At 37.1% G+C, this 60,948-nt stretch overlaps 1 protein-coding gene and 1 long non-coding RNA gene across 6 annotated transcripts; both read right to left on the bottom strand.

Moving 5' to 3' along the window:
• Nucleotides 1–1,316: 1,316 nt before the first annotated feature.
• On the bottom strand, nt 1,317–26,892 carry LOC122318277 (ent-copalyl diphosphate synthase 1-like). 5 transcript variants are annotated; one of them, XM_043135497.1, is made up of 15 exons: nt 26,710–26,892; nt 25,979–26,065; nt 25,639–25,724; nt 24,676–24,955; nt 23,913–24,096; nt 23,612–23,826; nt 23,182–23,302; nt 22,973–23,085; nt 21,909–22,135; nt 21,248–21,363; nt 19,199–19,297; nt 18,792–19,031; nt 3,327–3,459; nt 2,448–2,645; nt 1,319–1,749 (listed from the first exon to the last, which is right to left on the bottom strand). In XM_043135497.1, the coding sequence occupies exons 1-15, from the start codon at nt 26,783–26,785 to the stop codon at nt 1,507–1,509; spliced, it is 2,418 nt and encodes an 805-aa protein (XP_042991431.1). In that variant the 5' UTR covers nt 26,786–26,892; the 3' UTR covers nt 1,319–1,506. The 5 variants fall into 5 exon arrangements, with proteins under 5 accessions (XP_042991433.1, XP_042991435.1, XP_042991431.1 ...); XM_043135498.1 differs by having other exon boundaries at nt 1,322–1,749; nt 3,327–3,453; nt 26,710–26,891; XM_043135499.1 differs by lacking the exon at nt 19,199–19,297 and having other exon boundaries at nt 1,317–1,749.
• An 804-nt stretch (nt 26,893–27,696) lies between these two features.
• LOC122318256 lies at nt 27,697–31,455 on the bottom strand. Its single transcript, XR_006244775.1, has 3 exons — nt 30,822–31,455; nt 30,431–30,496; nt 27,697–29,405 (listed from the first exon to the last, which is right to left on the bottom strand). It is a non-coding gene; the product is annotated as an uncharacterized LOC122318256 (long non-coding RNA).
• Nucleotides 31,456–60,948: the final 29,493 nt, after the last annotated feature.

Raw genomic sequence — 60,948 nt, 5'->3', positions numbered from 1 at the left:
GCATTCAACAGAAGGGGGATTTTAGTGCTTTTGGTAGCTGAAGTATTGGGTTCAGAAAGTGGAAGATTTGAAGGGGGTTCATAGAAAGCCTAATGGGTAAGCCGATCGATTGAGGCACGATTTTCTTGGTTTTGGGAGGAAACGATGACCAAGCTTGAAGGCGCACAAGGAAAATGCAATGGAGGCCAGAGATGGAGCTCAGAGACGTATTCGGAAATGGGGATTATCGCGGCGTCCAACTATGGATTCGCCGGAAGGGATTTTACTTTCAGGTGATGGAAAATCGAGTAAAAACATACGGAGAGAGAGGGTACTGTAAGTCGCAGGCGGGGAGGAAAGTAAAATGCAAGTTTGGCGCCTGATATTTATTCAGTGATTTCGCAGCGAAAGTTTTTGCCTCTAAAATAATTAAAGCCGCTACGATATAGTAAGTGACACTTCTGGCCACTTAATCAGTGAATCAATGCAGCGATTAATAAATCGCTGTTATATTGCATATATTAAGGCGATTTTTTTGGCAGCAGATAACAAATCACTAGGAAAAGCCAAGATTCTTGTAGTGATTAGAACAAGCAAGAACTTGAAGGAGGCTTAAGTAGGGAGGAAGAATTTAACACAAAATTATTTTAAAAGGGAAACAATTGATTTTTTAATCTCGGAGGAATGTTTAAGGTCCAAATTTTTAGTTTTAAGTACCAGTCGAACAATTTCCAAGTGGCCCTGGACCGTTGGATGGACCCAAGTAGTTTGATGGACTCAAGTAGTTTCACTGTTTAAATACTCTCTCATACAGGCATTGGAGTGGTCAAATGACGATAAACTGGTGGGCTGAGGAAACCGTTGACCAATAAGAGGTTGCAATCTATCCAAATTTCTACCCTGTTAATGACATAAGCTCATAAAAAAGGTTATGACTCAGTGTGACATCAACCTTCTTAGCCAAAATACCAGCACCTAACTGATCGTCATACCAAAACTTATGCTTCCTTCCTTCACCCTCCGTGTTGTGCCAACTTGGATGGAATCTTTTAATAAAGATAAATGACTTTACTTTTACATATTTCGCCTAAAAGATATACAGGCATTTAATAAGGATTTTCTTGCAATTGCATATCAAGTAATTTGAAGAGAAATTTTTCTAGTCCGATAATTCTAAGAGTGAATTTAACCCATAACGTTCAGTTCATACGGCTTGCTCTTGGACCACTACACCACCTCTTGGATTCTTAGCTCCTTTAAAACCCGACAAGGAACATTTAAGGCAGATAACATTGGAAGGGGCATCCTTGAAAGCACATGTTTCACCAACACTACCCTTCCTCCACTGGACAAGAGTACCACTATTGAATATAGGGATTTGTTGTGAGTAGAGATCATGTCAGTTTACAAAGTTTACAACTGATTGTCATATAATAGATTTAGAAGTAGTTTTTTCTTTTGAAGATTTCTTCAAACATCTTCTCGTCCTCAGCATAATGACTGAATCAATGTACACATACAGAAGACTCAAACTACTCTATCAAACAGCACTTTAGCAATGTGGAAGTTGATGGTCCCATGATCACAGTAAGCTGCATAATAAAAACTCTTTGCTATTGCGAGAAAAGTTTGCTTTATATCAGAATGAATATCATCTTTGGAGTTGTGGAGTACCAATTGCACAACTTCTTGCATCTCAGATTCTATTTCTGGGGTTGTGAGGCAATAATTAGAATATGAAGTGATATTGTGGCTGCATTTGTTGTCTACCTGCAAGATTTAGAAAATCCGCTCATGATCAGAAAATTAGGAACCTCCAAGAAATTAACAACTGGAAATGAAAGCATGAAATCAATACCTGTTCCAAAAGCTTAAACTGATGAGTAGATGTAGATTTAATTATTTGTATTATGTTGTTAACATAAAGTAAATCTAATTTTCAACACTTAAATCGGCCTTACTAAATAGAAATCATCTTTTTGATAAGACAAAGCATTGGCAACATACATTGCAATCAGCCAAATGGAAAGGTTTCAAAAAAGAAAAAACATCAAAACACAAAGACACAAGCTGATAATGGCTTGCTTTTACAAACAAGGTCCCATATAAATAATATACTGTTTTTGGTCAGAAATATGCCGAAATGTTTATCATGCTTATAGAAAAAAATGTCATAACTGTTATGCATATTGCATAAATTAAATAAATGCCAAATGACAAACAATAGCTAAATAGAATAAATATTGAGCTAAGTAATATCTATCTTATCCAAATATTTGATGTTGTGTCTCTTTATTGGAAGAAAAATGACTTGTACAATCATAAAATATACAAGTTTGGACAATTGCTTTGAAAATGACGGAGCGCATCTAGAATTCATATGAAAAGTAATTTTTTTTTAAAGAGATTGTCCAACTTTTACACCCTAAAATTATATATAACATTATTGATATTTTCTGAAAACAAACCTTGTCCTTTTGGTAAGAGCTAAGTTTGTAGCAGACTCTGTTAATGAGGCTGGACAGTCTCTTATATTGAGCATGAGACAATAGCTCTTCTGAAAATGAATGGCCTGCAGTGATCACATTTATCATATGCGCGAGTAGCTCTGCCTCTCCTTTGTGCCTATCGCCGTCGCTGTACCACTCAAGCAGCCACTTCTCCCACTATATTTAATAGTAACACACACACAAAGAACAATGAAAAAAAGAAAAAGTTATTCACGCCCTTTTACTTAATGGGGCATGCTTTATAAGGCCACCAAATCAAACATGTTGATGTAATTGGCTATAATTATGTGGTACTGGTTTCTTCCTGTTAAAACATGCATGAAAACAGACACGGGTATTAATGAATCAAAATGCATTTTATCATGTAAACCATTATTTTAATTGATGCAGCCAATCATATTAGTGAAGTGTACAAAAAATATGTAAAAGTGATTGTAGATAAAGTTTTTGTATTAAATATTGCTTATATGGATTTTTATTGGGACATCATTAAAGGCTCAATAAAGGGTTAATTACAAAATGAGTCCCTAAGTTTTATCTCGTTCTCAAATCACTCACTCGGTTTCAAATTTGTATACTCAGAAAATAATTTACTTTCTGAGTATACAAATTATTGCAGTTAAATCCTTTCATCCAATTAATCAGGTAAATGCTCCAATTGACAAATGTCAAGGCTGTCACATGGCAATCAGTGGAAGCTAGACACGTGACATTAAAAAAATAAATAAATCTAAGAGCAAGACTATAAATATAAAACTGTTTAAAATTATGCAAGATAGTTGATAGTTCATCTGTAGTTCTGTTGCTACCAAAGTGGTTGCTTTCCAAGAAACTCACCGCTTGCCGTAAATGGTGGCTAATTTCTTGTCTGTCTTGATCAACTATTGACTCCAATGAGAGATGATTTAGGAACTCAAGCAATATCCCGAGGAGTGCCTCCCCATTCTTCTTTGTATTTGACTTTCTGCAACTAATATCATGTGAGTATGACTTCTCCATCCATGTCTTTTAGTTTTTTATATAAAAAATAGGTGAAAGCGAGAGTACTGCATGGGTATGGAAACCCATGTCGGATCAAGTAACTCCAAATTCCGTATCGCTGCAAATAGGTTGAGTTTCTTCGGGTATGTTTATTGTTTGGCAACCAAAACCGTCTTTGAAGTCGATGATAATTTTTGAATAAAAATTGTTTTGTTCCCCAAACATACAACACTTGTCTTGTAATTAATCCCTCAAAATTCTTGAAAACACCAAAACTTAAAAGACTATATAGTTTTTTTTTCTAAAATTAAAAAAAAATATGTTAGACATGAATAGCCCTCCTAGAGTGGTTGCCACTGTAGTGGCCCATATTGGGCCAAGCTCCTCATAGGCAAAATCTAGATCAAGGGGCTATTGGTTGTTCCTTTAACCACCGTGGTGGCTTGATCTGGGCTGGCATAGCCTCTAGCAGCTGAGGGTAGCCAAATTTGGGGTGTTGCCGGTAGCCAGATGGTGGCCAAGCTAGCCATCCCATAGTGGCAGTCACTGTAGGATAGTTGTATTTTTTTTTTTAAATAAAGTTTTAAGTGATTTATTAGAAAGATTAATTGAAAGCTTTTACACCATACATTATTCACGTAGTATAATTTGATTTAAAAGATAAATTTTAAAATTTAAATTTTATAAGTCAAAATATACTATGTAAATTGTATATGGTATATATAAAGACTTTTAAATATCATCACTCTATTTATTACATCAACCTGAAAGCTCTAAAAAATCTACATCCAAGTATATTTTAAATGGATCCCACCACTTTTTCATACTTCATCAAATGATCATTTAAACAATATTTTATAATTATTTATGAAACACTTTTACATTATTTATAAAAACTTCTTATATCCCGACATCACCTTACTATTGGTTTCATAATCAAATTAGCATCCCACTAAAGACCAATAGGAATTCCCATTTAGTGGTCCAATAATAACCAAGAGAATATTGATCTATTCAAAATGTTGAATGTCGGAACGTGAGAGCAATTTGCTTAAAGTAATTATTGTTACACTGTTAATCTTTATAGAGAAATAATGATATTCCACATCATACCCTGCAAATTGAATGTTGAGAAGGCAGAGAAGAAAAAGTTGCATAACAAGTTGTGTAATCTCGTTGATAAATATGAGGAGATGGCCAAGAAAGATGGGGGGTTATCCTCAATCGATAAGCTGCTCAACCGCATAGATTTATCCTATAGAGTGGAGGTTATGGCAATGCTGCTGTGAAAATGACCCACAGCATACCTCTTGACCATTAAGCAAAAGGAAGAAGCGAGCTTGAAGGCAAGCCTCTCCCGATTCAACAAGAAACAATTAACCAATGATGATGAAGATGAGAAAATTACACTGAAAGCCCTTCTTTTGGGGGGGGGGGGAGGGTTTATGGTCTCGAAGCCCATTCATGGTGCAGTTATCATGGATCAGGACTTCATCAATACTAAGAGAGTTCATGGACAAGGTTGACAACTTTACCAATGCCAAAGATACACTTCAAGCCCTAATTGCACTATGGAAAGCAAAGATGAAAGAAGTAGGTAAGGACCCTCCGAGATCGAGCGAGAGAAGAACCTCGGAGAAACATGGGCAAAGTAACCATGACAAAAAGCAGGAGAGGCGAGCGCTCCCTCGTGAACGTGATTTGAGATTCATTCACAACAATTTGAATATAAAATCCAAAAAAGGGTCATCGAACCAGGGGGAGGAGAGGACGATGTTTTTGTACCTACCATTAACAAAGCAAGATCGAAATGGTTGGCGAAGCAGGAGCCCTAAAAGGTGGTGACCAACAAGGAAGATTATCGAGATGCTCTTTGCCAGAACCCAAATCATGACAAGACACCAATGGGAGACATCCGTGTGATAGCAAGAGGGTTTACTAAAGGAGGGACCTCTGGATCCAGCAAAAAAGTGTACGCTCGTCAAGCAAGATACAAGGAACTGTACACGACAGAAAGACTTTCCAAACAACGAAGGCATAAGAACCTGGAGAGCCTTTCCTTTGGGGAGGAAGATTGCGATGGGGTCTTATATCTGAATGATGATGCATTGGTAATAATGTTGTTAGTTGCAAACTACACTACTAGAAGGATTTTGATCGACAATGGGAGCTCAGTAGATATCCTCTTTTGGGATGCACTCGTCAAAATGGATATTGATCCTAGTAGACTGTGACCGTTGTCCGCACCATTTAAGGGATTCTCCAGAGATGCAGTACATCCCTTAGGTGCAATAACCCTACCAGTCACAACCGGGAAAAAGGTACACACCACCACCATGATGACCTATAAAGCTATAATGGGCTCCCGATGTTGAACAACATCAAAGCCATTACCTCAGCCTATCACCTAAAGATGAAGTTCTCGACGGAGGCAAGAGTAGGAGAGGTTAAAGGTGATCAAGCCCTAGCTCGGGAGGTCTATGTACAAGAGCACAAGACAAGGAGAGTGGATGCCCGTAAATTAAAAAACTAGATTCAGGTTAAGGTTCCTCCGTCACTGCCAGTCCTCCTTAACAGTGACATGGAAATGCAGGATGAAGAAAACTTGCAATAAGTAGAGGCAAATGAGCCATTCGAGATAGTAACGTTGCACCTAGAGTAGTCGGAGGCTACAACACAAATCATGACCAAGTTCCAACTCGAGATTTGAGAGGCACTGAAGTAGGTCCTGGTCAAATGTAGAGATGTGTTTGCATAGAGCCATAAAGATATGTTTGAAATAGACAACACAGTCATCAAGCATCACCTTTGTGTTGACTAGGTCTGCTAGAAGAGAAGATTATTTAGCACAGAGAAAACGTGTCCATAGCCAAAGACGTCGATTAACTGCTCATTGCAGGATTCATCAGAGAAGCCCACTACCCCGAGTGGCTACCCATTGTCGTACTATTGAAGAAACCCAATGGCTAGTGTAGGATGTATGTGGACTTCACCAACCTAAACAAAGCCTGCCCAAAGGACAACTTTGCCTTACCACACATCGACTTGATTGTTGACTCCACGATAGGGCATTGCATGCTAAGTTTCATGGACACCTACTTGCGGTACAATCAAATTTGGATGAACATGGCTGACAAAGAAAAGATAGAGGACTGTATTACTATCAAGTTATGCTATTTGAGCTAAAGAACGCTGGGGTAACATGCCATAGGCTCATGGCTCGAATGTTCAAAAAACAGATTGGGTGCAACATGGAGGTGTACTTCGATGATCTACTAGTTAAAAGTAAGGAGTTGTCTCAACACCTGGAGGATTTGAGGGAAGCCTTCATTGGATAGTACCAATTTCTAGATTTCATAGTGTCTAAGAGAGGAATATAGGCCAACAAGGAGAAAATCAAAGCAATCAGGGATATGAAGCCCCCTCAGAACATCAAAGAGAGCAAAAGGCTGACTGGTAAACTAGCACTACTGAATAGTTTCATGTTGTAATGAAAAAATTGGTTAGAATTAGATGACTATATGATAAGGCTTATCTTATCATTATATTTGAAATTATTAGATGAATATAAAATAATTATTGATTTATCTTTAAACAATAATGAGTCTATTTAAAAGTCTTAAGAGGTTGTTTAGATAAGTCATTGAAGTAAAAATTGAGTCCAAAAGGATCTGTATTTATCTAGAATGAAAGCTGAACAAAGATTAGTCAATGCAAAAGAGAATTAACGTGAAATGTCAACAATTCATCAGGAGATGTCCTCGCGACAGATTCTATCAGCAGAATCCTACTTCAACTGAAACTCTTTCTAGATTTTTTGTTTAAAAGATCCTATTGGTTAGGATCTGCAAAAATTTAGATCTATATATTTTCTAGAGTACTTTCTAGTACATATTTTGGTACGAAAATTCCTTAGTGAATTTTGATATTTGTGATCTCTCTTTGCGTGTGATCATGCTTCAAGTGTAAATGATCATTAATTGGATTTCAGTCACTGGAGTTCCAGGAGGGAAGTCAATAGTTTGAAGATCACCAGAGGTTCTGTCTGCTACTGCGGTAGAAGACAAATAGGTTATTTGTTTGGATAAGTAAGAGAGTCAAGTTACAAAGTTTTTATAATTTAGAATTACTTGTAATTAATTTTTAAACAATAATACTGACTTTCCTAGGTTTGGCTGCCCTATAAGATTTTACCTTTTGTTTTTTAAAGGGTTTCCCTTCATAACTAATGGTTGTGTCTTGCAAATTTGTTTATTTTCTTTAAATATCTGATTCATTTAATAATCATAATATTGAGATCTAACCAATTTGTTCAAGAAAATTGGTAGATAATTTTGTAGTTTTATAGGGGCACTTGGAGAATTTCGATTGGCATCAGAGCTTGGTTCACTCATTCGAGTGTAACCTGTGCCCTTGTAGATCATGCCGACGTCATTATATGTTCCATCACACTTCGATGGAAAAAATTATGCTTATTATAAAATTTTATATGAGAGTTTTCCTCAAGTCTTTGGATCAACATGTATAACATTCAATTGAACGAAGATGGACTAAACCCAAGATATCTATAGATGCTTGGACGAAAGATAAAATCAACAATTGCAATTGGAATAACAAAGGACTTAACACTATTTTCATGACGGTATCCAACGAAGAATTTAAAAGAATCTCTATGTGTGAGATTACTAAAGAAATTTGGGATATTTTAGAGGTTACACATAAAGGCATAAGAATAGTAAAAATTCAAAATTGTAGATGCTAACTTCAAAATTTGAAGAGATTAAAATATTGGAAGATGAGAATTTTAATGATTTTTATGTTAAACTAAATGATATTGTGAATTTCAGGTTTAATTTCGGCGAGACGGTGGAGGATTTAAGGGCCGTGAGGAAGATTTTGAGGTCTCTACCTGAAAGATTTCGGCCTAAGGTTACTGCCATTGAGAAAAGTAAGGATTTGGATAGAATAAAGGTTAAAGAGCTGGTCGACTCCTTACAAACGTATGAATCCTTACTTCCTCAAATAAGAAACGGTAAGTCCATTGCTTTAAAAATAGTAAAAGAAGATCAAGATGATTTATCTGATTAAGAAAATTTTAACAATGAGGATATAGATATCTTTGAAAGAAAGTTCAAAAATTCATATTTAATAAAAAGTCTAGTGGAAAGAAAAAAAGGTAAAAAAATTTCTGCAAAGAAAAATTATTTTGAAAAATGGAATAAAGAAAAATATGATAATAATGATAAAGTAAAATGTCATGAATATTCTGGTTATTGTCACATAAGAATTGAATATCCAAATTTCAAGAAAAGTAAAAGAAAAGTATTGAATATCACACTTAATGACAGTTCATAATCTGTAACTTTAAATTCATCATCTGATGATGAAAATTCTTTTGTGACTTTCTCTATTGTTATTAATGATTTTTTGATATTAGGTTAACAAAATCTGAAAGTGATGACTATGATAGTGATTTGGAGGTTGTTTTAGTTGTGGATGATCATGTGTTAAGTTTATAAGAAGCGTATAAATGATCTATGTGAGAAAGTGATCAAATTAAAGAAACTCAACAAGAAGTTGTACAATAGATTTGCTGCTGTGGAGAATGAGAAAAACAATCTTTCTGAGGCATTAAAAATTTTTGATGTTGAGGTATCAATATTAAAAGATCAAAAGGCTACACTAGAAAAAGAATTGAAAAAGTTTCAGGAGTGCAAACAAAAAACAACAATATAGAAACTTGAAGATATGTTGAGTTTTCAAAAATCTTGTTGTGATCGCACAAGTTTGGGGTATATGACTTCCCAATGTATGAAACTTAAAGGCTCATCATCCGCTGCCACTTCATAAAAAAATATCATCTTTGTTAAAGGAAGTCAAGATGAGGAAGCTCCAAAGAAGGCCGTGTCTAAAACTCATGTTTCAAGAGTCTCACATGATAGATCAATGACAAAGAAGCCCAACCAAGGTAAGTCCAAGGGTAAGTTTACTCCTATTTGTCATTTTTGTGGTATTCTTGGCCATATAAAACAACATTGTTTTCACTTAAGAAAAATATAAGAAAAGAAGGAAAAGTAAAATATACAGGGAAGGAAAATAATTTAGAAGGTTGAAGAGTTGAGTTATCAAATAACCTCCATAAGTCTTAAACTTGGTGTTAGTAGATTTTTACTTTCAAAATAAAGAAAAGATCATATAAATTTGTGTTGATGAAAGGAATAGGCCAAAATTTAAAGCAAAGTGGGTGATCAAAGAAGATGTCATGTCACATTAATTAATAGAACTACTTGCATGTTCTTACATTTTTTATATTATTGCATTAGTCTAGGACATACATTTTATTTTTTTGTTTTGCTTTTATGTTTCAGTTTTTTAGTTTTAAATAAGAAAACTATAATATAAGCAATTTTTATGGTTTAGTTCAAAGTTTTTCTTTTAGAAAAGTGCATGCTTGATATGTCAAAGTTTAAGCACTTGTGTTCTCACTTGATAAGTTTTTGAACCTGTGCATCTCTCTACTTTATGCATACTAACCCTACGGGTCATCTTGGCAAAGTTCATTTACAAATTACTATGAGGAGCTTATATGTATGCATATTATAATTAAAGTTTACATTGTTTAATGAGATGCTCACCATAGAGGGAGTCCATGCCTTAAATTGACTAATAATAGTTGAACTTAGTGCAATAATAAAGAGATCTCCACTTGTCAAACACAAAAGTTGATCTATATAGAAAAAGTCGATGTTAAATCATTGCAAAAAAAGGCTAACACCCTACATGGATCTATCTCCTTAAGTCATTATAGAAAGAATTGTTGCTCTAATCATTGTGGAAAAAGATGAGCAACAAAAATGGACGTAAAAAAAAAAAAAAAAAAAAAAAAAAAGAAAAGAAAAAAGGATTGTGCAAACTAGTGTTTGGAGGAGATGCTCATGTATCTAGGCCCTAGCATAAAGTTTGAGTTTTGACATGAGTGACAATTTCTTGGGAGCATCTATGAGAAGAAAATACTCACGAATAATATTATCAAAAATATATTGAAGAAAAAAGGAAATAAAGAGTTGCTACCTTATATAAATTTGCTCACTTACACACTCACATGAACTTTGATATTGATGATCTTATGAGTAGTGAACAGTCATAGTGATAGTTACAAATAACATAGTGTACTCTATTGAATTTGTTTTGTGAGTAGCAATGTGTTTGAACTAAGATGCATCTAAACATGTTACTTGTTTCATTTTTATATAAATATAAAAAAAAAATTAAATTAAATTATTTTTTTATTTTCTTATTATTAAATAAAATAAATAAAGTAATAAAAATATAAAATATTATTGGAGGTTGGGTGGATATTGGGTAGTGATATAAATCTGGGTGATATTAGTTTGACTAAGTCCAAGAAAATTTATTTTTACTGGACATAAGTTTTATTCTTGATTTTTTGCTTAGAATTTCTAGTCGGTTTCTTGGTTTTGCTGTTTGTACTTTTGATAGGTTCGATATTACATTCATTAAGCAGGTTTTGTCACCAATCCGCTAAAAGAGGAGATTGTAAAGATAAAAATTGGTTAGGATTAGATGACTATATAATAAGGCTTATCTTATCATTATATTTGAAATTATTGGATGAATATAAAATAATTATTGATTTATCTTTTAAAAATATTGAGTCTATCTAGAAGTCTTAGAGGTTGTTTAGATAAGTCATTGAGGTAAAAATCGAGTCCAGGAGGATATGTATTTATCCAGAATGAAGGCTGAACAGAGATCAGTCAATGTAGAAGAGAGTTATCGCAAAATGTAAGCAATTTGTCAGAGGACATTCTCGCGACAGATTCTATCCGTTAGTAGAATCCTACTTCAAATGGAACTCTTTCTGGATCGTTTATTTAGGAGATTCTATTGGTTAGGATTTGCAGAGATTTAGATTTACACATTTTCTAAAGCACTTTCTAGTGCATATTTTGGTGAGAAAATTCTTTAGTAAATTTTGATATTTGTGATCTCTTTTTGAGTGTGATCGTGTTTCAAGTGTGAAGGATCATTGATTATAGTTCAGCCACTGGAGTTCTAGGAGGAAAGTCAATAAAGGTTCTGACTTCTACTAAGGTAGAAGATAAATGGGTAATTTTTCTGGATAAGTAAGAGAGTCAAGTTACAAAAGTTTTGTAATTATTACTTGTAATTGATTTTTAAACAACAAGATTGACTTTCTTAGGTTTGGCTACCTGATAGGAGTTTACCTTTAAAGAGTTATTTCTCTTCGTAACCAATCATTATATCTTGCAAATTTGTTTATTTTCTTTAAGTATTTGGTTTATTTAATAATCATAATATTGAGATGTAACCAATTTGTTTAAGGAAATTGGTGAAAAATTTTGTGGTTTTATAAGGGTACTTGGGGAATTTCACATGTCTAGATTCACAAATAAATGCTTACCATTTTTTAGGGTCTTGTGCAAGGTACATCCTTTGAACAACGACTATGATTGAGCAATTCAAGCACTGAAGCAATGCCTATCTAGCCCACCACTACTAAGCCAACCTGAGTAAGGGGACACGCTCTATGTATATATGGTGAGATTGACTCACACCATGTCGATGGCCCTAGTCAAAGAAGAAGAGGTAGCTCAGAAGCTAGTATACTACACAAGCTGCGCCCTATAGGGTGCACAGTTGAGATAACCTCCAATGGAGATGCTAGCCTTTGCGTTGGTAATAGCCACCAGGTAGTTGAGATCGTATTCCTAAGCTCACCATGTCGACGGCCCTAGTCAAAGAAGAAGAGGTAGCTCAGAAGCTAGTATAATACACAAGCTACACCCTATGGGGCGCACAGTTGAGATAACCTCCAATGGAGATGCTAGCCTTTGCGTTGGTAACAGCCACCAGGCAGTTGAGATCGTATTCCTAAGCTCATCCCATCAAATTCCTGACAGAAACTCCTTTAAGGAAGATCTTGCAGAAGCCAGATGCCTCCGAGCACCTAGTGACCTGGTCAATTGAGCTGAGAGAGTTCGACATCAATTATCTGCCATGACACACAATGAAAGGATATGGCCTAACAAACTTTATCACTGAGAAGTCCTGGCATGTCTTCATCGATGGCTCATCCTACCACGCTCGCGGGGGAGTAGGGATCCATATAATAAGCGACTTTGGGTACGAACACCATTACATGGCAAAACTCACTTTCAGAACCACCAACAATGAAGCCAAGTACAAAGCGTTGGTAATAGGGCTCTTGATAGTAGAGGCACAAGAAGCGACTGAGGTCGAGGTAAGAGCATACTCCCAAGTAGTCGTTAACAAAATATTGGGAGTGTACACGGCAGGAGGCAAAAAATTGAAGAATTACTTACCTTTGGTATGGAAGAAGAGTGATCGATTTTGTCACTTCAGAATCAAACAAATACCAAGAGAGGATAACAGCATGGCAGACAAACTAGCACGAACAACTTCGGGGATGAAGGAATCTGCCTTGCGGGAAGTGGAAAGTATAGTTATGGAAGTCTCGACAATTGGGACTGAGGTTGCCGAAGTGAGACCAGGAGAACAAGAGTGGGCTCAAGAGGTGGTGAGCTCCCTGCAGAAAAGGAAGGGGCAAGGAAGATCAAAAGATAGGCCACACGGTTTACCCAGATCATTAGAATCCTCTATAAGCAGGGTTTCTCAATCCCCTTAGTGAGATGTGTCTCTTCATAGGAAGTCCAATACGTCCTAACAGAGAGATACATAAAAGAGTGTGTGGAAATCACTCTGGAGGGAAAGCTATGGTGAGAAAGGTTATGAGGGTGGGTTACTATTGGCCCTATACCCTCAAGAACGTGAAAGAGTTTGTCAAAAAGTATGCGAAGTGCCAGGTATTAGCTCCAATACCACACTGCTAGCTAGAGGAGCTAACCTTCATAATGTCATCTTGGCCATTTGCACAATGGAGAATTAACCTATTAGGGTCCCTACCACCAGGGAAAGAAGGAGTGAGGTTTGTGGTCATAGTCATAGACTACTTCACCAAGTGGATAGAAGCAAAACCCCTAGCAAAACTCACTACGAGAAGCATCACCAAGTCTTCGTGGAATACCATTGTATGTCATTTTGGGATTCTCTAAAGCATCATCTTGGACAATGGAAGGCAGTTTGAGTCAGAGCATTATTAAGAATGGTGTATGGAACTGGGGATTCAGTTCAAGTGGTCATCCCTAGAACACCCCTAGGCCAACAAACAACTGGAAGCGACCAACAAATCCCAGCTTGGGATCCTAAAGGAGAAACTTACAAATAAAAAATGAGAGTGGGTAGAAGAACTCCTGTAGTTCTGTGGGCATATAGAACCATAGTTAAAACTCCAATAAGGGGGACCATGTTCACCCTAACATACAGGAACGAAGTTGTGGGATTGGGTTACTGAGATACCATATCCAGCATTTCAATCGAAGGTAGAATGAAAAAGCATTGGAAGAGCACATTGACCTGTTAGAAAAAAAAAAGGGGACAAAGTTGAGGTCCAAGTAAGCCTCAAAAAAAGAAAAATGAAGTGCTACTTTAACCAAATAGCCAAGCCGAGGACCTTCAAGATAGGCGACCTGGTTATAAGAGAAACCAGAACGACCACGCAAGAAGAAGGAAAACTTGGCTGCCATTGGGAAGGACTGTATGTCATGATCACCAACAATCGACTAGGCTTAGACCACTTAAAAGACAGTCAGAGAAAGGAGCTACCCCATCCATGGAACACTAAATGTCTGAAAAAATACTATCCCTAAGTTTGTATCATTAAGCAGTGAAGAAGGACGAATAAAGTTTATTGATTCCCTTTCATGCATCTCCCAACTTGAATGACAATATCATCGAGGTCAAGTCCTTAAACTTGCAATGATTATATAGTCACACAAATCCTCAAACTGTGCGATCCTTGGCCATTGAGGTCAAGTCCTTTGACTCGCAATGATGATATGGGTGTGCAAGTCCTCAGACTGTGCGACTCTCACCCATCGAGGTCGAGTCCTTAGTTTGGTGGTGATGAAATGGGCGCACAAGTCCTCAGAGGTAACAAGTAGATAAGGATTGAATAAATGTAACTAAGAAGATGAATGAGGAATTGATAGAAAATTGTATTAATTCTATAAAACCCAAAGGAACTACAGATGCCTTCTTCGAGGGAGGCTCCTCCAATTGCAAGAAAATAAAAGAATTCCATAATGTTTTGCATAATCGTTTCTGTCAGAAAAACAGATGCTAAATACTATTGAAAATGAAAAGACTAAAGTGCCCCTTAAAAGTCTATGGGCTTATGTTATTACATCATATAATTGCCATCAGGAAAATGAACTAATAGATGGCCCAGCTGTGTTGAAGCCCACGATCCACTTCCTCTCATTCAGCCCATGATGGCCCAATTCCAATAAGCCTTCAGTTAAACTTTCGTATGCCCCCTTTCTCCTAACACTTCTATACTCTAACACTTCTGCACATCATCCACCATGCTCCATGCCCTAAGTCTTATTCCTCTTTCTTCACTCACTGCCCAATTGTGTAACATCAGACTACATGACCCTTGCCCATTGAGATTGAGTCCTTAGACTCACGCTGATGAAGCGGGTGCCCAAGTCCTTAGACTGCTTGGTGACGGGGCTCACAAGTTCTTAGACTGGGCGACTCTCACCCACTGAGGTCGAGTCCTTAGACTCACGGTGATGATATAAGTGTGCAAGTCCTCAGATTGCACAATCCATGCCCATTGAGGTTGAGTCCTTAAACTCCTAGTGTTGAAACTGTAGTGAAAGTTCTTAGAATGCGCAACCCTTGCTCACCAAGCTCGAGCCCTTCAACTTGTGGTGATGACACCAATGCGCAAACCTACAGATTATGCAACCTTTGCCCACCATGGTCGATTTTAGAGGCACAAAGCAACAACAATGCACACAACACAAGCATTAAATAGGACTCAGAAAATTTTTATGAAAATCAATTGTTTGAAATACAAACTGCTCAAGAAAAATTGCTAAACAAGAAAAGGATAGAGGTGCATATTCAAGGAGGATGAGTTGGCAGAGTTGGGGGTGTTGGAGGAGTTATGGATGGGAATGTGTCAGACATCAAGTGCCTCCCTAGAGTGTCAACGAACTGTCGAGAAGCACGGTCGGGCTTGAAAGACTCAAGGTTTAACATCCTCAAGTCGATATGAGTGTTTGCTAATGAAAAGACCCTCAACCTTTCCCCATCAACATTGTAGCCATAATCGAAGGTCCTGTTGTGAATAGACTTGGCAGCCAAGACTTGAAGGGAGAGTCGAATGATCTCCTCGTCGGTAGTAGCCAGCTCGGACTCCTTCAAGTCCTTAATCCGCTGATCGTGAGCTTAAACCCTCCTATCGAGACACAACATAGAGCTAGCTACTTTCATCCACTCACAATTATTCTTCATTGCCGAATGCCAACCATAAAGTTCCTTCAACTCCCCCTTCATCTAGTCGAGGTCAAGCCCCAAATGTTGATTGGCTTCATCAGCCTTCACCACAATCTCAATTAACTCATGACAACGCCCTTTCGTCTCTTCCAACTCTATCTCAAGGCAAGAAAATTATTCCTGTCTTAAAGCCCTTTCTTCTTGCAGCTTCCCCCTAGCCTGGTTGAGCTTGCCCTTGAGATTGATTGCATCTTCATGACAACCTTCTGATCAAGGATCACCTCCAATTCAGCCTTTTCACATTGTAGCTGCGTGACCTCCTTTTTTGCCAAACATATGACTAGACCAAACTTCATCCTCCAAGTCAGTTAGGTCGTTGATGATCCAGGTGGCCAGCTGATCCACACCCTGCTAAAATCCCATACAGATTTAAGAATCCAATTCCAAGAAAGAAAATTAAGAGCCAAATAGATTAATGGCCTACCAAGGGAAAGAAGTCCCTTATCTTGTCTGCTATAGTGTGAATAGAATCGTCCCTTGCCTAAGACCCCCACATGTTCGAGGGTAAAGATGGACTAGGGCATGCCTTGCCCTGAGGAAGGGGAGCCAGGCTATAAAAAGGCCCTAGAAGACAAGGCTTGGAGGCATCTACACTTGGGGGGCAATGTGCCACCCTTAAGGGCTCTTGTTTCTCCTTCATCAAAGGGTTGAGAAGAATCCTTTGTAGTGGGGTTAATCGTTGGGGATTGCCCCTTGCCTCCCCTCTTGATGCAAAATGAGTTCACGACAAGCTTGTCCTCCCAAATAGGGAAGGATGACACTACCCCCACGATGATAATGGGTGAAGAAGGTCCCTTAGTCTTGCCACTTGAGATGGTTGAGGGAATGGAGCTTGAGGTAGGCTCCCTTTCCCTTTCCCGCAAGATCTCGATTACCCCAGTCGAGGTCGCATCTTGGGAAATGTGAGAAAATGAGTCAAGAAGGCTGTGGGAGAAAGCCGCATCAATGTTTGTGTCCTCCGCTTCGTCAACCAACTCCTAGCTGACTGGTGGGATCGATGGAAGGATAAAACTTGGCGAGTGAGCAAAGTCGAGTTCCCAGGAGGGAAACTCAAAGTCAAAGGTTGTGGCTAAGTCTGTAAGGACCTACCCCATTAAATAACCCATACTATTCAAGTCAAGACAATCGTGTCAGATTGGAGACTGTGTTCCCACGGGGACCTGAGCTAATCTAGGATGATTGTTCAATGAACGGAAAGGCTCCAAATCTATTCCAAAACACATCAGGTCCACATGAGGCTCAAGCTCAAGCACTGTTTCCCATCCTTCTCTAGCAAGGTCATGTCAAGCCTTTTCTTATCATGGGAAGCGGTAGATTACCCCATATGGCACAGACTAGGAAGTTAGTCCTATTGGCCTCCTTACTAGGGAACTCTCATCCCTGGCAAGAAATAAAAAAGAGTTTTTCTACCAGTGCTGGCATTGGAATGATGGCCTTCGAATCACGCGAGGTGATCTCGAGGGCGAGAACAAAAGCTACAAATGTTACCTTCCAATGCTTTGATTGCGTGGGTAGTGAGGAACTCTCAAACAGTCAGATCAGAATACTCCTCTCGAGTGGCCTCCAAGACCATTCTCCAAGCCACATGACAACACTCAGAATTCTCCAAGTGTTGGAGTGGAGCTGAGTTGGAGCTAAGTTCAAGAAGTTGAGAACATCATGCACTCGCCAACAAAAAGGGAGTCGTAACCCATGAGATAGGGCACAGGCAGTGAGGGCCCCCCTTCTCAGCGAAATCCTCGGGAAGGAACCTTAAGAATCACTGAATTGGGGATTCCATATGAAACCTTCAACTTCTTAAGGTTTTCTGTAGTGAGGACAAAAGACTATTGAAAACCTTTGTAATAAGGTATGTCGTGGATATAGGAGTCTGGTGCCGCCGAGGACCCCTTCTGTTGGGAAGGGGGAGATCCATGAGAAGGAAGGTGAGAAATGTTTCGGCAAGCCAGTGACACAAATGGGTGATACACAAAAAGGAAAGTTAGGGTTTCGACAAAAAATGTAGACAATGAGGAAGATGAGCAAGCAGGAGTGAAAGGGGCGACAAGAGGGAAGAGAAAGTCAATTTATAAAAGGAGATGCGATATTTGAAGTACCCCATAAGAATACAAGCAAGCAAATAGCAAGATCGCTACGAACAGACCCCATGATATGGTGAAGTTATTAGGTACAAACTCAAAGCCGTTATAGCCCCCAGTGGCATGAGAGCATGCACTGCCCATCAGAACCAATGATACGATGGACAAAAACCATTCATAATTATTAAATTCCTGCCATGCCAACGTGAGGGGAATTTGCAAGGTAATTGGAGAGGCTTTTTTATCTTCACTGTATGAGCCCAACAATACCAATTAAGGTCCATACGAGAAGCCCAATGGATTGAAAGATCACGAGTGCACCGTACGCTTGCCCCAATAAAATCTCACCACCTAATGGGATTAAAATGGTAACTGTTGTCGATAGCTAGAGATATTTCCTCCTAAGGAAATAAAGAGATATTCGCCCACGATATGGCAACCCCTTCCTTCCTAAAGCAAACCTTGGGAACTCGATAATCGAGTCTCTAAGATTTAGGGAAAAGATCGAACTATCTTTATCAGCAATAATCTGCTAATACTATCAATCCTAGATAACTTTTTCTGATCTCCTATCCCAAGGCAACGCACATATATTTCTAACGTAGGCATCAAAGGTGCACCAAACATATCAGGCCACCATCTTTTCTTGTCACAAGTTAATTGTTGAGATCAATTTGCAGTGAAACACTACCAAAACAAGGTTCATTTAGAAAATTCTAGCAGACTATTTTTATTCAAAACTGTCTACAAATTTCAAATTTAAATTTACCTCCTGATAATGTAGTCTCGTGGATTGATGTTTTTCGTGAATTCATTTAGAAAGGCTCTCCTCATTTCTTCCTTATCAAAATAAGATGCGATTGTCTCGACCAATGCTATGGTTTTAACCCAAGCAAGTCGTTCCCTTGACCTTTCCGGTTCATAAATACTGGCTGCTGCCAAAAAATAACCCAACAGAAGGGCTCTTTTGCTTAATCCAAACTCTCCAAGATTGCAGTCTTCGTACCACCTATATATATATGGATCATTATTGCATAACCTCTCAATATATTAAGAATGATTCAGCCAATTTCGAGATCCTTAATTTAATATCTATTGATGTCACATCAATTTTAATTTATAAGATTGATATTTCAAAGATCAGTAAGAAATACATGTCTCATTCTTTGTACTTACTTTTGAATACCATCCAATTCCATCCGATGTAATACTTGGCAATCATTGTAGTCCAATTTTGCCAGTTCTAGATAGGTTTTATTATTGACAAAGGGCATCCTACAGATGAAATCAACAAGAATCATGAGTGTTTTACATATTTTGAATTAATTAAATTTCGCAACATGCATATATAATGTATGATGGTTTGAATATTAGCTTAGAAAAAATGAATATTAGTTTAGATTTTCCATTGGGAAGATGGAACCATCGATCCTTGTCCATTATTAATTTGTATCAAATTAGCATGAAGAAGGCATACATAATGACAGCTAATAGAGCTACAGTTTGCCGAATCAGCCGTACAATATACGTCAGTACGTGCATTAGGCTTCCCTGCTGCGTAAAGGTGGTACTTTTGTAAGAAGATCCTATGATAATTTATGTTCTAAAGTGATAGTTTGGGGTGAAAGTTTAAATTGAAAATTTTGAAAAATTGGTCCAGATTATTGGATTGGACCAGAGCATTTGGTCTGGTTTTGGAACGGTTTGATCCGGGATTGATTCTATGCATGATTCCATAAACTGAATAGAATCGATCCGATTACGGTTCTAAGATTTTCGAGATTGGATCAATTCGTGTTCGTATATATATATATATATATACAATTAATTTTTAATATGATATAAAATATAAAATATTTATTTTTTCTATAATATATAATTATATACAAAATAATTTTATATTATAATTTATAACATAAAATTATAATATTAAACATGAATATTTGCTTGATCATATATTATTAATATAAAATATATATTAATTATATTTTTAGGCCAAATAAATTCTCAACATATTCCTTTGAATCTATTTGATAATACATAATATATTGTGGTAATACTAATATATATTAGTATAGTAATTACATTTCGTGTTAATTAATTGGTATACATCAGTATACTTATGTATATTAATACTAATACTATATTAAAATATTATAACTTATTAATATTAAATCACTTTTATATAGTAATACTAATATTTAAACCACTATAACTTATAATAATATAATTATAATAAAACAAAAAAATCAGAAGTACTGGTTTAGAAATGTAATTGGTGCGGAATCAATTCTTGAAAATGTAGAATCGGGATAACCAATTTGGTTCTAAAAATTGTACAAAATTGGACCCGTTACACCCTAGTGACAGCTACCGCATGCAATAAAGGGATACTAGCTTATGACAAACAATATTATTTTGTTGCGATTAATGTTTTGAAACCATGCATCAACGCTGACTGTTTGTCTGATCATTTGTCGTCTCGTTTGTTCTCACTAAAATATAAAGCTACTTTTTTTTTTTTTTTGATACATTTGAGGGAGGGGGTGTTTGAACTCCAGCCATCAATTTTGGACCATATGGATTATGCCAATTAGATCACACCTTTGACAAATATAAAGCTACTTAAAAATTATTCTTACGTACGTCTATCTTTCGTTAATTCATTGAAGGGTAAGGTTGTCAAGTAGCAACCAATCAAAGCCACATTTAAATGACACCTCAGCAGTCTTTTAAAAAAAAAGTAAATCTAAAAATACAAAAATAAGAATAAAAAGATCGTTAAAAATAGATAATATAAATTGAATACCACAAAAAATTAATTTCTTTTAAAATTTGCCCTAGAAGGTGCCAAGGGGATGCCCATCCCAAAAGCAGGCGAGTGGCGAACAAGCCGCCCTGCATTGGTTTGTAGGTGGCTCGTAGAGTGGGCTGCTACCACCACTTGTGGTTTTCGGAACCATCACGAGGCCGTGGCAACAACCCAACCCAGGAGGGGGTAGAACTTCTCCCTCTACTTCTACCTACGGCCACCCTCTGAAACTCATTACACTCTCAAGGATTCTTGGTATATTATTTTCAAATAAAAAAAGCACATTTTAGTTTTTATGGATTTTTAAATAATTTTAAATTTATTTGGTTATTTTCTCACTTTTTTTAAATTAATTATAAAGATTTTTTAATTTGAATTGGATTTCAAAAAATCTTATATAGAGAGAGAAGTACCTGTAAAGGGTTTTGCCAATCCAGACATCATCTTTGCCACCATACTGTTCCAAGTAGAATCTTGTCTCCACGCGAGGTAAGCTTGCATACCATGGGACTTGCAGTGCGTACCATACCTGTTTTATATCGCTATTATCATTAACTACGCGTTATATCATGAACAGATATGGTTATATCTATCTAAGAGTACTCTTATTGGACTCTCTAAACGTTCTGCCAAATTTTAGCTAAAAAAAAATTTAGTGAGGTCATGTCCTTGACAATAGATAATATATATAAATTCTAAAAAAACTTTAGACTATAGGAAAAAAATTAGCGGCATTTGATCTATTTATATTAAAATTTTAGAGAGTTTTAGAAAGCAAATGGAGATTATAATTTTTTTTTTTTAGGGTGAACTCTCTATATTTATAGAATTATATATAAAATTTAGGTATATTTTGAAATTTCAAAAAATCTTTGGGCGCATGGCCCTCCTTAAGGCCAAGGTGATTTCGCCACTGAATGTGAAGAAATCTTAATGAATAACAATGTTATAGGAAATGTTATAAGATCTACTACTTTTGACTATCAAGCAGCCAAGTAATTAATTCTTGCCATTCTGCTAATGAATATAAAATAAGCATCAATTTATGAAATCAGAGGGGCGGATCATATTTACCTCGCCGGATAAGTCCTTCATAATGATCCATTTATCAGAGAGCTGATTAGCAGCTTGTCTTTCTCTCAAGAAGTTGGATGAGAATTGCTTTGCATCCTCAAGGATCTTCTCTCCTGGAAAGAGCACCTGAGATGCCCTGTATAGGTTAAACATTCCCGTCACAGCCTGTGTAGACTGCCTGCCAAAGCAGCAGAACTCCCCACCTTTCTCAAAATGCTGAAACACATCTGTCAAGATCATGTCAAAAAAAAATAATTAATTTAGAGTTTTTCCTAAGCAAGTATGATTTTCAAATATACATACCTAATGTGACACTCATATATTTTATTTTATTTTTTAATTTTTTTAATAGTTAAGTAAGTGATTATTAGTGAATTTACATTTTTTAATTTTTTAATAGTTAAGGATATTTAAAAAAAACAAAAAAAGATTTTTTGGGAGACTTTTCTCTGCGGCCTAAAGCTTAGGAATATAGGCCCAGCCATGGGGGGTCCAGGGAATCTGGGTAAACCCCAGCCTAGGGAGGTCCTTTGAGCCCAAAGAAAAAGAAATAGAGGACACTTAGGTGCCCACCTGCCACCCGACCCCAAAGGAGTAAGATCGGCAAATGACCAATACAGAATAAAAAAATCATAATCATCTGACAACAAGCAAAGATGAGAGGAGTAATTCGATATAAAAACAACTTCCAGACATCAAAATAGAGGTTAGACTCTTGATACTCTTCCTACTATTACCCCCAGTTCTCTTGTGAAAAACATTATTAAATTAGGCATCGGAAGGCCGTCCCCTAGCCACCACCACGGCTGCCATCCCAGAGACTTATTTTGTGCTTTCGGGCTCCCAAATCGAAGACCCGACCTTCTAAGAGAGAGCTCAACCCAAAAGTATACAAAACATGAAATCAACAAGATTCATTTGCACTAATGTGCATATTTAAAATGTACATTTGGTTTGTGCACCCTAGCATTATCATTTTCATTAATTTATGTAGAAATCACCGATCATATTGATCGCTATATATATAATGTACGTCTAATTACAGGTTGTGAGCGGCGAAATACCAGCAGAAACCTCGTGGCCATGCAACCTAAGTAACCTGAATCCCATGGCCGTGTCATCAATATCATAAACCTTAGAATTTCTTGCCCAACATATCCCTTTATGTGTCCAATATCTGAAAAATTAAAAATTAATAGATACTTTTATCTGAATTGATCATATCCAATTATAAAATACTAATGTAGTGGCTGCATGGGTCAAATATATATACCTGGAAACATAATTTATACATTCCTTGATCTCTGGTTGAAAGTATCTGGAAATTCCTAGCCGCTGTAGCCGATCCACTGTCCAAATGTGTTCATACAAGTCCACTGGATACACGCAGGGGACTAAAGGCAGAATAAAGCTTAGAAAAATCGATCGAAAAGAAATAGCAAGGAGAATATACATATATATATATATATATATATATTGTAACAAGAGAAAGAGAATTGAAGAAGTTTCTATATCAATATGTAATGAAAAATGTTTTAGCTATAAAGAAAACCTATAAAAGTATATTCACAAAATGATTTAGCTTGAAATAATACGTTAGATTGTAAAACAACTTTTATAATAGATCTAACATATATATCATATGAAATAATGCCTGTTTATATATTTACTTTTGTTAATTGTTGAAAAGATACAGCTTTTACCTCCACCATTAAACCTCCGGACCACCCTTTTTAAGTAGTTCAAACAATTTAGGTCTTTGGTCTGCATGACTGCGAAGGCAGTGGAGGAAGGAGAGAACAAGAAGGACCCATCTTGGCACTTCAGTTTAAGAATCTTTTCCCAGTCTAGGTCTGGCATCCCTTCCAAGCTATGGAGCAACGTTGTGGGCAGTTTGTGCAATATGTCCCTTGGTATCCTGTCGCAAAAGATAATAATCAGGAATGTCGACCTTTTTCTTATTTTTGGGTGAAGTTTGGGCAATCATGAACCGAATCTACGTACCTTTCGAGTTTTACATTTCTCTTTGCATATATATCTTGAAAGATAGGAGAATCGTAAGGTATTTCAATGTTTAAACGTCGAGCAATTTCCAGAAGCGAAGGAAATGCAACTTCAAAGCCAATTGGCATGTGCTCATCATTATCGGATTCAAGCTTTGACATATTTTCATTCAAAAATGAAATTCCTATTAGAATGGACAGTAGATTTTGTTTTAGTTCACATTATCCCATTTGCACAATTACGTTCTTACCCTCACTTGCATAATTACATTTTTGTCTTCTAATTCATCATTAAAAATACAATTATTCTAATATTAATTAGATGAACAGTTGAATGAATAGTACATTTTGTTTGGTCACCCCATCCCATTTTCACAATTACATTTTTGCCCTTATCTGCATAATTACATTTTTATCCTCTACGTCATCATTAAAAATATATTTAAATTATCTATTATTCTAATATTACTTAGAATAAAATAATATGAACTTATAAATAATCTAAATTGAAGATTTTGGTTTATTGAACTTTTGTGGAACAACTTAACAGCTTACGATTTTTTTTTTTTTTTATTTCTTCTTAGGTTTAAAAATAATAGTATTTTTTGTATATAATAGTGTTTAGGTGGTGGTATATATCAAAGCAGAATCCTTTTTGAACCTTGACTTTATAGTTCATTTTATTTAATTAAATATTTTAGAAATTGAATTTACTCATTTTATTTTACAAGAAAAAAAAAAAAAAAAGAGCTGTTAATTAATACCTTTTTCGTACTTTTCAGGAAGAATGTTCCATGATTTTAAGGCAATAACGCAGGCTAAAGTGTTGAGTATCCGATCATAAGCGAGGAAGATTTCATCGTCGCCCCATGAACCATCGGGAAGCTGATTATTGGCAATCCAGCGAAGGGTAGATGGGAATTGAGGAAGACCACTTCCATTGACATCTTGTACAAGAGCAACCCAGGCTGTGTCATAAGCCGAAATGCTTATTTCTCCATCATTCATCGACGACAACATCCTTTTGATGGAATCCACGCGTTCCTGTACGTACGTATGTATATGATTTGATCAACGATCGTACAAATCTCACCGAACTCCTTGGTAAAAAAAAAAAAAGTAGATCTGACATAATACAAAGTAATAAAAAATTTATTCCTGATTTATTTTTTATAAATAGTTTGTACAATCATTATTTATGAGAAATTTTATTTTATCCACTCAATTTGACATCATGTATTTTATTTTATTTTTTAATTTTTTTACTTAATAATTAAGAAAATAATTATTAATGTATTAATATTTTTTATATTTAAAAAAATATTTTAAAATGATAAAAAAGATATAAATAAGAAAATTAAAAAAGAAATAAAAGATGATTTTTACGTAGATGTAATAAAAAGCAGTAGAGTAGCACCGCTCTTTATTTATTTGCAACTTGTATATAATATTACCCTTTCCAAGTACTACCACTAAAACATGCATGACACGTCAAAACCATAACTACTTATTTCGAATATCGATATGAAATATTAAGAAATTATTTTAAATAAGTAATAATAATGATTCTTGCCTTTAGAAGATCTGATCATTATAAAAAAACAATATAAAAATTCGTTCTTTTATGGTGGAATTTAATTTTTTTATAAAAGACTTAATGTATTTTAAACTTGTCCCTAACATTATTATTGAAAAGAGTTAAAAGTATGGTTGAAAGAAAAAATCACCTTCACATCGTGATCAGCTTCCCTATCCGTGTGATACTCTACAACCGCACGCCACTTTATGACCGGCAGACTGTGTTGAAAACCGTCTGTGTTTTGGAGACATGATAATTGGTTTAATTATATAAATGCATTTCATATAAATAGAAGAGAAATATTTTAGTTACAGACTAATTTTATAAAATTAAATTTACAAATGATATGATTTGATAAGGTACTTGAAAATTTATTTTTATTGTAGAAAGTAAAATCTCTTTGGAACAGTAGGATTCTCTAAACATACGTAAGACCTTGAGTCTCAAAAGAAATTATTTTTTTAGTCCATCCCCTTTCTCGTATATACCTTGATCAGTCCCAGCTTTGGATTTAGGGCAGCATCTCAAGGGAGAGTTTGGTCGCTTGTGATCTTTGGCCCCCAGTGACCAGAAACCTACAAGGCATGACGGCGATGCAAATAATTCTAGCAGGTATATTATACAGCTACAAATGTGGTCCTCTTGATAGGTGAATGCTATCATTTGAAGTTAATTTGTGTATGAGAATTCCTATCAGCATAAAAATTAAAAAAATAAAAAATAAAAAAATTTAAAAATATAAATTAAAAAATTGACATAATTTTATATGATATATAAGATATATTTTATAATATGATATATATCATATTATAACACGATGATTTATAAATTTTATATTCTTACGAAAAGAAACAGGACAAGAAGGAATCGAATCATCAAAGCAAACATCCAGTAATTATAAGAAATAGTACATATCTTCACTCAAGTACGGAACCCACTTCTATACCGTATTTCCATGCATTGAATGCAAATTACGTTTTGCATTTCTAAAACCACAGCCAGAAACATGTACTTTTCACAGACTTTTGACACTATTCTGCTGCAACGGAGAGAGAATTAAATTCAAGCATACCAAGCGAAGTTTATACATTGTCGGAATCATGAAAGACTCGAGCAGGGTATTCATCAATTCTTACATTGGTAATTTGGAATGGAAGCAATGCTCAAATACAAGTAAAAATTATAAAATTTATATGATTTGCGAAGGTGAAGAACTTACTCTTGAAGGACAAGCGAGGTCGTGGTAGGATGCAGGAAATTGGAGAGGGAGAGAAAAGGTTTGAATGCGAGGACATGACGTCCAGTCATACCAGATGTGGAAAGGATAGCGGAAGTGGGACTGTGGGAGCATTTAACAGACGAGGAAAGGAATAAGCGGACGGGAATGACTTCCCAAGATATTTCTCTTCCGCTAATTATTGAGGCATCAAAACGGCAAACTGCTTTGTCAAATGTCAGATTTGGTAAATGTCGGCAATTCTTGAAAAGTTCTCAAACAAAGTAATAATTTTAGTGCAGCCCCTTCAAAATTACCCTTCAAAGTAATAACTCAATTATTTTTATTTTTTAAACTTTTTTTATTTAATAGTTATGAAAGTAACCGTAAATGAAGTTATGCATTTTTTATTTTTATTTCAATAATAAAATATATTAAAAAATTGTTAGAAAAAAAAAAAAAAGACCAGAAGGTACGCCGTACCACTAGCACTATCCTTTCTCAGACTCTGCTTCCACATAATTTTTACATCTTACATCATAATGACACACGGCAATGAATTTTTGAGATAAATAAAAATAATCACATGAAATGATTTTTAAGGGTGAAATTTAAATTCTTTTTAAATACTGTCAAAAATCACTAACCATTCGAACAAGAAATATTACGTTTGAACAAGATAATTAGGGACCAAGAATTTCATCTCTAACTAAATGATCGTTCCAACATGTACTCTCATTCACTCGTAAAAGAAATAACTAGTCGAACAGATATCAATTACATTTGAACGGAAAATTGTAGGTATAACTTATTAAATTGGCTAAAAATTGACTTATCATTTGAACGATTTTATTTTAATGTTCGATTGAAATGTACTTAGTTCAAACTATTATTTTAGTGTTCAAACCAAGACGATTTTGGTTCGAATGCTTTGTATTTTAGTCATTCGATACTAATGGCAGTTCGAACAAAGGAATATGTAGAATCCGATTCATAATTAAAGAAAAGGACAATTCATAATTAAATAAATTTTACAAAACATGAAGTGTCCATACAAAAAACTAAAAAATTGCAAAAGATATATACACTGTAGCAAACTCTGGATCTCCATACACATGAGTCTTAGAGATGCTAGCAAACTCTATATGTAAGTCAAAGATAACACGCTGAACCTCCATACACACTACAACAATCGTTTTTATTGTCTGTGTATGACTCTCTACACATATTATATTTGCAATCTCCTCACGAATAGTAGTGCATGATGCCTCATGTGTAAAGGCCTCATCTTATACGCCATGATCTCTCGGGTATGCATCTCTATAAATTTCGACTTTTCTGTAGTGGGAGCACAAGGCCTAAATTTTGAGTGTACAGTGCTGCATGACAAAGTGGATGAGTTAATTGGCCCAATTAGCTCCCAAGCACACTCAACAACATCTAGCTAGACCCCATCGCCAACAAAACTCCTCATGCGCCACGCGTATCATAAAGGTGCCTAGTGCTTGCTATAATAATCCCTCCATAGAGTGGGACGAGTTGTTACATTTCATCCTGCTTTTTTTTTTTCCCTAATAAAGCAACAGTTTATAAAAGAGACCTATTTATCATGCTAAATTTAGAAAAGGGACCTTCCCAGTTTCTATCATATTTTAAAGTCACAAAATAACCTATTTGTCAAAGCATGGAATGGTCCCATTAATTACAAATTTAAAAACTATAATTGTCCCCTGGATAGAAACATCTACCCGGTTCACAAAAAAAAAAACCACTTTGTCTCAAAATACATGCCCCAAAATTAGTTTTACAACTCAACCAAAATAATCCAACATCAAATAAAAGAGACCCATCCCCAAGCTAAATCTAAGCATTCAGCTCCCCTTCCCTAGCAATGTCTTGCTCCACAGTTTTGTCCTCGAGATTTCTTGGACATTTAAGACTTTAACACAAATGTGATCTAATACTTAGTAAGTAGTACTCCAAGGATTTAAAATAACATATATCAACTATCATCTCTTTGAAAAGCCATACAAGGTTAAGACATTGAAATAAACATAAAACATCTAAATAAGCATTCAAGTTCAATTTTCACTTTTCTTTGACCAGTACACACTTTTACGCCATCTGTATTAGGGTTAGCGGTTTTTTAAATCTAATCTTTGCCCATAGCCAAGGGTTAGGAAATTCCTTAGTCATTGGGTACGCTACCAATGGGACCGATCCGGCATTGCAATCAACACCTTTCCTTTGGTACCATTTCATTTCATCATTAGCCATTTACATGTTTTCATACAAAATCCTCCATTTCTTTTCTTTCATTTCCTTTTCCACTCATAGCATTTCATCATCTTTCTTAGTCCAACGCAACATGCATTTTCTTTCATAAGAATGAATTTCACACTATACTTTTATAGGAAGGAAAATCACTATCTTTAAAGAAAACATGTGAATGATAAACCTCATGATCTAAACCTTTATTGTGCATGCTTTATATCATACATATACACACATTCATAATTTATTGGATACTTAACATAGGCTACCAAGAAGGTTTATACATAACATACATTTAGCTTTTCATCACATGAAGCTCTTGAATAAAGAAAGCGTTTAGTAGAAGAAAATTCCATGTCAGGTGCATGGTTGTAGCTACTTACCTTGGAGCTTCACTCTTGGTTCCCTTTGAACTTGAATAATTCCTATTCAATAAAATGAAATGAGTATATCAATATCCATTTCACCCTAAGCTTCACTAACCAAAACCCTTAACTAGACGCTCACTTTAATTCCAACAAGGAATTAAAGTACTTTCCTTAACTCCATTTCACTTAGGGAAAAACAACTACAAAACACAACCAAAACCCATTTAACTTCCCAACATACATGGCACTAAGCCAAAACATTAAAACTCTTCATTTCAAGCATTCTAAAGAAACTCATGAAAATGACTAATAACATACTTGTTGTCCAATAAAGGCCATTGGGTTTTCTACATGAAGGATAGATGGGAATTAGGGGTTTTGAATATACAAATGGTAGGAATTTATTTAGGAATGGAAAGGAACAAGGGAGCATCACAAATCTTGAATTTTCATCAAAGAGGGTATTTGACAGCTTTTTAATAACATGTGGGAACAAATTTAAACAAAAAGCTAAGGCTCACAAGATGGCTGATTTTTGTACCTTGTTTTTAATGGTTTTTCATACAAACAATTAACTTTAGTTGAGTAAAGGATGCAAATGAATAATGGAAATGAAATGGATTGTTTTAAGCCTCAAAAACAGAGTGCATAGAAGAATTTTCTGCTTTATCATGGACAGCTAGTAGTTTTAGTACATTCATGCTCTTAAATATCCCTCACTTAACCACAATCTCAACTCCATAATTAAATAATACTAGGGTTGTAGAAAACTTGAGAAAAGCATCACATTTTTTTGAAAATATAGCATAAACAGTAACTATAGTACTCGGCAACTCAAAAATTCCCAAAGCAAGCTTACTAGTTTAATTAAAATTCTTAATGGCTTACATAGGCTGTAAACCTTGAGGAAAGTATGTTTATAATTAAAAATCTCAAATACATTAACTTAACACATAAAACAAAGGATTAACATAATTAAAACATGATTTAAGCTCAAGAGAATACATGGAAAGATTACAACAAAAGTTCTTTGCAAAAACACATGGCTGAAACGAAAAACAGAGCATGGGTTCCATTTTTACCTTCCCAAGCTATGGTGCACGATGTTTGGGCTCTAGCTGTCTTTCTTCTACTCAGTTACCATCCAACTACAACAAATATTAGAGGGAACAAATGAGAAATCAATCTAGAAACCACTATATAACAATCGCCTAGCAACAGAAATTTGAAACCCAAAAATGTTGCCATGGGTTGCTTAGCACAAGACCAATCCTTATGAAATCTCGAGGACAAGAGCATTTCCTGGCTTATTCTTCCTTTCAAGATGCAAAATTAAGCATCAAATAAAGAAATGGAAGAGAAATTCGAAGGGCTGTAGGCTGGAAATAAAAGTAGAAAAGTTTTAGAAAACCCTTTATTACAATCTATCATAGAATTGAAATCCGTAATAAAAACTAAAATCAAGAAACTTACCTGTGTAATCTCCCTTCTTGGGGAAATTTTTGGCTGGATTACTCTTCAAAAATGAAGAGATGGTTGGAGAATTGTGGGGATGAAGCACAAGGGGAAGAAGAAACCGAAACAAGAGGCTTTCGTATAAAGCAAAGGTTTCTTCATATGTGCTTTAAAGTTTTTCAAGTGATCCACAGGATCCCTAGATCCGTTATACATGTCAATCTGAAGGACCTTGAATCTAGGCGGAAGTGGTACTGCCATCACCTCATCACTATAAGGAAGATCCGTCTCATTAAACAATTCCTCTACGGATGAGGAGCCTCCTAACATTTTCGCCATTTCTTCATACTTATCAACGAGACTTTTAAGTTCATCATGTAGCTTCCTCTTTTCCCAATCCTCAGCATCGGCTCCTCCTGTACTATGGGCGTCTCTCTCACCTTTCGTTTGTTCATAGTTAACTGGCGGCGTGGTAGCATGTTGTTGTTTTAACTCCTCATTTTCTTTTTTCAACTATTCTACTAGAGTTGTTGCCTTCCTTAACCTATCCTCTATGTCCCAATCTTGCTTCCATCTCTGCCGTGCTTGTTTCTAGATCTTTGTTTACCTGTGATTGCGTAGTAGTTGGCATGTGAAAATCATGTTGGAGTCTACATAAGTCCCATAGACAGCGCCACTAATAAGGACGTATTTCATACCACCAATCATATAGTTGACTTGCAACGAATAAAAGATCAGCATTGGTTGCCCTGGGGACACTCAGATGCCAAAATCAGAAATATAATATGCTAGTAAGTGTATGTAGGAGATGAAGTAAATCAAGTTTGTCTTTATTACCCCCCGAAAGCTATTTATAGAGGTATCAAAGGAAAAGATAACTATCCTCCATGAATATGTCTCCAATGGTTTTCTTTAATAGTTAGAGTGATCCCTTATATAGTAGCGGTGTTATCTAGTTAACATACCTGGGCTGCCATAGGCTATTGGGTTTACGGGTGTGATAGGTTTATAAATGTATTGGGCCCATAGATACCAAAGATCCCTTCCAGTTACCATGCTAATTTTCTTCGTGGTACACGTGGGAAATTAAGTGTTCATAACCATTCTCACTTTCATTCTTTTTCATTTCCAAGAATGCTAATCATCGATACGTGATTAACCTCTCAGCTTTCCAAGGGCCTTTTAGAATCTCATCATTGTATTTTTTTATTTATTTTTTATTTTTTTGCTTACTGTCCTCTCATTGTTCTTTTTGCTTACTGCCTTTTCCTGCTTCTTTTTGCTTACTACCTTTTCTTCTTTCTTGGTTTGCTGCCATTTGAAAAACTCCTCGGCAAATTCTTCTTTTATATTTTTACTCTTTACCTTGTTCTTGTTCTTGCAATTCTCTGTACTTCTTCATCAAATGGCTCTCCACGGTGCCTCCCTGATTCGTTCTACAATGGAAACCCCTCATAGGGCTTCTTCTTCTTCGGTAGCTTAATCTTCCAAAGGCTAGACAACCACTTCCTTCGAGGGATTTTCTTGGTGCTCAACCATTTCTACTAAGGAATTGACCAAATTTGAAACAAATTGTCGTGTTCCTGGGTCCATGGAACGAGTGATTCCCCTTGCGGATGCTGGTGCTATTAACGAAGAGGGTTTTTTTGGGCGTGTGGCCCTCACTGCTAGTTCTCTTACGAGTGGATTACGACTTCCATGTTGCCGCCCCATTTGTGATGTTCTCCACTTTCTTCAGATTTCTCTGGCCCAACTCTCCCTTCATGATTGGCGTGTACTGTTGTATTCTTGTGTAGTGTTTTGCATGGTGTTGGATCCCTTGGGGAAAAGGTAACCCGACTTGACGGCTTGTGAGTTCTTTTCCTTCTATTTCATGAACGAATTGCTAAGTAATATATGTAGCTCTCGTGTTCAAATGAATGGTCAACAGTTCGTAGCCTTTGAGCCCCGCCATTCTAATGCTAAATCTTGGAATAAAAAGTGTTTCTTTCTTGGTGGAAAGTGTTGGGAGTTTCCTTCTTCTAAGAAAAGCATCCTTGATTTCCTTGTTCAAGCCAACCGGGAAGAAATTCCTGACGATAAACACATTTTAATTGACCTTGGTGGTCATGAACTAGAACTCATTGACGCAATCCTTAATTGGGCTAAGGACCATGATAGTAAAACCAAAGATATTGCCCTATGGACTGACAAGTTTATGTCACCGTCCAACATTGATAGATTTCTTATTATGCTTGATCATTCCCATGTGAAGGGTTGAAAGCAAAAGGTGGTGAAGGTTTCTTCTAAGAAGAGGCCTACTTCACCGCCTTCTTCTAAAATCCCTGCCAAATGATCTCACCAAATGGATAGCAAGGGGCCTACCATTTGCCCAATCGAAGTTGTGAAAGGAGTGACTATTGACACATGCCTTCATGAAACTATTGGTTCTAGCATTGCACCCAATCTCCCAAGGGAAGTATCTAACACACCCTTATCGCCGCTCGATTCTCCACGCCTAAAAGACCTTGACAAGCTAATGAGCCAATCCATTATGGATTTGGCCGTAACTTTGGAGGATGAGCCGCCCATTGGTGATGCCTTTGAATTTCTGTCCCTTCTTGATTCTAAGCCTTTTGATGGCAAATGCAATTTTGGCATTTTTAGTGCCTTTTCTATGGGTGAAGTTGGGATCACAATTCCTAAGGTGAACCCTATTGGCACCAACTAGATTGCAAGCCCAATACCTTACCCTCCAGTACTTCCAAGGGCATGACCCCTCGGTCGGATAACGAGCACGTCTAACCCATTTGGTGGTGAACTAGAGGCTTCTAACTCCTAGGGAGGGGGTTAGGTTGGTGAATGGTAACTCAGCGTTGGGGAACAATGGAAGAGTGGAAGATGAAAGAGTGATTGATAGTAGTGAGGGTGAGCAAGATCTCACCGCCATTCTAGCTCATGATACTTCCACCTCTGAGGTAGAAATTGCCCTCATGGCAATCACGCCTAAGGAAGAAACCATGGACCCACTCGTTGTACCTAAACTGCATCCCTTGCAAAAAAAAAATGATACTTTTGGCCGCCCTGCCAAAGTGGAGGATGTGGGCCTGTTGTCTGTGGGTACTTCTTCTCTTGCTGAGGCCGTGACTGAGATGTCACACCATCTAAAGGACTTCCTCATGACGGTATGACTTTATTTATCTCACTACCTTTTTCTTATGTTTTTAGCTTGTTATTCCTTTGAATTTTGGTTACATTTTCCAGGGCGTAGATAATTAGGCGGCTTGGGTCATTTAGGATCGTCATGGCCTAGAATTTAAGGTTAAGGAGAGGTGCATTGCCTTTTACTCCAGGAAGGAGATGACTCGTCTGGTGGCTGAAACACCAATCTTTCTTGCCACGTTGAGAAGTTGTTGGCTTAGAGGGCTGAGCTAAATTACTACCTTGGTCAGGCTGATGGGCACATCCAATCCCTTGAATGCAAGCTCAATTTCCTTCGCAAGGAGGTGTCTGAGCTCTAAAGTGAGTTACTCCACCTCAAGTCCCTAAACGCCAAGCAAAGTTTGCCTTACGGCTTGCAGAATTTGAGCACAAGTTGGCTCGCGCCCAACTGAGTGATGCTAAGAAGGAGCTTGAATTTCTAATAAATGATTGGTGGTGTCTTAGCAACATTTCTCAAAATGTGCACAAGCATTGGTGACCTTAGAAAAGGGTCACGCACAACTCTCTCTCAAGCTCTCAAGAACCAAGGTGCCACATGAAGCTGCTTAGAGGGAGTTTAAGCTTTAATTATTTATCAATCAGGGAATGAGGAGCTCCGCAAGAGGTTTCATACTTGGAACTGTGAGGCTCTCGACACCAATCAAGATAGGTAGAACCAAACAGTGCGCTTGAACTTGGACGAGCTCGAACCCCTGCCATAGCTGTTTAATTTGTCGATTCCCTGGGTCAGAGGAGTATGCCTGGTGCTTTTATGAACTTGCCGCCACCCTCGTTGTCTTCTAAGCCTCTATCAACTCCTCTTTCTTGACCTGTAGATTTCAGCTTTTATCTTTTGGACATGTAAATTTATTTGTAAGGTCTTTCGATGCTATCATTTTGTTTAAAGTTTCGTTGGCACTTCCTTTTCTGCTATATACTTTGTCTTGAAAGAATACTTGTTTGTACACGGGCCGTCTCGTCATTGGTGGCTAAATGCAGGGGTCGTGGGGTCCATTGGCCTCCATGCCCATTTAGCTACACCGCAAGTCTTTGACTCATCACTAGTGGCTAAGTGTGGGGATCATGGGATCCATTAGCCTCCACTCCCATTTTGCTGCACAACGAGTCTTTAACTCATCACTGTGGCTAAGTATGGGGGTCGTGGAGTTTGTTGGCCTCCACACCCATTTTGCTGCATCTCAAGTCTTTGAATCGTCATTGGTGGCTAAGTATGGGGGTCGTAGGCTCTGTTGACCTCCACGCCCATTTCGCTACACTGCAAGTCTTAAACTCATCACTGGTGGCTAAGTGTGGGGGTCAGGGGGTGCGTTGACCTCCACGCCCATTTCGTTACACCACGAGTCTTTGACTCATCATTGGTGGCTAAGTATGGGGTCTTGGGGTCTATTGGCCTCCACACCCATTTTACTGCATCCTAAGTCTTTGACTCATCAATGGTGGCTAAGTGTGGGGGTCGTGGGGTACACTAACCTTCATGCCATTTCGCTGCAGCATGTGTCTTCAACTCATTACTAGTGGCTAAGTGTGGAGGTCGTGGGGTACATTGACCTCCATGCCCATTTCGTTGCACCACAAGTCTTTGACTCATCACTGGTGGCTAAGTGTGGTTGTCATGGGGTCTATTGGTCTCTACGCCCATTTCGCTGCAGTAGGGGGTTGTGGCGGTCTGTTGACCTCTACCCTCATTTTGCTACATTATGAGTCTTTGACTTGTCACTGGTGGCTAAGTTTGTTACTCCTATTTCTTTGAGAACAAGGTTGCCCACTTTAAAAGATCTAGGTTTCACCTATTTGTTGAATTAGTATTCTATCTTCCTTTTATGGCGAATGTTTTAGACCTCTGCCTCCACTCTCTTTTCTTCCAAAAGGTCGAGGTGCTCTTCCAACACTGTCATTTTTCCTTTGGCTTAAATGGAATATTCAGTGTGTGGGCATGCCTATCACTACTAGTGCGACTGATTCACTACCAAAGGCTAGAGAGAATGGCATTTCTCCTGTTGGGGTCTTTACAGTTGTTCCGTACGCCCATAGTACACCTGGAAGTTCTGTGTCCCATTCTCCTTTCCTCTATGCTAATTTTTTCTTCAGGATGTCGAGGAAAGATTTATTAGTTGACTCTACCTGGTCGTTAGCTTGTGGATGGCTGTGTGATGAATACTTGGTTTGAATTCCTAGTTCCTTGCACCATCCTTTATAGTACTCTGAATCAAACTACCTCCCATTGTTTCATACTATACTCTAAAGGATCCCAAATCTGCAAATGATATTTTTCTATAAAAACTTAGTAATGGCTTTTGCTGATTTGGTTGCTAGTGGCTCCACCTCTCTTATTTTGTAAAATAATCCATGGAGACTATAATGTGTTTCACACCACCTTTTCCTTATGAAAACGGTCCGACCAAATCTATTCCCTACTGCGCAAATGGCCATGGGATTTTGATGGAGAACAACTTCTCTGGGGGTAGTGTGGGACTGGAGCATTGAATTGGCATTTGATGCATTTTTTCACAAATTATTTTGTGTCTTTGAGGACGTTGGGCTAGTAGTAGCCGACACGTAGTGCGTTTCCTACTAGTGATCTTCCTCCTGAGTATTTTTGTAGATCCCCTCGTGTATTTCTGATAAAACATATTGTGCCTCTTCTGATGAGATGCACCTTAGCAAAGGGTGGTGAACCCCTATCTGTAGAGTATACTGTCCATTCTGACAAACCGTGCCACCTTTCATTTGACCTTCCTTACTGCTTGTTTTCCATCAGGGAGCTTGCCTGTGTCCAGATAGTGGGAGATTTCTTTTGCCCATTCTAGCGTAAGCGATTCTAAGTGAAAAGTAGGAGCCCCAATTGCTGGAATATCTATCACTCCTCTATGAACCTCCCATAGAAGTCTAACCTCTTCTTTTGAGGAGGTAGCGTTTGCCAACCTATCCGCCATGGTGTTATTTTCTCTGGGCATTTGCTCTAGGTTGAAATAAGTAAATTGGTTGCGGATCTTCCATACTCTATTTAGGTAAAGCTTCAATTTTTCCCCCTTCGTGGCGTAGCCTCCAGTGACTTGGTTTACCACTATTTGAGAATTTTTTTTTGCCTTTATACACCATGCAACCATTCTGCTTGTGGAGTCTGGCTTTTGTAGTATTCTCCTGAGTAAGTGCTCAATCATTACTTTAATAGGGCTTGAGAGTATGGGCGTAACCTTCTTGCAACTATTAAAATGCCAACATCTATAATTTTGGATACGTAACTTCAGCAACCCTAAGTGCACAACTTGAATAGTATAGTGGTGCTTGGGTGATGCCCTCATTCTTTACTAGGGCTGCTGACATGGCATTTGTTGATAATGCCAAGTACACATATAGGACCTCCCCGACATTGGGCTACTTTGGTAATGGTGGGCTAGAACAAATGTTTTAATTTTTGGAAAGCCTCATTGCACTCTCTGTTCCATGCATGGACCTTTCTCAAGACTTTGAAGAAATATAGGCATTTGTCTATGAACCTTGACACGAATCTGTTTATAGGGCCGCTATCCTTCCAGCCAATCGTTGGGCATCATTAATGTTATGTGGTGGCTTCATGTTTATTATGGCCTCGATTTTTTCTGGATTTGCCTCAATCCCTCTCTCTAAGGCTATAAAGCCTAAGAACTTTCCCGAATTTACTCCGAAGGCACACTTTGACGGATTTAGCTTCATTTTATAACATTGATGAACCCTGAAGGATTCTCGTAAGTCAGCCAGGTCCTGAGAGAGGTCTTTGCTTTCCACCAATAGGTCATCAACATATATCTCCATTGTTTTTTCAATCTGTTACTTGAACATCTAATTGACCAGTCTTTGGTGTGAAGCCCCTACGTTCTTTAAACCAAATGGCATTACGCGATAACAATAGAGGCATTTATCGATAATGAAAGTTGTTTTCTCTTTGTCTAATTTGTTCATACAAGTCTGATTTTTGCCCGAATTAGCGTCTATGAAACTTAACACCTAGTGCCTTGTTGTGGCATCTACAATACTGTCTATTCTTGGTAGTGGAAAGCTATCCTTTGGACAATCTTTATTCAAATCCATGAAGTTAACGCACATTCTTCATTTGCCATTTGCCTTTTTCACCAATACTAAATTAGACAACCATTCAGGTAATAGGTTTCCCTAATAAACCTTACTGTCAAGAGGCGGTCAATTTCTTCGGCTATAGCTGTACATTTCTCAGTGCTGAAAATCCTTATCTTTTGTTGTACTTTCTTTATTGTTGGGTCAACACACAGTCTATGTTCTGCTACTTCATTGTCAATGCCCGACATTTACTCGTGGCTCAAAGCGAACACATCTCTATGCTCAATTAATAGGTGCTTCAACGCCTCCAGGTATTCAGGTGCAAGCCTTGTTATACTCTGTTTGTGGTATTCGGATAGTCTGAGTAGAGCATTACAAGCTCCAAAGGTTCATTTACCACCGCTTGCATCAGATTAGTTTCGTCTCTTACTTCGATGTCCTGTTTACCAAGGGTCAAGGAGGTGATGGTGGTTTAATGCTTGGTTTTTTGACAATTAGGATTGATGGTGCCAGTGCCTTGAGTTCTTGTACATAACATTCTCTTGCCAATATTTGCTCTCCCCTTACTTCTCCAACACCTGTTTCTATTGGAAACTTTATCTTCAAATAGTATGTGGAGGTCATGACCTTCAGATTATTCAAGGTTGGTCATCCCAAGGTTGGTCTATCATTGTCATGGCCATGTTGTCTTCTTAACCCACCATGATCGGTAATATAATGGCACCTACTGGTTGGACGAGCTCACCTGAGAATCCCTTTAAAGGGGATGGTGATGGTCGTATCCGAGCTAATTTCCATTTTAGTAAAGGCTTCCTAAAAAAAATGCCGGTAGAGCTTTTGTTGTCTATTAATAGTCACTTGGTTGTGTAATTGGCGACCAATAGTGAGCCACCCCCAAATTCTGCTTGGAATCAGACAAACATCCGAAACGTCAGGACATACAATCCAAGGTTACCTACCCATATTTGACATATAAGATGCAATGTTCCTAACATGCATATAGTATTATGCAATATTCACAGTGGATAATTTTTTTCTTAAGTAATACTATACACTAAACTTATAATATTCCGAGTAGTTAAAGTATAATCTATGTATACTTATAAAATAAACATCTATGATTACAGTACGGGTCTCAGAAGACTATAATATCAAAACATGGGAGACCAAATTCCATATTTACATTACCAAAATACACTATTGAGCTAGTTTGTTGAGTACTCAAGTAACTTAACTAACGAGGCCAGAATACTGTTCAAAAACTTAACTATGGAAGCTGGAAGCTCCCCGTCATGTTTGCGGCATCTAGTTAACCTCCTTTAATCTGCCAGTATCCGCTCCTTACTCTAATCCTAATAGATCTACCATTCAGGAAAAAAGGTAATTGGGACTACCAGGGTGCTTGAGATTTGACTAAAAATATCAGCAAGTTAATAGGAAGCTTCCACACAAATTAATGATGCATGCATGGCAGTAAAAGTATTTATAATTATAGTCGTAAGCAAGCAAAGCATAACTTGACATATAGCATGGCATAACTGACATAACTTGAACTGAAACGTGAACTGAACTTGACTTGACATGACATGAATGTAAACTTCAAACATAAAATGGACTAATAACATAGCATGAAGGTGAACTTGAAACATAACATGGACTTGAAACATCGCATGAACGTGAACATACAAAACATGAACTTGAACTTGAACATAACGTGAACTAGAGTATAATATGACATAAACGTAAACTTGAGACATAAAGTGAACTTAAACATAACATAAACGTGGACATAACATGACATGAACGTGAACTTAAAACATAACGTGAACATAAGCATAACATAACGTAAACATGAGCTTGAACATAACATAAACGTGAACATAACATGACGTGAATATAAACTTGAAATATAATGTGTACATGAATATAATATAACATAACAGCAAATTATACTCCTTCACCGTAGTACTCGATAGCTCATAGCCTTGATCGCAACACCAGGCAGCGCGTATCATCCTTCTGTAGTACAACAGATTATACTCTTTCACCATAGTACTTGGCAGTGCATAGCCTTAACTGCAGTACCAGGCAGCATGTATCATCCTTGACCATAGTACAAATTAACTGATAACTATAACTTAACTGTTCTCGAAATACACAACTATATTCGAGACGAAACGTGACTAGAATACAAAAGGACAAAAGTCCTGATGTCACATAACATGACTTGAATATAACTCGAGAGACATGACTTACTTGAGATAGAAATATTTTGTAACACGACATAACATGCAACAGACAACATGTCATAGCATGGGATAACAGGTAACAGACAATATTTTATAACATGACATAACATATAACAGTGAATATTACGTGACATGACATACGTGCAATAGATGGCATACATATTGTAACATACTTGCAATAGATAGCAATATGTGACAAAATATACTGTGTAACAAATAAATATTTTATAACAAAATAACTCATGTAACAGATAAACATATAATGACATGGGATGGCATGTCATATAGGATAACATACAAATATAAACTGTAGTTCCTTTACCCATCACACATACATAAACCTCGATTGTCGCGGTCTATGATAATAAAGCGTAAAACATGAGTAATTTTAAGAGGGTATTTTAAAAGTTAGAAATTTAATTACTAACGATTAGAAACATGTAAAAGAGACAACTTATTGTAAAATTATCATTTTATCATCAACATGTGAAAAAATAATCATTTTACTCGTAACTTAAGGATTTTATATATTAAGTGCAAGAGGATATCGCGTAATAATTAGGAATAAAATTCCTAGATTGTCTCCACAAGGAAAGCTTGCTTAAAATCAAACCCGTGTAAAATGGTGACAATATTCACAAAGAAAAAATAAAAATGGTGATATATACAATGAATGGAAGAGTGCAAGGAGAATGAAAAATATATTGGTCGTGAACCAGATTCATATTTTTGAATTTTTGAGTGTAGCAAAGAAAAATAAATGACATCAAATTAAATAAGCAGAAATTCAAAAGCAAGTAAAATAAATGACATCAAATTAAACGTATAGGAATTTAAATGAAAGCTTTAAAGTGTAAGAAAAATAAATGACATCAAATTAAACAAACTGGAATTAAAATAAACTGGAGAAATAGAGCTTAAGGTGGAAGAAGAGAGATGGGCAGCAATAGTGTGGCCAAGGGGCTCTGCAACTATGCTGAACGGTGAAATTTGGGGGTTGGCCAAAAACTAGTCTACAACCCTCTAGCAAGCGTCTGTTCTCTGATCTCTTTCTCACAAAATAAACAGGAGAAAAACTACAAGTGGATGAGGAAGGATGGGTAGCAACAGTGTGACGCCCCCAAATCCCCACGCCCGAACATGGGGAAATCGAGACGTCCGGATGGTGACAACCCGGATCACCATCCTTTCGTCGGGTGCCGAGTGTGTGCAAGGCAACAGATGTGTACAGAGAAACACGCAGCGGATAAAGAAAGTCATAACTAAGTACCAGAATTTTTCTTAACGTAATACAAGCTGTTTAAAACATACATAAATAAAATATTACAAAAACACAAATACAGGTTTAAAAACAAATAAAAAGCATAGCATCAGCAACCCGACGGAGCCGCATCCTCGGGCTCAGCCTCCTCCTCCTCGTCCTCGAACTCTGCACCAAAAGCTACGGAACCAAAAATGGTTCCGCAGGTAAGTATAACCCAAACACTACCAGATAAAAACACATATGACTCAAACAACATGCATACAAGAACAACCAAAACACATGCCCCGCAAAATCACATTTTCCACGCACGCCAAAAACCCATATGGCCCACAAAACATCCAAGAAGTCAAACCTCGCCATTATCCCCGATAATGGCCCAAACCACCATTTTCCCAGAAAATGGATCATAACCGAAAACCATACCACACCCACTCTGTATGCACCATGATCTCCCCTAGGGATCATCCGCACACCTTGGCTCAATGCCACACCGTAGAGAACGGCTACGCGTGCAACACCTAAACAAGTGATGCCCAGACTCACGTCACACGCGCGAACCATCTGGGCCATCCTCTAGCCCTCGCCAGCGAAAGGCCACAGAGACGGTGAGTAGGGCGATGCCCGGTTCCGCGCCCGGCGCGTTCGTAGCCAAGCATCCCCTAGCCCCGCTCCCGTCATCGCTCTCGACAACTCAGGGGACGTCACTCAGTATTAACCACTCCCGAGTGACCAGAGGAGTTCCGATTTACGCATACACTATGATCTCCCCTAGGGATCATCCGTATACATGGCTCTGTACCACACCGCAGGTAACGACTGCGCATGTGGCACCTAAACGAGTGATGCCCAGACTCACGACACAAGCGCGAACCATCTGGGCCATCCTCTAGTCCCCGCCACTAGAAGGACCACGGAGTCGACACGACATCGTCACCCTATCGTGCGATCCGGTCATCGCCCTGCGACAACCCAGGGGATGTCACTCAGTATTATCCGCTCCCGAGTGACCAGAGGAGCTCCACCGTGATAATAACCCATCCCGGCTTGGGCTCGTGAGACACATGCAACCAAAGACCAAAAACGCCGATAAACATGAAACACTCAAATAAAATAAAAAAGCACATGTACGAAATTAAAATGCATAAATATCCAATATGCAACGTACGCCGCACGGCACAACCAAAACAACCAACACAACCAACCAAACAAACACTCCGTCCTCAATCCATCCGACCCCCGAAACTCCTCGGACTCAGTCCGGAATCAACAACCAACAACAGATAAATAAATAAATGAGCAATATATATTAAAATCTGAAAATAGGGTTTGAAAAATACTTACAGCGCTATATGGCAATTTTATAAAACAAGCGGCGTTGCAAACGGAGGAAAAACAGCAACGTCACAGTGAAAATTCACTGTGGTCGTGGGTCTGAAAAACCCACTTTTGAACGGGGACAAACTAGGACACGAGTTTGATGGGGGATGGTCAAGGGATGCTTGTGAAGCTAATGGAAGTGACGGACGGCCGTGGGTGGCGGCGGAATGGCCGGAAATGGCCAAAAAGAGCAAATCGGAAAACAAGCTCGTGGGAGCTGCTCCGGTGGTCGTTGGAGGCCGGAAATGGGTGGGTTAGGACGGCAAGGGACCGGTGATGAAGTGGTGAAGAAATGGTGGCCGGAGGTGGAGCGACGGCGGCGGATCGGAGTGAAATCCGTGCGGCCTTGTTGGGCTTTTTCCGGCCAAATGGCCGGCCGGTTGGGGGTGGCTTTCGGAGGGGTGGTGCGCCGGAGGGAGGGGGAACTTTTGGGACCGGTGGGGGTCCGGTTGGTGGCCGGACGGCGATGGGCTGGAAGAGAGAGAGAGCCGGCGCGGGGGAGAGGGAGGAGAGAGAGAGAGAGCACGGGGGGGTCCGAACGCGGGAGAGAGGAAGAGAAAAGAAAAAAAAAAGAAAAGAAAAAAAAAGAAAAAGAAGGAAAAAGGAAAAGAAGGGAAAAAGAAAAAGGAAAAAGAGAAAAAAAGGGAAAAAGATGTGAAAAGAGATGAGGTCCAATCCTCACTCCAGGAAAACGAAACAAACCGCCAAAAAGAGATTAAAACCACAAAACAACTTAAAGAAATAAAACACAACCTCAAATAAATTAAATTAAATTAAAACCCAATTTTTAAAACGCAATTAAATTAAAATAAAATAACTGATATATTAATTAAAATAAAAACAATTATTTCAGCGAAAATACACTTAAAAGCGGGTCATCACAAACAGTGTGGCCAAGAGGCTCTACAATTGCGCTACCGTCTCCCTCTCCTCATCTGAGTTCTCTCAAAAACTAAAGAAAAGCTTAGGAAAAACTACACTATAGCTCTCTCGATCGAATGATCCAGCTCCCTTTCTCACTTCTCCTTCAATCCTTTTTCTAGGCATGCTACCTCCAAAAGCTGAAGTCGAAAGTTATCTTGCAGTGCATCTTTTTTCTGTGATTTACTTGCAGTGCTTTAGGAGAGCCAGGTCCATATTGTTTGACGCAAGTGCTTGAAGACCACTTGAAGATAGATTTACGTATTGTACTTTTGGATAGAAAAGTCAAGGTGGGTCCATTTTGAGAATAAGCACGCATGTAGTTTTGGCTTCTCGGATCCTCCTCCAGTCATGTGACTTATTAAATTGCCATCATCTTGTAGAGTAAGTACAACTTTTTCCATAGGGTCCACTTTGATATAACATAAAGAGCAAGGTATGGTGATGAATGTGCATGTGCACTTGAAGAGAAACAGTGCCATGTGAGGTTGCAACTTTTCTGTGTGGAATTAAATCCATTTAAAGTCCATTAGCTTGTAAAGTAGTCCGTGGGATCCACTCCCATCTTGAGTAAGGTGTGAGGACGCATGACACTTTACTCTAATTTGTTTTTCCATGTACTTTGTGTGGTCCCATTGAATAGTTAAGGCAAGCCAAAATCCGTATGGTTCCTTGACTCATGTGCTTGATTTGAATTCTTTGTTTTTTTCATGGTCCCACATAATTGATTGTGTCTATTAGAAAATTGCCTTATTTTGAAAGGATGCGGAAGGTGGATAATTGATGTCCGTGTGCATGTGCAATGGCTTGTGCAATCAGCAATGCCCTGCAATTGGATATATAAATTATCAGTGTGAAAGAGTAGGAATTCACTGGAAAGATCTTTATTTCAAAGCAAAATAAATAAACAAAAATAAAAAGTAAGATTAGAATATTAAAAATATATTGTGCATGTCAAGAATTATTGCCTAATTAAGTTATAGTTATAAAATTAAGCATAAATCAAGATATTAATCAATTTAAATCACAACTCAAATTTATGCTTATTAACCATTTTTTCATCTAAAACTAATAATAGAACAATAAAATAATTAAAAATATATTGATTTTTAAATGTATAAAATATGTAATAACGCTTCTCAATCAATCATCACATAAAAATATCAAAGCCTTTGGAGTAAGATTAAACCACGAAATTTTCAAACTTTCTCAAAATAAAAATTATTTTTCTACTTCAAGTTTTTAGATCTAAGAAAATCTATCATCAAAAGCTTTATTCATGCAAAAACAACCTTGTTAAAAACACTCAATAAAATTTTTGGCTTAAGATATATCCATTAGCTTGGCCAAAAATTCTAAAACATAACATACTTTCCAGTTTCACGCCAGAATGACCTTTTTATATTTAAAAACACTTTTGATGGATCAAATGTCCATGTAATGAGACAAATATGATATCCACCCACATCAACTAAACTCAAAGACAGACAACTTTCATGAAGGTGTCATTGTGAGAAAATACTTACAAAGGGTTGAAAAGCTCTACGGAAAAGGATCCAGAAATCTGCTTGAGAGAGCTCTTTTGGGTTTCTTTCAAAGAATGGGATGAGGAAGTGATAAAAGGGAGTGAAATGTGTCTTGCACGACCTTGGCCCTCTGGAGGGGGAAGGTACGGGTTTGAATGACCCTTGATTGTGTGATGACCCACTTTTACGTGTATTTTCACTGAAGTGTTGTTTTTATTTTAATTAATATATTGGTTTATTTATTTTAAATTAATTTATTTTAATTTTTTTTATTTATTTAATGCGGTATTTAATTTATTTAGTCGTTTTACGGTTCTTAAAATCGTTTTCGATGGATCAGTTTTTGTTTCCGGAGTGAGGACTGGACCTCATTTTTTTTCCCTCATCTTTTCTTTTTCTTTTCTTTTTTTCCTTTTTATTTTTCCTTTTTCCTTCTTTTTATTTCTTTTTCTTTCTTTTCTTCTTCTTTCTTCTCCTTTCTCTCCCACGTACGCCGAACAGCTTCTTTTCTCCTTCCCGTTGCCGCTCCTTTGACCGCCCAGTTCTCCTCCGTCCGGCCATTGTTTAGTGCACCACCACCACCATTCACTTCCCCATCCACCAGAGATCATCCCTACCAATTTTCAGAACCATCAGACCAGCCGTTAGCCACCGCGAGCCGCCGGAAGTCACTGCACCTGCTCTGTTTTTGCCCCTGTCGCCGGTTGCTTTCGCAGCCCAGAACAGCCGCTCGCCGGCGGCGTGGCCTACACCACCCATCCATTTTTCTTCCCCTCTCACCGGTGAACATCTCCACCAAGTTTCACCTCCATCCGAGGCACCGTTAGCCACCACGAGCTCCTCCAAGCCATATGGTTTTTCACCAATTCCGGCGCCGTCGCACCAGCTCCGGCTACCATCTCTTCACAGCTTCTTCTCCTACCTCTTGCCGACCTAAACCACCCATTTTTGGCCTCGATCCGTTGCCGGAGCAGCTACCACGAGCTCAACTCTGTTCAGCCCCTTTTTGGCCTTCGACCGCCATTTCCACCACCACCCACGGCCAAAACTCATTTCCCTTAGCTTCATAAATATCTCAAGGCCATTCCCTATCAATCATGAGACTTGGTTTGTCACCGTTCAAAAGTGGGTATCTTACAACCCACGGCCACAGTGAATTTGCACTGTTACGTTGCTTTCCTTCCACCGTTTGCAACACCGTGTATTTTCTAAAAATACCATAGAGCGCTGTAAGTATTTTCTATACCCTAATTTTAGATTTAAATATATTTTTCTCTTTCAAAAATTAATTGTTCTTGGTTGGCTGATTTCGGACTGAGTCCGAGGAGTTCGGGGGTTGGATGGATTGAGGACGGAGTGCTTGGTTTTGCTTGTTTGTGTTTACTTGATTATTTGAGCCATGAGGCGTGAGTTGCATATTGTGTTTATGTGCATTTTATTTTAATTGAGAAAATCCCGTTTTATTGGCGTAAATGGTTTTTGGGTGCGTGTGTCTCACGAGCCCAAGCCGGGATGTGTTATTATCTCGGTGGAGCTCCTCTGGTCACTCGGGAGTGGATAATACTGAGTGACATCCCCTGGGTTGTCGCAGGGTGACGACCGGATCGCACGATACGGTAACGCTGTGGTGACGACTCCGTGGTCCCTAGAGTGGCGGGGACTAGAGGATGGCCTGGCCAGGTACGCGTGGGGCGCGAGTCTGGGCATCGCTCGTTTAGGTGTCACATGCGTAGTCGTTACCTACGGTGTGGCACAGAGCCAGGGTGTGCCAATGATCCCTAGGGGAGATCATGGGGCATGCATAACCGGATTATTTTTATGGTTTTCGGATGTGGGCCATTTTCTGGAAAAATGGCGATGTTTGGTTTTCGAGGCTTTTGATCCATTTTCTGGGAAAATGGTGGTTTGGGCCATTATCTGGGATAATGTGAGGCTTGGTTTTAAGGATATGTTTTTGTGGGCCAAATGGGTTTTTGGCGTGCGTGGAAAAATTACGGTTTTATGGCGCATGTGCATTGGTTTTTCTTTCACACATATTGTTTGAGTTTTATATGTTTTTATCTAGTGGTGTTTGGAGTTTACTTACCTGCAGCACCATTTTTGATACTGTAGATTTTGGTGCAGAGATCGAGGATGAGGAGGAGGAGGCTGAGCCCGAGGATGCGGCTCCGTCGGGGTGCTGAAGTTTATGCTTTGTATTTAGTTTGAAATTATGTTTGTGCCTTGTAATATTTATTTAAGTATGTGTTGAACAGTTTTGTATTAAACAAGAAAAATTCTGGTACTTAGTTATTGACTTTGCTATCCGCTGAGTATTTTCTCGTGCGCATTCGTCGCTTATACACACACTTGGCACACGTCGATAGGGTGATGACCCGTGACGTCATCATCCTGACATCTGGATTTGGGGGCGTCATAGATTGGATGTGGCTGTGTCACATAAAGTGGAGCGTAGTGAAGGGCAAGGATTGCCTACTATAGTTGTGAGGTATGGAGGGTGATTAGGTGGGTTTCTCCTTCACTTCAATTATTGGATGCAACCAAGGGCAATGGATGGCCTGCCATGTGTGGGTGGAAAATTCTTCAAGAAACTTTGCCAAGGTGGCCAAATTCATGGGCCTTGGTGGGCCTCAACCAATTGGGCTTGAAATTGGCGTTTAAAGGGGGTTTGGTTAGGGTTTGAGATGCTATCAAGGCCAAATCCAATTTATCTTGACCCAATCAAATTTCAAAAGTTTAAAAGGCCAGATAATGATATCATAACAAGAAATTTTAATGAATTAATAGTATACAGAAGTGATTAAACACAATACTAGAACTTGGATCAAAAAGGGTTTGGAAGCCAACTTTAGAATTTGGGGAAACCGTTTAGGGTTTCGGTTTCAACCAAACTTCTATTGGATACTAACCACTTAGGGTTTCACTAGAGTTAAAATCCTCTTTGGTCTAGCATAATTTGATTAATCAGATGAAGGAATAGGGCTTTACTTAGGTGGCATGATCTCACACATTGATTACTTCACAATCCATTTCATGGTTCCTCTTTGTGCTAAGTGTCCAAAATTGTTTACCAAATGTGGATATGATTTTTCAATGTGTCCAAATAAAATTTCTCTAACCTAATTTGGATATTCCACATTGTAATTTTAAAATACTGCACTACGTGCTACGATTGAGGTTACTATTTACTCCAGAAAAGTGAAAAATAAAGTTTGCACTATAAAATCTTAAATATTCACACAAATCTAACAGTACAATTCATCTATCAAAATTCAACCCTGAAATGCCTCAAAAAAAAAAAAAAGCAAAATGCGTTTTCGAATAAGCATATCGTCCGAAAACTGAAAATGAGATTATTGTACCATAAAATCTTAAATAATCAGCTGAAACAATTGGCACAGAACTTACATATTCTAACACTTTTAACTACTTCAAATAAATAAAATCGCACTTCTGGCACCATCGTGAGTAATAACACTAACTATGTTGACAGACTAAAACCTACGCGATTAATTGATTCGTAAAAACTAACAAGGTTTTCACGAGGTTTCTAAAACCAATAGAAATTCCACCATTGAATTTCTAACAGGCTGTTGGAAATAGTGTCACTACCAGGGCATCGTCATGGGGGTACAATACGCCCTCACAATCTTTATTTCCAAAGGAAATAATGGAAGGAGTTCCATGTTTGGGATATTTGGAAGGTTTGTCTGCCGTGAAGGCATCATGGTACCTAACCTGACAAGCGTGAGCCTTCCTACTTGATGTTCTTGTGCCTCTGCTAGCAAATCCCCCCGCGATGGTTCATATTTCTCCCAAAGGAGCTTGTCCTTGATTCTATGTCGAACGATGAGTGTCCTACCTTCATTCTCTATCTTGGCATTGTCTTTCTATGCTTATGATCCTTCTAGGTATGCAGCCAGGCCCCGTTCCCATTGGGCCGAGTGTCTTTCACTTCCCTCACCATTGTTATTTGAACTTGCTTTCCTATCCTTATTTGAACTTTTGGAGTCATGCTTCATTTCTTGCTTCGTTGGTTCTAGCAACGACTGTAGCGTGTCTTCTACGTTGACATAGTCGTCAACTCTATCCATGAATTCTCTCAGGGTAGAGGGAGTTTTTCTAGCCAGCTTGAATGGGCTTCAATGGTTAACCTTTCTTTGTTGAATCTGGATAGATATACCTTCAAGCTCTCCCTTTCCTTCTGTTTAATAGTTAGACGATAAGCTGATGGGCAGCAGCAGTGCCTGCTTGCCATAGACTGAGACAAAAATTGCTTAGCTAACTCCTAGAAGCTGTTGATGGTCCCTGGGCATAGGGTTCCTAACCAATGCCATGCAATTCCCTTCAATATCAGGGGGAAGTCTCGGCAGGCCACCTCTCCTAGAAAACTGTGAAGGGTCATATGTACTTGAAAGTTTTCCAAGTAATTGAGAAGATCCCAAGATCCATCATACATGTCAATCTGAGGGACCTTGAATCTAGGTAGGAGCGATACCGCCATTACCTCATCACTGTAAGGAAGATCCGTCTGGTTCAGCAATTGCTCTACGGATGAGGAGTGACTCGGTCCCAAATGTGCTCTTCCAAGTGTAGAAGTGTCAAGTTGTATCATGGATAAGTTCAGGATCGTATTCCACAGGGACAAAGAGTTATCAAAGTATAAAAATAACATAGTAATTACAACCCCCAACAGATTGTATAGGAGATGACTAGACATCAGAGTGAATAACTTCTAAAGGACTGAACTGACTCTTGAAGACTGACAAAAAGGCAACTGCTTTATTTTTGCAAGCTGACAAGCTTCACAAACAAATGAAGAGACATTTTGCTAGGACACTGGAAGCTGAAAATGTTTGAGAACATGTTCAGTGATTGATTTGGCTGAGTGTCCAAGTAGGTGATGCCACAATGACTTTGATGTTTTAACTCCCATCAAGCATGTAAATCTTGTATTATTTTTTATGAATGCCCTCTACATGTGGATAGGGTACAACCCATCCTCACTCTGCCCGTGATGAAGTAGCCTCTTGGTCTTGCAATCCTTTATAGAAAAATCAGATGCAATGAGTTCAAAGAAACAATCATTATCAGCACATAATTGTTGTATGCTTAAAAGATTAACAGGAGCTTTAGGACAATGGAAAACATTGGTTAATGAAAAAGAGGAAGTTGGAGTTGAGAGTATACTCGAACCAGAATTTTGAATGGATAGAGTGGTACCATTTCCAACTGCAACTGTCTCTCGAGCTTGATATGGCTATTGAGTTGAGAGATTATCCAAGTTGGCTGTAATATGAGTGTTTTCCCCACTTTCAACATACCATGCTTGATCTTCCAAATTCTGAGTTGCTGTTGGCAACCATTGCAGCTAATTGCTTAGGAGGATGACGAACATGGTAAGCATGGTCTATTCTATGAAAACAATCCAAAGCTTGGTGATTTTTTTTTCCACATATTTGACATGGAACTTGTTTGGATGTGAATGAGGAATTGGTAGGCTTAAAGTTCACATGTGTATTGGACTGTTTTTTGTACTTGTATTGCTAATATTTGTGAGATGGGCCAAAGCTTTTTGATTTGGAATGGGGAGATTGATTGTTATGCTATTGAGTGTAAAGAGCAAAACTCACAGCTTTAGCAGTAGGTGTCTATGCAGCCAGTAGCAGTTCATGATTTAACAACTCAACTTGAAAATCTTCAAAGTTCATAGGGGTATTTCAAGTTGCAAAATTAAAAACAGTCAAAAAAGAGGTATAAGAGGGATTGAGGCCACTAGTGATGTATGAGATGAGATCCTCATCATCAACTGGTTTCCCCACTACTGCTAACTGATCTGCCAGTGCTTTGGTCAAGAAAAGAAACTCTTGACAAGATTTGGACTCTTGACGAAGATTTTGCAATTGTCTTTTAAGATGAGCAACTCTGGAATGAGATTGAGAAGAGAATCTAGTTGCTAAAGACTACCATACTTTCCTGGAAGTGTTCATGCCATAAACTGTTGACAGAACAGCTTTAGTAAGTGTAGCATTGATCCAGCTTAGGAGATATTGATCTTTCTTACTCCAGATAGTATAATCTAGATTTAGAGTTTGGGAATCAGTTAGGAGTCGTGGAGGGCATGGCTCTATGCCATCAACAATACCCATATAATCATGGCTCCTTAAAACTAGAAGAAACTGTGACAACCATAACAAGTAATTGGAGCTGTCCAATTTGACAGACACTAATTGAGTGATATTAGGAAGGGAAAACGTGGTTGTAGGACTAGGATTGACCATAACAATAGGTGTGAACCTGTGTGGCTCTAGATACCATGAAAGAAAAGAGTATATTGGAGAAAAATGAAAATATTTCACTTCACTTTCATTACATGTTCTGTACATGTATATATAGTATAAAAGCAAAGAAGCTATACAAGGAAAGTGTTAAGCTTTACAAGGTAAGAAATAAACAGCATTAATCACTAATCAAAATGATTGTTACAAAATATATGCATGGCTTCAATTGAGGCTACAATCTAGTTGATCAAATCTGTTTGATCACGATCTGATATGAGATCAAGTGACATGATCTTCTTCTTCCTTAACAGATTGGCCATCTTGTTTCCCAGCAATTTAAAAGAGCTGCATTGCTGCTGCTACCAGATGCGGTGACAGCTTTAAATTGGGTTGCATTTTGTTCTTTCAATACAAACCCAACTCTCTCCCCTTTTGTGTACCCTTTTGCAACCTGTCAACAAAAATGACAAGAAATAGAACTATCATTTGTCTATCAGAAAAATATTGATGGTATATCGATATTGAAATAAAGTTCATAATTAAGAAATATAATATTGAAGCAAAATAATATCCCACCATGTGGAATCAACTTTTTTTTTTTTTTTTTTGAATAACAGATCACATCCATTCATTTAAAGAGGACATACAACTTTGACTTAAAACATCAAGCCAGTTACAAACATTAATAGCTTCTCAACACACTAATGTGGTTGACATGGTCTAGTCCAGACGCTAAACTCTAAACCCTAAGTCTAAGAGACAGCTCAACTCTATCTATAATAGAGTTACCAAATCCCCATACCCGACTAAGCAGAATATGGGGCACCAAACCCCGCCAAGCACCGCGAAGCGGAGGGGGGGACTACTCCAACTAGACAAAAGTCTGATGGCACTATTTTTTTGGATTTTTATTTATAGGAAATAAAAGACAAGACACAAGACAAAAATTACTGGAATCACTGTACACGGAAAACCAGTGAAACAGTGAGCACTGTAGCGCGTGCCGTACACGTTCCACGCTAGGAGGAAACCGACAGCAGATCTTGGTAGTCCCCGACTCACAGGCACCAGAAACGCCGCTTGTGGCGTCGGTAGAGGGATTCCTAGAGGCGTGTGAGAGCCACGGGCCGGAACGCCGGAAAAATTGATCCGCGCGTGCAGGCCCTTCACCACTCCGTTTGGCACTGTATTCGGTGGACTTGAAGATCGGTGGCTGGGCAACGCCATGAAGTGGCCCGTGTTGGTCGGTGGTCGCCAGAGTCTTCAAGATCTGCAATTTCCTTATTTGCCAAAAAAACAAAAAATAGAAATCGAAACCACGAAAACAGAGGGGGGAGGGGGTGGGAGGCGAGGAGATGGAGGGAGGGGGAAAGGAGCCGAAGCTCCCACCACCTCCAGCCGAGATACGTGGGTGGGTGTTTTTTAGAGAGAAGGGAGAGGTTTTCCGAAACTAGAGAGAGCGGCCAAGCAGGTTGAGCCTTGTGGAATCAACTTAATAATATATATTATCAATGATCAAATCTAACCTCTAAAATTATATTTGTTAAGAGGACCATATTATAATTAGGCATGGCTATAAATATATATACATATATATGTTTAATTTAAAGGGTATATATGCAGGCCTCTACCTACGCAGCTAGTTCTGACAATAGCATTGCAACTGATCAGCATTGAAAATAAGTTATTAATAGTGCTACTACTATGTACATAAAATGCGTACATGTTAAAAGTAATTATGTGAACTAATACATAACTGAGCACTACTGTAATTATGTGATACATTGAGTTGGTCTCTTATCAACCTTCATAACACTAAGTAACTTGATTTTTATCACTCAACCTGCCAACTTTTCTTTTATCATATTAGCAACCAAACTGGTTTTAATCAAATTAACCAATTGATAGTAAATAAACATTTCCTTCTGTCATGCAACCAGACAAATCTCTTACTATCCATACACCCACAAACCCTATATATCTGGTGCACAAGTTTATGTTATTCAAGATTGCTATGGTCCAAACTTCCAACCAATGGTGGATCAAGGACCAGACTAGACAGGCAACTCATTAGTTATCTACCTAATCCATGTCTACCCAAATCATTAGTGGCAAAGAGAAAGGTCAAATTTGCTCAAAGTGAAGCAAGGAAATTGTTAATTGGAAATTGGAAGAAATTCAACTCAAAAAAGAAATCATGACATCAAAGTAAACTTTTCTTTTTTCCCATTTTTGGTAAGTAATAGCATAAAATGTCAGCAAATCCAAATGCTCACCAAAACGTTGGGCAAGATTGAACTTAAGATGTAGCCCACCCCAACACCCATCATCTTACTAAAAGCGAACTCCCTAGATCAAAAGGTTGCCTTTAGGCTCTTGAAGGATGTTATAATTATTTATGTATAGCTACAAACAACTCTATTTGACCCCATTTACAACATAGATCTATATTGCCATTTACTGGTATCACTTAATTTCCAGATTTTCCAAAAGCACCTTATTATTCCTATGAGGAACTAAACATTAACTCTGGAAACTTTATTAATAACAATTTTGGCAACATTGGGGGTGGCAGTGGAAGAGAGGAAGAACCCTACTCTAATCCTCCCAACAAACACATGAACAGCCACAATATATGTCAATGCCAATCTTCAACATCTTTAATGTATATTCTTGCAGCTCCTACAAGTCGATCTCTTTGGTCATAAATATGATCTATTCTTATTAATATGATTTCTCTTTTCAACCAATATGAAGTTCATATAGTAATCACACAAAACCTGCCCTACAAGCCACTGCAGAGCATTTCTCTATCAGAACAAAAGCTTCAAAAGTTTCTAGAATGCATCACTTTTCTATCCGTAAACAACACAAAGCTCTTTGATTTTTTCTCACCAAATTATGCTTGACCCCTTGAACATTTTTCAACATTTTCAACAAATTTGTAACCGTGCAAAAAAAAAAAAAGATCTAAATTTTACCAATCATAGAGAGAGAGAGAGAGAGAGAGAGAGAGAGAGAGAGAGACCGATCTACGGAAGATAGAAGATTCACTTGGGGCTTTGTCTAAGGTTAGGTTAGGAGATTGAAGAGGAGAAGATAAGAGAATGAGAAGCTGCGAAGAAGATGTCCATTAGTTCGATTTCATACAATGAAGAGAAGAGGATAGCACTGCTAGACGCACCATTTTGCACCCTTGGGAGACCATTTTGTTTAATCCTTCGGTGCGCACGATTTCATTTAACCAAGTTCCTCCGTTGGCCCACTCCATGCGAACCATTTTATTTAACGAAAAAGTCTAGTTGCAAGCACACTTGTGCACTAATATGTGTACCAATTTATTGTGATTGGTCAAAAAGTAGATTTTATTGAAAACAGTGCTAATTTTAATTTTAAGTATGAAAGAATCAGTATTGGTACGCAGATTAGTACGCGACTTTGCTTGTATGTAGCAAAACTCTTATTTAACCTACTAGCAGCCACATGGATTTTGTGCGCAAGGGGTGCACAAAACCGATTACCTTTAGCTTTTTCCTTTCAAGACACACTCTGTACTGGAGACATGACGTGACATAAAGTGAAAGAATAGATGACCTAATGTAAGGTAACTTGACAGGTATGTGAGATGAATGACATGGCATAACATGAAATAGACAAACATTTCATGACATGACATAACATGTATTAGATAAATGTTTTGTGATATAACATAACCTATAATAGAAAAATATTTCGTGACATGGCATAATATGTAATAGACAAAAATTTTGTGACATAGCATAACATGTAAAAAATAACATTACCGGACAAGTATATTGTATAATAGAGAAATAATACATAACAGAATATATTATGTGACAGATATATATGTCATGATAGAATATAATATGCATAACAGACATACATGGTGTATCATGACATATAGGATAACATAAATATATAAATCATAATTCCCTTACCAACATACATACACAGAAATCTGATAGTAAGTTAGAAACTATCTTATAGTGATCATGGTGTTACGATGATTAAGCACGAAACACAAGAAGTTGTAAGTAGAGATTCTAAAAGTTAAAAATTTTATCACTAACAATTAGAAATATGAAAAATGCTAACTTAGAGTGAAATTACCATTTTACCTTTTACATGTGAGAAAATGACAATTCTACCCCTAATTTAAGAATTTCACATATTAATTTCAAAGATTACCGAAACTTATTTTCTTTATATAAATTTTGTTCTAAACTCAAATATCAATTTTGAAAAAATTAAAACTAAACATAACTATAAAAACACCAAATAACATGGCATAACGTGTAACAAATAATATTACGTGACAAGTGTATTGTATAATAGAGAAATAATGCATAATAAAATATATTATGTGACATGGCATAATGTGTAACAAATAACATTACATGACAAGTATATTGTATAACTGAGAAATATTATATGAAAGATACATATGTCATGATAAAATATAATATGCATGATAGACAGATATGGTGTATCGTGACATATAGGATAATATAAATACATAAATCAGAGTTCCCTTACCAACATACATACACAGAAATCTGACAGTAAGTTAGAAGCTAGCTTACAATGATCATGGCATTAAGAGAATTAAGCACGAAATACAAGAAACTGTAAGTAGGGATTTTAAATGTTAGAAATTTTATCACTAATAATTTGAAACATGAAAAATGCTAACTTAGATTAAAATTATTATTTTACCTTTTACATGTGAGAAAATAATCATTTTATCCCTAACTTAAGGATTTCACATCCTAACTTTAAAAACTACCAAAACTTATATTCTTCATGTAAATTTTATTCTAAACTCAAATATCAACTTAGAAAAAATTAAAACTAAACATATCTATGAAAAGCACCAAATAACATGGCATAACGTGTAACAAAAAATATTACGTAACAAGTGTGACGCCCTCAAATTCCGTTTGGGATCTGACAGACATTTGAAGCTTCGAGACATGCAACACAAGGTTACCTGCCCCCGTTCATGACATATAAGATGCAATATTCCTAACATGCATCTAACAATATGCAATATTCGCAGCGGATAAATTTTTTCTTTAGTAATACTATGCACCAAATTGAAAATATCCCAAATGCTTAAAACATACTTCATACATAAAAACCCATTGAACAACTAAGATCACAACACTAGTCCAAAATGTTTATGATCCAAAAAGTACTAGAGATGCAACTCAATCGTACAAGTAGTAATTTACGTTAATTACTATATTAACATTGATGTCGCACCGTCACTTAGTCAACTGTATCTAGTTGATCAGCTCTTGATTCTCGTTCAGGTCCTGTAATAAGATCTACCATTCGGGGGGAATGGTAGTTGGGACTACCAAAATGAGATTTGATTACAAATCTCAGTAAGTTAACAAAAAAACTTCCACACAAGCTAATGATGCATAGATGACAGTAAAAGTATAAATGCATAATCAAATTCATAAGTAATTAAAGCATAACTTGGCGTACAACATAACATAATTGACATAACTTAAATTGACTTAACATGAACATGATATGAAACTTAACTTATCGTGAACTTGTTCTGAAACTTGACTTGACATGAACTTGATCTGAAACTTGACTTAACATGAAAAATACATACTCCACAGTTGTTGTGGCCCCATGTATTCTACGTGTAAATATATACTCCACAGTTGTTGTGACCCCATGTATTCTACACAAACTTGACTTAGCATGAAAAATACATACTCCACAGTTGTTGTGGCCCCATGTATTCTACATGTAAATACATACTCCACAGTTGTTGTGGCCCCATGTATTCTACGGAAACTTATTTTTTAACTGCTGAAATACATACTCCACAGTTGTTGTGGCCCCATGTATTCTACGTGTCACAATTGCTGTGACCCCATACATAAGTAATCAAGATGAAACGTGACTGGAATACGAAATGACTGAAGCCCTGACGTAACATAACGTAACTTGAATATAACTTGAAATACATGACCAACTTGAGATAAAAACATTTCGTAACATGGCATAACATATAATAGACAACATATTTAACATGACATACTTGCAACAGTGAATATTACATGACTTGACATACATGTAATATATGGCATACTTAGCATGACGTACTTGTAAGGTACAGTAATACATGACAGAATATATTATGTAACAGATAAAAATTGATGACAGAATAAATTTTGTATAATAGACAATTACGTGATAACTTGGCATGGCATGACATATATGATAACACACATATATACACTGTAGTTCTTTTACTTAGCACACATACACAGTAGACTGCTAGTAAATTAAAAGCTAACTTACTTCGATCTCCGCGTTTCTTATAAAACCTCAAGCGCGATCACGAGGAACTGTAATTAGTGATTCTAAAAGTTAACACTAAATCACTAATAACTTGAAATATGGAAAATAATAACTTTAAGAGTAAAATCTCCATTTTACTCTCTACATGTAGGAAAATGACCGTTTTACCCATAACTTAATGATTTTGCATACTAACTCCAAAAGTCACCAAAATTTACATGCCTCATGTAAATTTTATCCTCAACTCAAATATCAATTTAGAAAAATTTAAAACGAATCACAACTATTAAAACTCCATAGGGCCGAAATTCCCATATGCTATTTCCATTGATTTTTGTTTCTAACTTGTTTTGATTAACCTTTTGATCTGTGACTTATAAAGATGTGATCTTTAAACCAAACCATCACATGGTTTAAAAAGATGTCCTAAAACATATATAAGCTTCTAATTCAAGATCACATGGTTAAAAATTAACCAAAACATAAATTTAGCCAAGAACATCCACACTTTGGCTTATTTGAATATCTCTTTACATAAAATTTCATATCTTTGAAACTAATATCAAATATCTTCAAAATAATAATATAACATGTATACAAGATGCTTAAGATCCTCCAATAAAGTTATCAAAGTCATTGGAATAGGTTTAGACCACCAAAGAGTTAAACTTTCTCAAAACATAAACTGTTTTTCCTCTTCCAGTTTCTAAGTTTCTAAATCTAAGAAAATTTTTCATCAAAACCTTTAATCATACAAAAATACTCAACCAATAATCATATACACATGTTAAAAATACTCCATAAAAATTTCGGACCAATATCTATCCATTAGCTTGGTCAAAAACTTCAAACTATAACATATTCTTTAATTTATCTCCCAGAATGACCTTTCTATAGTTTACATAATATTTGACTGACCAAATGATCCTGAAATGGGACAAATAAGATATCCACGTAAACTAGACTAAAAAAGAAACAACTTATATGAAGGAGACTTTATGATAAAACACTTACAAAAGCTTCAAAATGGGTATGCAAAAGAACACCTAAAAACTGTCCAAGAGAGAGTGTTTGATATTCTTTCAATGGAATATGTAAATAAAGATAATTTCATGGAGAGGGGTGGCTGGAGATACTTATGGATGAGATATGGAAGAGATGAGACTGGAGTGAGAGTTAAGTGTAGGACTCTCTTACCCGAAGTGAGAGTTAAGTGTAGGACTCTCTTACCCGAAGTGAGAGTGGAGTGTAGGACTCTCTTACCTAATAATATCTACAAAATCAACTCAAGATATTTTTTACCCAATAATATCCACGAAATTAGTTTAAAATATTTTTATCCAATAATATCCACAAAATTAGCTTAAGATATTTTTATCCAATAATATCCACAAAAATTAACTCAAGATATTTTTATCCAATAATATCCACAATTTTGAACAGATGTTTCGTCCGAAAATATGAAAAAGTGTTATTGCGCCATAAGACCTTAAATAACCCTCCGAGTCTAATGGCACAAACCATAATACATTTAGACACTTCTAACTATCTCCAATAATCAAAAACACACTTCTTAAACCATAATGAGTAATAACACTAACTATGTAGTTAGACTAAAACCTATATGATTAATGGATTCGTGAAAGCTTATAGAGTTTTCACGAGGTTTCTAAAATCAATAGAAATTCCATAATTGAATTTCTAGCGGGCTGTTATAACAAGTATATTGTATAACAAAGAAATAATGCATAACATAATATATTATGTGATAGAAACATATGACATGACAGAATGTAGTATGCATAATAGATATACATGATGTATCATGACATGTAGGATAACATAAATACATAAACCATAGTTCCCTTATCAACATCATACATACACAAAAATCTGATAGTAAGTTAGAAGTTAGCTTATAGTGATCATGGCATTACTTAGATTAAACACGAAATACAAAAAACTATAAATAGGGATTCTAAAAGTTAAAAATTTTATTACTAATAATTAGAAATATAAAAAATGCTAACTTAGAGTAAAATGACTATTTTACCTTTTACATGTGAAAAAATAACCATTTTACCCCTAATTTAAGGATTTCACATCCTGACTTAAACTACCAAAACTTATATTCTTCATGTAAATTTTGTTCTAAACTCAAATATCAACTTAGAAAACAATTAAAACTAAACATAACTATGAAAAACACCGTAGGGCGCAAACTTCCAAAGGCCAAAACACTTAATTTTGTTGCAATTTCTTCCAACTTCAAACTCATGATCAAACTGAAATTTTGCAACAAGGATCCTTCTATTCTAAGTTTAAAATCATAGTTAAAAAATTCAAAAAAAAATATACTTCTCATAAACACAAACTTTTTAGTGAAAAGATCTAAACTTTTTAACTAAGAATACAAACTCTTGAATCTCAAGATTTGACCTATTTCAAAACTTCTCCAACAACTCCAAAAATCCAAATATTTCTTTTAACATGTTCATAACACATTCTTAAGAACTAACATGCTTTGAATCAATACACAAAAGTCACCAAAAATTACAAAACATCACTTGAAATACTTGACTCTAAACTTAGTCCAAAAACAGAATTTGTTTCTTAACTTGCTTTGATCTAACACTTCATTCGTGGCATACAATCATGAGATCTTCAAACCAAAACATTTCATGGTTTAAAAATGTGTCCTAAAGTAAATCCAAGCATTAAACTTAAAATCACATGACTAAAAATAACCTAAAATATGGATCTAGCAGAAACCATCAAACTTTTGACCTAACCAAATATTCTCTTGCATAAAAAAAAATCATATATTTAAAACTAACACAAAAAATATTCAAACTAACATCCTAACATATAGATAAGAGGCTTAGTATAATCAAATAAATATATCAAAGCCATTGGAGTAAG

Source organism: Carya illinoinensis, chromosome 8 (assembly GCF_018687715.1).
Source record: "Carya illinoinensis cultivar Pawnee chromosome 8, C.illinoinensisPawnee_v1, whole genome shotgun sequence".
Taxonomy (NCBI): Eukaryota; Viridiplantae; Streptophyta; class Magnoliopsida; order Fagales; family Juglandaceae; genus Carya; species Carya illinoinensis.
Note: the sequence above shows the minus strand (reverse complement) of the source record. Positions and strands in the feature narration are given on the sequence as shown.

Bases quoted from the DNA above. Each gene is read 5' to 3' on its own strand.
- LOC122318277 (XM_043135497.1), bottom strand. From the start codon at position 26,785: ATGTCCTCGCATTCAAACCTTTTCTCTCCCTCTCCAATTTCCTGCATC. The intron at 23,303-23,611 runs GTAAAAGCTGTA...TTCTGCCTTTAG, and splicing joins CCGGAGGTTTAATGGTGGAG to TCCCCTGCGTGTATCCAGTG. The intron at 1,750-2,447 runs GTTTGTTTTCAG...TAAATCTTGCAG, and splicing joins GCTCTTACCAAAAGGACAAG to GTAGACAACAAATGCAGCCA.